The 72089-nt window shown below is 33.7% G+C and overlaps 2 protein-coding genes across 3 annotated transcripts; both read right to left on the reverse strand.

Annotated features, from left to right (window-relative positions):
* Positions 1-4195: 4195 nt before the first annotated feature.
* On the reverse strand, positions 4196-23740 carry LOC143255425 (general transcription factor II-I repeat domain-containing protein 2B-like). 2 transcript variants are annotated; one of them, XM_076511085.1, is made up of 4 exons: positions 23659-23740; positions 17807-17921; positions 10523-12860; positions 4196-5424 (listed from the first exon to the last, which is right to left on the reverse strand). In XM_076511085.1, the coding sequence occupies exons 2-3, from the start codon at positions 17860-17862 to the stop codon at positions 11057-11059; spliced, it is 1860 nt and encodes a 619-aa protein (XP_076367200.1). In that variant the 5' UTR covers positions 17863-17921; positions 23659-23740; the 3' UTR covers positions 4196-5424; positions 10523-11056. The 2 variants fall into 2 exon arrangements, with proteins under 2 accessions (XP_076367200.1, XP_076367199.1); XM_076511084.1 differs by lacking the exon at positions 23659-23740 and adding an exon at positions 19057-21239.
* Positions 23238-42808, reverse strand: LOC143255426 (uncharacterized). The gene is made up of 4 exons (XM_076511086.1): positions 42661-42808; positions 28045-28250; positions 26899-27034; positions 23238-23751 (listed from the first exon to the last, which is right to left on the reverse strand). Exons 1-4 carry the CDS (start codon positions 42695-42697, stop codon positions 23633-23635), a joined length of 498 nt encoding a protein of 165 aa, XP_076367201.1. The 5' UTR covers positions 42698-42808; the 3' UTR covers positions 23238-23632.
* Positions 42809-72089: the final 29281 nt, after the last annotated feature.

Consider the following 72089-nt stretch of genomic DNA (forward strand, 5'->3'; position numbering starts at 1 on the left):
GCAAAAAATAGTAACAAAATATGACATTCCAGTTAATACCAACTTTATTCAAGAAGTAGGCACGTGACTAAGGTCTATATTATGTAAAAACTACACTGACAAACACAACACCAACATTATTTATAAAATACAATGTTATAACTGCCATGACTTCTATATTGAAGAAACAAGTAGAAAAATTGAAACTAAATTCAAAGAACACAAAAAGTCACCTTCACACGTTTTCGAACACTGCAAGTCAAATAAACACAACATAACCATAGAAAACACTCAAATACTAAATAAAGAAACAAACATAAACAAATGCAAAATTAAAGAAGTCTTACTTATACAACAATTCAAGTCCAAAATAAACCAATACAAAGGAATACCTTTATACCTATATTAATAAATATAATCAAACATCTAAGCACGCCCTCTATATTCCTACATTCAGTTACACAACCCCCTTAAAACATGTGGTCAGCTACCGGTCAGTTACCTCTTTCTTTCTTTGTGAACCTGACGATGACCGAAGAAAGTCGAAACGTTGTTCGCTCTTGTACATAAAAATTTCTCAACCCAAATCAGCCGTTTTTACATATATATTTCTCTACAAGTGGGTTTACTCGTCATCAATGAAAAAGTAATACTGTAACAAAGTTTGCTTGTTGCCTGATCAGAAATTACATTTTTTTTTTCATAAAGACTTCGAGCATTGTTTATATGCACAGAGACGAGGGTTTCGTTTCAATCTGCTAAAAAAATAAACGTATAACAATTTCAATCAAGAAAACTGAAATCCAAGCAAAGAAGTTAATCGAAAATGGAAGACACGTGTTCTTGTATACAGTTTCGTAAACGTGAGCTTTATATTAGGAAACTTAAAAAAAATTAATGGTATAGGGTACAAAAAATTTATTTACTTTGTCTAAAACAATCATGCAAATTGGGTAACATCCGAAAAAATTCACAAAAAGCCATATATGTGAAAGAGTATCATTTTAAGAAGTGATTTGGTGTGTCGTTCAGACACTTGAAATTTCCGCTTAGGCACGGCATTTGAAAAGCTAGAAAATGTTCACAAAATAAGCTATTCTATTTACATCATAAATTACGTGTGTTCCATAACCAAACTCTCCTAGTGTCGATAACACGCTGGTTGTTTCTGATACCCTGATAGAGCTCTTTGACTTCTCAACTCACGCTCTGTCACTCTTTCTCGGGGGTTGGTGTTAAGCACCGTGAGACATTTTTGGTTCAAAGTAGGTGTCAAACCATTAAAATGGTAAAACGTTCTTTGTCATTAGTCACGTGGATATTACAACACGCAAATATGCTATTAAATCACTTAATTTCACAATTATATTATGTTTTTATTACACAAATCCTTAGGTACTCGATCTACCTGTATTCCAGTGGGACAGAGGTAAGTATTTATAGACGAATGATAAAATTAGAGGTTCGATCCCTCTCGGTAGATACAGTAGATAGCCCTATGTATCTTTTTCTATAATAAAGCACACAGAAATACTTTATCTATTTAACTGTGTGGCTGAGACTACGTCATAAACATGATTTGTATGTCAATTTGTGCGTGTCACTTCGAGTCTCCTTAACGCTTAGTGTAATTCAAGACACTTATCTCAATCTGAACAGAAGGTACACAAAATCTTTAAACTTTAAAGTGGTCTAGGTTTAGTTTAACCCACTCACTATGACTGGTACGAATATTTGGCCTAGTTTCAATTTAATAACATATTCACTGTTGCTAGTCGGTCCGGCATGGCCAGGAGGTTAAGGCGCTCAACTCGTAATCTGAAGGTTGCAGGTTTGAATCCCCGTCACGCCAAACATGCTCGCCCTTTCAGCCGTGTGGGAGTTATAAAGTGACGGTCAATCCCATTATTCGTTGGTAAATAAGTAGTCCAAGAGTTGGAAGTGGGTGGTGACGAATATCTGCTTTTCCTCTAGTCTTTCACTGCTAAATTAGGAACGGCGAACGCGGACAGCTGTAACTTAGCTTTGCGCAAAATTCGAAAACAAACAAAAAACATAGTTTTAGTTTAACCCATTCCTTGTGGCTTGTACAATTAAGGACCTTAGTTTAACAATCTATTCACTGCTGCTAGTATATATATATATATGGCTTTAGAATTGCCTAGTGGTAGTTTAACCCATTCACTGCGGTTGATACTTAGAAGGCTTCTAATTATTTTCTGTTCATTGTTACTAGTACACATATTTCAAAATTCCTGCACAAAATTTCTCTATATGCTGACACGTAATAAGTCTATTATTTCGGTGTTTTCTGTATTTCTTTCACTGAAGTTCTTAAGAGAGGCAGGTGCCAAAACATTTTGCTGCCATGACATCAAGTGCCACCGAAATAGAGAAAAATTCATATTATTTTATGGATTTACTAGATAGAATTGTCTCTGTTGAGCCGCAATGAACAGAAAAAACATTTAACGGTGATATATATATATATATATATAAACTTACCTACCAGTCGATATAAATGAGTAAAATCTAAGGCTAAATTAAGTGGTCAGCTTCCGGTCAGTTACCTCTTTCTTTCTTTGTGAACCTGACGATGACCGAAGAAGGTCGAAACGGTGTTCGTTCTTCTATGTAAAATATTTTCTCAACCCAAACGAGCCGTTTTTGCATATATAAGTTTTTTTATTATAATGCTATAGTTATTGTTTATTGAATTATGTACAAAATGAACAAAACACGCAGAATTTAAAATTACTCCGAATTCACTTCTTCAGGGGTTTTTAAACAATGAACTTTGATGTTTTCTTTCTTTCTATAGAAATATCTCCAAACAGAGTTTCTTGTTGTTCTGCCACTTTGGGCTACCAGGATTCTCGTTGTTAGGTTTTCGTATTGTTTTTTATGTGATTACATGAGATTCTGGGTATTCCAACCTTCGTTTAGAATGTTGAACCTCAGCCATGGATGTTTGATTCCACAACAACTTGTGTTGGATTGTAAGCTTTAATACATCTGTTATCATTAGGAATTAGCTAAAGTTAATGTATGCTTAAGGAAAAATATATGTGGCTATAGTGAAATAATTCACAGTAGATGTTCAAGGAAAGATAAATGTGGTTATAGTAAATGTTCAAGACGAAATATATGTTATTGTGGTAAAATAATTCAAAGTAAATGCTCAATGTGAAATATATGTTGTTATTGTGGGATATGAAAGAGGAAATATATGTATTACCATGTGAGGAAATAGGAACCTAACATTATTAGCCCAAAGATAAATACTCGGTGACTGTCCAGAAGACATCAATCGTTCTGTCGAAAAGCTGCACGTAAGAAAAATTCACTTTTCAACGTAATTATCTCCGATGTATATATTTTATGTGTACAGGAACGTGTAGTAACAGATACGATAAAGTAAGTTTACAAAAATACTTGCTGTCTCTTAATCTACATAATTTATATTGTTATTATATAATTATAACATGATGTGATTCTCTAACTTTCAAATAACTGGAATCTTGAGACGGGAATATTTAAGTTTTAAACAACTAAAACCGTAATGATAGGACTTGGTCCTTTAAATTTTAAACAGAAGAAATTGTGATGTACTAGTTTAATTCTTTAACTTTTAAACAGCTGAAATTATGATAGTTTGACTTGATCCTTTAACATTTGAATGTATCAAATTGCAATGGTTTAAATTTTAAACACGCCAATTATAATAGTTTGACTTGATCTTTAAATTTAAAACAATTGAAACTGTAATGGTCTGACTTGTTCTTTTAAATTTTAAACAATTTAAATGTTAATGGTCCGTCTTGATAATTCAAGTTTCAAAAGATGATATTTTAATGGTCTTACCTGATCAATAAATTTTAGACAGGTGAAATGTTAATGGTCAGACTTGATCAATAAATTTTAGACAAGTGATATTTTAATAGTCTGACTTGATCTTTAAATTTTAAACAGTTTAAATCTATAGAAAGTTCAAAAGTGAAGGTTGTCAATGTTTATATTTTTAATTTTCAAAACCCAAACAAACTTTTTCACAGAATCGTTAACACATTGATATCATCATCGAAAGCAAAAACTGTACCTTTGTATGTTTCCTGAACTGTATTATACTCTACAGTAACGTGTGTTAGCAAGTTAGTTACTGTATTATATCCTATAACAACATGTGTATTAGCAAGCCAGTTGCTTTATTATTTCCTATAACAACGTGTTACAAAATATACATAACCATCACGTGTTTTTAAACGTAAAATAACTTCATACCTTGTCATGAAATCCAGTTTATTTAATTTCCTGTATATTTTTTATATAAAGTTGTATTCATGTTTTAAACCCCATTAATTTTGTTTTTTTATGAGTAATTTAACACACTAGATGTAGTTAGATAACTAAGTAAGTTTAATTATTGGTATGCTTTTTTCGTAGATGTTACAGCGTTTGGAAAATATACGGTGGAGCAAAAGTAACTTGCTACATGTCTTGTTAAATAATGTTTATTTAAAAGTGATTAAAATTAACCAATAGAGATTAGAAAAGGGCATGCTCACCCTTACGAGAAAGACGAGGCTAACTATTAATGTTTTAATATTATATTCTAATACTGAATAGAATCTATGAGGCAAGTAGCTTTGGCCTCACCCTGTATATTACACAGCTTGTTACATATACATTCGTCACAATTCATTATTCGGTAAAAAGTTTTAAAGTATAAACCGAGAAGAGAAATAAAAACTGTTTCTACTAATCAAATATATCTACTTATAGGCTTGTAAACTTTTAACATGTTTTTCCTTCACTTAATTTGCGATCCCAATATATCTATGGTAACGCTTTGACGATCACACTGTTTCCATGGTAACATATTCTTGTTGACCAATGTTAGCAGTTCGAGCAGGCTGTTCACGCCCCAGTTAATTTTCTAGTATCATTTCATTTCATTTGAGAAGGATACATGTATATCGTGTAAATGTTTCCTGAAACAAAATTGAATTATTTGATATTAAGTTATATTTCATAATCACTGTGACAGATCAGGAGCTTTTAACGTCCTGGATATAATATATTGCCTGAAAATTAGCTTCTTTCTAACTGGTAAGATGGTTCCAAACACATTACGAGAACAATAAATTTTGGCTGACTAGAATTGTGCTTTAGAGCAATAAAAAGGAGATAGAAATACAAAACAAACGTTCCATTGGGCTATCTGCTTCAGTCTGTATGAAACACAGGACTTATTAGTATGACGAGAATATGAACAGTTATAATATTTAGCTAAGGTTCCACTTGGAGGATGATGTACATTGAGTTGCTTCATATATGGTTGTTGTTAAACGAAAAGCTACGCAACTGGTTGGTTGTGTTCTGCCTACTACGGGTGTCGAAACTCGAATTTTAGTGTCGTAAACCTGAAGACTTCCCGATAAGACACTAGGGAACAAATGATACAAGAGCATTATAATTTGAAATAATGATATGAGAACATACAAATACTTATATTTCTTTAAAAAATCCAAAGCATAGTCTTTTAGATCACAGTAATTTTCAGATAAATAAAACATGAAGTGTATAAATACAATTTTAGGATAATTTAATACAACAACAGAAGTTAAATCAGATTCTCCAATTCCAATTTCTTTTCACTGACTCCCCCATGGCACAGTGGGATGTCTACAGATTTCCTCCGTTAAAAATCTTGTTTCAATACACCTGATGGGCGGAGTACAAATATCCTATTCTGCTGTCTTGGGCGTAATTCCAACCAAACAAAGAAATCTTTTGATACAATATTTATCAGGAAAATTAAACACAGTCAGTAGTCAATGATTATTTTAAATGTTTTTACTTAAAAATAAAATTTAAAAAGCATGAAGTTTTCAGTAGAATGTAGACTTGACAAATGTTTCCATAATAGTGATATACTATTAGTGATATACTGAGCCTATGAATTATTTTCAATACACGCTTGGTTTGAAAGCACCATATTTTGTGTTTTAAAGATTATGCGTATTATATAATTTTAACCACAACAATACCTTACGTGACACAAGGTTAAATGGCCAGTTCAGAGAACCCGCTTTCAGACATAGCGAAACCTAATTTATAACAGGTGACTAGAAGGTAACTATAGAAAAAGTGACTGTCATGGTTATTACGCCCCAAACTTAAAAGCGGCTCGAGCTTTAGATTTCAACTTCTAGGCCATGCTCGAACGTATTATCCAAAGTGTAATTAAGAATAAAATTATATATATTTTTAAAAAAAATATTATGCCCTAAACAAAGGCTTGTAATTAAGTGTTTAATTTCTACCAAAAGAAGGAGGAAAGACAGAGAATGAAGATTAACTATCGCTACAGTCACTAATTTTCTCTTATAAAATACACAAAAGCTTATTTTCTAACATCTTATTTAGAACTATCTACCAGAAATTACGTTTTATTTATTTATTTTATTATATAAGGCTTATATCATTATATGATTATGTTTGGTTATTTTGGAACAAAGCACAAAACTACACAATGGATTATTTGTACTCTACCCACAATGGGTATTGAAACGCGGATTTTAGAGGTGCGAGTCCGCAAACACACCGCTGTGGCACTGGGAAGCCAATGATTATATAATCACATTACTGTATTTGCCATGTACGTTTCCTTTTGTTTGGGTTTGTTTTTGAAATAACGCTTTGGTTTACATGAATAATTTTGTAAATATTGATTATTATGTATTATATGCAAATCATCGAATAAACTAAAACATACTCGTAGATAAAATATGGACTTTTTTACTTCGAATAGGATAGCCGACCTATTTACCAAATACTGTTTTTAAAAGAAAAACTAAAGTGTACAGAATGAAACATAGCTTTTCATTTGAAGGATAAAATATTCCCCCCCTGGTACCATCAATAAACCTCTACCCTATAGCATTAGGGTTATAATATGTTTTAATATTTTACAAAACAAGTAATCCTATGAAAATAGAACTTCTGAGATAAACTGAGATAAAGTACAAAGCTATACACTGGGCTATCTGTTCTGGGCCCATCAAGGGCATCCTTATTGTCAAACCACTTGGAAGCACAACATGAACTAGAAATATAGTTGGATTAACCATTACTTGTTTTAAGCATAAAGCTATTCGCATAAGCTATTTGTGTTATGTCCACTGACGAGTATCGATACCCGATTTTTCACGTTATAAGCCTTCAGACTTACTATTGAGCCATCAGAGTGCAATTGTTGATGCAAATTCTGTAAATGATCAACTGAAAGAAGACAATAGCAACTGAAAATTGTACCCAAGCCAGGATTAATCATTTGAAGAATCCTCAATAGCTGCTGCTGTAATTTGATCTCTAATTTGTCAGGAGATGGAGCTATGGGTTAGTAGTTTGTACTTAAAAGAAAAAACAAACTCATAGTAATTCTATTAGCCGTTATGCCTCGGATGCCGCGGATAAAAAAGCAACACTTCAAAAGATTTTATCGTGATTTTGTTACTTAGTGATGGAAAAAAAATCAATAAATCATTTTTTAATGTATGAGATATTGAACGTTAACAATTGCCGTTAGAGGCGTTAAATATCCATAAGCACTAAGACCTTTAATAAATAAAATGGTTTAATAATAATTCGTCGGTGCTGATCAAGTTTAAATAGATGCTGTATGCCCGAATTTTCTTGAAGCAAACTCAAAACTAATTCAGTCCAAAAAGTTGTATCTTTGCAATTATTTCTACATTCTAAGAGTGAATTCCTATCAAACAGTAATTATAAAACTGGCTCTCAGTTCATGTGACGCTAGCATTTAGTTTCTGGTGAATAAACACAAGAAATGTCCTTTAACTTGACATGAACCAGGAATTGACACGAACCTAGTTGCAACACGGTGCCATATTTTCAAAATACACACCCACAAAAAATGATGAAATATATGTACATTCACGGTGTAGGTTGAGAGAAGAAAAGTCTTTGTCGATAAAGATTTCTTTAGAAATACCACACAGGAACAAGCGTTTCTATAATGGTGCAGTAGTGTTTTTTGGTTGTTGTTGTTTCTTTCAGTTTCGATTTTAAGAAACTATGAGTGCTACTTTTGTTTTTTATTCCTTTGCTAAAACCTTGCAGTAATTGGGACGGAAAACAACGTCGATTCGCTGAGAGAAGAGCTGAAGAGTTCATGCACGTTCACATGCTTACAGGTGACCTTTGAGCGCTCTGGCGGCGAAGACTACATTGCCTAGTGCTGACGAAAACATAAAGTGTAAACAGGATCTTATTTTAGTTTAACCTTTCGGAAAACAATCTGTAAACTGGAAGCGAGAACTGAGGAAGCATCAGTCTCTTTTCGACAAAACGATAAAATATTAAAATTTTATGTTTCATAAACTAATATCATGGCAGTCTGAGGATATGTCTCTACCTGATCATTGTTATTACTTTATATTAAAGTTTCATTATTAATGTTTATGTCTATAAAACCTACAAAAAGAGTTTAATTGGAGTAAGTCAGAGATTATTAGTATGCGTCTATTTTTGTTTATTGTTAAGCACAAAGCTCCACAATGAGCTATCTGTGGTTTGCTCACAGCAGGTATCGAAACTCGAATTGGCGTTATAAGCCATCAAACGTGCCGACCTACGAGGGAGCATATGCTTTTAAATAAAGAAAGTTGCGTTACACCCAAAATTATCTGAAACCTAAATTATAATTTTCCGGAGAAGGGAAACTCCAAGCTATCAATGCTTCATTCCGTGTAGAACACGAAACACTGCACAAAATACTCAACCCGAGTTTCCTTGGTCACAGCTGTCGTGAATATTGAGAACACAAAACATTTTTTTCTGCCAGTGGTTCGAGCCACTTGATGTATTTTAAAGTAAAACCACATTAACTAAATGGTCATCTTATTACCATTTCATCAGACGCAGGATTAATTAATTAAAGGATAATTGGAATTTATAATATTTTAGCTATGTTTTAACATATTGTCAACCAGTTTGATTTTTATGCAAAAATTTATGAGTTTAATCATATAGTGGCCGTTCTGTAAACTAAGACAAAAATGATTGAACATTAAAATTATTCTCTTATATTAACATTTGGTAATGTTGGATTTACATACTTCCAGCTCACGACATATCAGATCTCGGGTTTGTTTGTTTTTGAATTTCACGCAAAGCTACATGAGGGTTATCTGCGCTAGCCGTCCCTAATTTAGCAGCGTGAGATAGAGAGAAGGCAGCTAGTCATTACGACTCACCGCCAACTCTTACACTACTCTTTTACCAACGAATAATGGGATTGACCGTCACGTTATAACGCCTCCACGGCTGAAAGAGCAAGCATGTTCGGTGCGACGGCAATTCGAACCCACGACCCTCAGATTACGAGTCGAGTGTCTTAACCACCTAGCCATGTCGGGCCTCAGGTCTCGGGAAGAATGATTACCAAATCACCAAACAGAAACTTGTTTCCAATGTTGCATACTTAAAAATAGTGTGATACTCTAATTTATACTTGTCCACTTTTCTGAAAAGCTACATCCAGTCTTAATGTTTCATGAGAGTAAAATTCAGTTTTGTTAATTCCAGACACTTTCCAACTGAACATATTTCTGGTACCCGGATACAAAAATAAAATTCCCTCACCTATCTCGTGCCATTTTTGTGGCTAGTAGTGGATCAGAATGCATTTTATTGGGTGATCTTGTAGCATTTGTTTCCAATCATCTGTACACTGTATATCGTTGCAGCTGAAAACTTGTGAATTAGTCTCAAAGCAGGTAGCTTACAATTACGACCAACCAAAACTTATAAACGTGTTGTCTGTTCTTGCTGTGGATGGTGATTTATTTTGCCAACGTTCAGTGCAACTGTAATATCGGTTTAAGAGCGTTTTTATATTATGTTAAAAAACAATATGATAATTGTGGCATTGCGGCTTTTACTTGTGTATAGCTCTCCACATGACTGAGATATTCACATATCTTTGTCATTCACTTCATTGTGTCAACTTAGAAAAGTTGTGTGAGCTTACTATAACAGACGATGAAAGAAAAAAACAATTACATTTTAGATCTCATGGCTGATAATCGTATGTGTGATCAATATGATGATGAACTGAAGAAACCAGGATTATTTTTATATTTACAATATTTTTATCGTATGATTGCTATTATAAACTTTAGTTATTTTTTGTTTTTTCAACATAAAATGAAGTAAAAAGCAAATTTGCCTGTAAGGTAACACTTGGGTTGTAATATTTCATCTAAAATATTTGTAATTAATTTCTTTAATCTTACCTTGGAATAAACTTCCATTTCCACATGAATGTAAAATATTAAATTGGGAAATAATAGTTCAGTTTTGTTAACAAAAATCACACGTATGAGTAAATTTGAATATTTATTTGTTGTTGTTGTTGTTTTTAAACTTAAAGCGCTGGAAACATTATTGATAAATTTCAAAGTGAAAGTAGGTGATGAAAGAAATATTATTACTTAAATAAGTTATGTTTCATTACTAAATTTATATCCTGCCACCAGGATTATATAACAGGCCAGTTGTTCCATTCCCTGCCTCCATGATCCTGTTATAGACAAGTTGTTTCACATCCTACCCCAAGGACTGTATTACAGAGGATTGTCTGTAGTTAAAGACAAAGCTACACAAGGTCTGTATGTGCTCTGCCCCACCATGTATATCGAAACCCAGTTTTTAGCGTTGTAAGTCTGTAGACGTGTCGGTGTATTCCAGAAGAGTTGTCACATCATAGCTCCAGTTCTGCGAGTTCTTACATAAAGTTAAATGAATAAATAAGTATATTAATTGGAAATCCATAGGGTAATAACAAATGCAAGCTTTGTTTCCAAATGCTGTTTGCAGTAACATTTGCAGTTTGTGTGCAACATTTTTCGTCGGTGGGCCATATAACCAACTTCATCAATCAAGCGGGGCCACTTAAAAAACAAGCTTATTCGTGTACATGCACAATAAATTAAAAAAAATTCTCAAAATGCAAGCAATAATATTTTATATTTTTGCATGAGTGATCATTTTAGTGCGACACTTGAAATTTAGAGTCCTTGCAGAGCTTGTCAATATCAGCTTTGACAGAAGTGGTTGCCACTCTTAACTGACTGGTCAAATGTTCATCAGTCAGCTGACTTCTACATTTGGTTTTGATGAGCTTCATTTTGGAGAAAAATTGCTCACAGCAGTAGGTGCTACCAAAAAGGGAGGCAATTCTTTGTGCATGACGGGACAAATTGGGAAACTTTTCACGTACACAGAGTTTGTAAAAGTCTAGCAAACTGTTTTCAGAGAATTTCCTTTTAGTGTCCATGTCAGCCTGCAGTTCAATGAGTTCCATTTGGCAATCATCAGGACTGTCTTCCACTGCCAAATCAAAAGGTTGAGCGAACAATTTCAATCTAATTTCAGTTTGTCTGAAATCTGGAAATCTGTTTGCAAACTCATCACGCAGCTTTTGTACACTGGTTCCATATTTGGTGCAATCCAGATTAGGAAATTCCAGTTTCCTGGTTGCAAGACATGTAAAATGGGTCAATATGGCTCTTCTCAACTGAACCTGGAAAAGTTCCAATTTCTTCTCAAAAGCACAAATATGCTCAAACAACTTATTCACAAGTTGACTTTTCCCTTGTAGTTTTAAGTTTAAATCAGACAGATGCTGTGTAATGTCTGTGAGGAATGCTAAGTCATTCAGCCAGTTCTCATTGCTCAAGAAGTCCACATTCTGACGTTTGCTCTCCATGAAGAACTTAATCTCCTCTCGCAGATTCCAGAATCTCTTCAAAGTAGCAGCTCTACTAAGCCAACGTACAGCAGAGAAGTACAAAACATCTGAATACTCACTGTCCAGCTCATCTAAAAAAGTTTTAAATTGTCGATGATTTAATCCTCGTGTTCGAATATAATTTACGCATTGGACGACATTTTTCATGACTTCTGCAAAATCCAGAACTTTGGTGCACAAGCTCTCTTGGTGAATAATGCAATGGCTTACAACTACGTCTTGTGCTCCAATTGCAGTTAGAAATTTCTTGGTGAATCCATTTGTCCTACCTGTCATGGAAGGAGCACCATCTGTTGTAACACCACATAATTTATAAGGATTCAGTTCAAACTTTTCTACAACCTTAAGCACTTGTTCACAAATATCCTGTCCTGTGGTTGTGGAGGAAAGGTTTGCCATATCTAAAAACTCTTCGAAATCATCAAAGCCTGCAATAACAGCTCTGATGAAAACGACAAGTTGGGATGTGTCATTGATATCAGTGCTTTCATCCAAAGCCAGACTGAAAGCTTCACACGAATTCAATCTCTCTTTCAAAGTTTCTTTGATGTCCTCTGAAAGATCTTTTGTCCTGCGTGAGACAGTAAAGCGGGAAAGGCTAGTTTGCTCCACCAAATATTTTTTCTCTGGACATGCATATTCTGTGAATATTGTTAAACAATTTTTAATAAATTCTCCATCACTGAAAGGCTTTCCCTTTTCTGCCATACATTCACAAAGCTTAAAACTCAGTTTTGTCACCAGTTCTGAATTTTTCTTGAAAGTGGTAAAAACACCTTGTTGCTTTTCAATGGATGTTTTTAAATGTTCAATTTTGTCCTTTCGTGCCTGACCAACAATTTCATCAAACTGGGAGGAGTGCTTAGTTGCGTAACGTCGCTTAATATTGTACTCTTTCATGACTGCAATTGTAGTTTGACAGACGAGGCAGACAACACCTTGATTATGTGGGAGAACAAGATATTTTGTGCACCATTCACTGTTGAATAACCTTCCCTCATCATCAATTTTTCGTTTCTTAACTGCTGACATTTTACTAGCCCTGAAATCAAAACAAAAATTATTCTCACGAAAATAGCAAAGTAGAAAAAAACATAGAATTTATTTACACATGGAACCTCTTATGGACAGAAACACATGTTTCTAAATTGGCATCCCGATCATAGCCTTCCGGTACTTAAATTAATTGAGAATAGCAAAATACAGTGTGACCTCGCCTATTCGCGGTTCGCCATTCGCGGCCCCGCATATTCGCGGGTTATGCGCGAACTGCGTTTTTGTAGGTCACAGAGACTGAAAGGGCTTTTCGAGGAGATTTCTGTTGTATTTACTCAATCAAACCGTTTTTATCAATTGTCGTCTTCACCAAACAAGATTGGACTGCTATTGGCTGACTGCCTCAGCTTCCCCAACAACGCAAACGGCAAAGCACAGCCCGGTAACGCACGGTACAATTTAGTGAAATACATAACAGTATGCAATATTGCTACATTATTACTGCATCAATGAGTATAAGTATCATTAGTGTTTGGGAAGCATTTCATATAGTATATAATCGCATACATATACGTTTTAAAACTGCATCCAATATTCGCGGTTTTTCGCTATTCGCGGGAGGGTAAAGAACGTAACCCCCGCGAATAACGAGGTCACACTGTACATAGAATCAGATGCATCTGAAAGCAAAAATTTTAATAAATTCAGTAAAGTCACAACAATATGCTAAATAATAATCAATTTACCTTCAATCTCTTGTAGTAACTGTAAAAGGTAATAAAATTTTCACCAATAATGAATGACGGACAGCAGAGGTTAGGGAAAATTGTCGCCAGCGGGCGAAGGCGAGGTTCAGGACATGACGTTGAGTCGTAGACAATAGTGCTAGTGCACGTCACCTATTCATGCCCTAAGGAGGCCGACCAATCGAATTCGGCCTGCTCCTCTATAGCAAAGATAATTTTAGAAGTTTGTCGAGTCGAAGCCTGGGAATCCCGTAGGATCGATGCTTTTAAAAATATTCCATTTGCGTTGGATTACAGATCAGGCCACATGGTTAGATTACAACAACTAGGGCCACACTAAATGGCTTGGCGGGCCGGGTTGTGGCCCGCGGGCCGCCTGTTGCACACCCCTGCTCTAACTCATATAATTATATTCAGAATACTGATATATTGCTCTAACTCATATAATTATCGGGGCTTTATTTATTTGTTTTTTCTATTCTATGAACGGTTACCTTTTCAGAAAGTTCCCATCATATTGGATCTAACTCTTGAAATAGATTGTGATGTCGTCTTACAGTCGATCACGTAATCTATCTTTGATGAATTTCCGTTAGCAATGAAGATCACATCAAATGATGAGTTGTCATCTCTCGAGTGAAAAGTGTTAAAACAGATTGATGGAAACTTCTGGTTGTAGGAACAATGTTTTAAATTATAAACGTAAATATCAAGTTGGAGTAGGTAGTCTTGGTGTACTTTTTGTCCTGGCTTTATTGCTTTAACGAGTACAATAATAAATTAAATAACATTCTATACAACTTTTCCAAAACCGTACACATTAATCCTATTTTTAACTAACTGTTCGTTACACGGTCTATTAAGAAATAGCTTCAGTGATTGAGTGATTCTAAATGTTTCACTATAAAGAAGTGCAATCGTTATTTGTTTAAAATTTTCAATTGGTGTTTTGTATCTAATACTTTCATCCTGGTGACTTCGCGGAAAGATTTAAGACTTAGAATGTGAAAAATCGAGTTTTCATATTTGTGGCGGGCATACCTCAAATATCCCACTGTTTTCCGTAAGTTTACTTTCTATTTCTTATAGCATTATTAACATGTTATAGTTTTCTACTCTCTAGTTTTATAGTAAAGATTATATTTAAAAATAAAATTACAATACTCAAAGCTTTTCTCCACTTTACTACAGCCCCGAAAATCTTAGTGTGAACTAAACGTACAGCTGTTAGAAGTGTAACAATTAAGTAACATCACGAATCTACCAATATAAAACAGTACACTGAGAACTGTTCGCAATTTATGAGAAAAATGTTGTCTTTTGAACGAGTTTCCCACCTTTGCTCTCCTCATTCTGGTAACCATGGTTATGCGCTATTGACTGACACTTCAGTTGCCATTAAAGCAAGTTTCTAGAGAGGACTACGAGGCACCTTACACCGCACATCATTCGAGTGATCCTCCAGTGTATTCAGACGTCAACATAACAAAAATAATAATCAGATGGAATCTCGCCAGGGGACGCTGATAAGTATTAGGGCGAATTAGGTTTCCGTGAATCTAGTTTTTGTTTGTTTTATGAAATCTCGTTTATTAAGCATTTTCAAATCCGTGATTACAATCACATAAGCAGCACCTGGAGAAATGCCTAGCTTCATCACGTTATTTTATAATTGGCAGGTGAAGATTCCTCTTGTAACTACAGCTTTTACTTTAGAGATGAGGTTTTTCCTTCTGGTTGGACAACAATGCTTTCCAATCTCGTTGTTTTCCCAAATGAGCTATCTTAATATTTCTTTTAATTCCTTGGGCAATATTGAAGGCCAATTTCATCCAGATACTGGCCTTAACATCGTTCATAATTCTCTCCATGTAGATACTGTTTCCCGAATAATTCTGTGACCCAAACCTCCAACCATAAACTCTCCAGAGAGCATAGCATAATTGGATATTCGCTTGTTGGCCAAGTACGTACGTAGATATAAATACGAAGCGTTTACCTGTGATAATACACTACTTTATTAGTATAGGTAAATCGTTTAACCAGCTGTAAAGGTGACTTGAAGATGTGTTGTTCTAAAAGATAGATTGTTTGGAATCATGCACAAAGTTACACAAATGGCTAGCTGTTTCTTTATCCAACACGTATATCAAAACCCAGTTTCTAGCAGTGTGAGTCCGCAGACATATTGTTGTATCACTAGGGGAGGCTGTTCTAAAACGTATTGATAATATCAAATTATGATCTTGTAAACAAAGATATAGGAAAAAAATACTTAAAATCACAAAATAACTCTAATTTTACCCTTATGTATACACTTTACTATTTTTAATTCTAAAAATTTCTCGGTAGTTGAGCACTAATTTTATGGATTTACATCATTAAAATCTGGTGCTCGATTCCAGCTATGAACAGAGCGCGGATGGCTCAATTTTTAGCTTCACGCTAAAAAGAAAAGACTTAAAAGAACGTTAAAAGTCCCCAGCTGGTACAAAGGTAAGTCTACGGACGGATTTACAACGTTGAAATCAAGGGTTAAATACTCCTCGGTGGACTCAGCAGATAGCGCGATGTGGCTTTGCTATAAGAAATCACACACACATACAGAATGCTAAAGTTAAGGTGTATTAGATATGAAATGAACTTCGCTAAAAAACAAATGTCCTGCTTCTCAATTTGTGCATTTATTATTGACACTTACGAAGCATTGATATCCTCAAAACAAATGATATTAAAGCAGAGCTTGCCCCTTCATATGTTATTCCATTTCAGTTCTATCGATACAACTGGTACAAAAGGGTTTCTCATCAGTAGGCCCGGCATGACCAAACGTGTTAAGGCGTGCGACTCGTAATCTGAGGGTCGCGGGTTCGCATCCCCGTCACGCCAAACATGCTCGCCCTTTCAGCCGTGGGGGCGTTATAATGTTACGGTCAATCCCACTATTCGTTGGTAAAAGAGTTGCCCAAGAGTTGACGGTGAGTGGTGATGACTAGCTGCCTTCCCTCTAGTCTTACACTGCTAAATTAGGGACGACTAGCGCAGATAGCCCTCGAGTAGCTTTGTGCGAAATTAAAAATAACAAAAAAAAATTCTCATCGGTAAATTTAAAATTACTTATGAATTACTTTTACTGGTACTTTCACGCATCAAATCATTATCTGAACTTTATGAAAGCTTGTGTATTTGTTAAGTTTATATTAATGCCACAATAAATATCACTTTTCCATAGCACACATATATATATAAACAATCAAACTGTACTCGAGCACGTCAACTACAGGTAACAAATGACATTTCAGTTGTGTTTTTGTTTCCTCTTTTCTTTACCATGATTTATAAGTAATTCTATATAAATGTATCCCAAAATACATAAATGGTATATTAATGTCATGCAAAAGTTGAACAACTTGAAATTACATGTATTATTCCACTCGCCTTTCAAAACGTATGTATCGAGTTGTTCTGCGGGAAAGTGTGTTTTAATTTCACGTTTCGAATATTTTTATCAGTCTTCAGTAACCTGTTTTCAACTGTAAATACTTATTGTTAACGAGGAACAAGCACTCAGATTGGCTCAACCATTTCAGCCAATAATTGAAAAATTAATAATAACGAAAAGCCCTTCACTCCCTCCCTAAATAATGTTTTTACTAACTTCTTCTGTAAAAAACTGCATAACGGACAGTTTTGATTAGTTATATCTACCAAACTTTTCTCAATTATATGGTAAAAAATTATTATCCATAACAGCTGTCTTAAAGATACATTGAAGATCAAGTTTTCAGTGGACAGTGGCTAGAATCTCCAACAGCTTAACCACCAGCGTAACTTGCAAATGCGGTGTACGAAAAAAAAACCCAACTAGAATCTATTTTCTTCTTATTTCAAAAGCATTACATTTTACCTTAAAAACAAAAAGATCATGTAGTGGCCTAGTAGTTAGTGTCCCAGACTGTGAATTTAAGGGTTTGTGGTTCGCGTTCTGTTGCTAAAATATCACGATTTGCGCTTTATGGTTATAGGTGCAATATAAAGTTGACAATCAAACCTCATTATTTGATTAGAATGGCCCAAAAGTTAGCGGTTGGTACTACTGACTGGCTTTCTTCTTTCTAGACTATTAATACAAACTTAGAGACGGCTAGCGCTGATAGATAGCCCTTGCGTAGCTTGAGTATATCCAAATGCATCTACCTTACAAAAGAGTGAATTATTAAAATAGTGTATTCTTTAGTGTACTTACCCTTTGAATGTGAATACCGATTGAAAGTCTACTTCACTTTCAAACACAGAATTCATGACTTGGGTGCCTTATTTTCTTGGCGATATATTAATGCGCATGCACAAATGGTCCACTGCTAGGAATTTGTAAAAAAAAAGGGACAAATTACTTTTATATTTAAGAAGCTCAAATTAAGTAGTTTATTATCAATTTTTTAGACTCACGTCATAAATAATAATCGCAGCTTAATAATTTTATAAACAAAGGTAATTAGGCCTAACAGGAACTTATGCTTTCGCTAAAAACAATAAGTATAATGTACATATAAAAACTGAAAAGAAAACTATGAAATTTTGGATATAGATATCAGAATTTCGCTCATATTCTAAATTTTTTTTTAAATACATCTTAAAGTAGGAAATACGATCTCTAAATATTATGTATATATAATAATAAATTATACATGTAATAAAATGTTAGTATTAGCCTTATTATATATTTAAACACTACATTCTTCATCTAGTCCGTTAGAGAATTTTAAGAATTAAAAGAGCGTTTTATAATACTACTACTACACACCACACTTGCCGTGAACACAGCTTATAACAGACGTTCATACCATAGCAATAGTTAATACAACTAATTACTCAGATATATAATGTTCTGTTTCTTGTGCTAAAACCAGCCTGAAGTGTTCTGGACCGAGTCCTGCACACGTTGAAGATTTATCTTAGTTATTAAAATAACAATTCTGAAAGTGCTTAAATTTGGCATTTCTCCTAATATTGAAACTGCTACAAAATTAACTCTATTTTCGTAAATGTTATTCAAATATTTGTCTAGAATCTAGGCCTAAAAATCTTGTAATGTTGCAACATGTGTCAGCATAAGAAATATTTCTTTTATCAGAAAAGATATATATATATATATATATACGCATGTATGTGCGTGTATTTCCTAAGAACAATAACTTTTATGATGCAAGTGTCTTTTCTTAAGTAACTAGTGCTAGCTAGGCCTCTTATATTTATGGCACTTAATTATATTTCTGTTACTTAGAGCTTTTCAGGTAGAAAAGTATACATTAGTATTTGAACCATACATTGTCCGCCATATTCATTGCCGACGACATATTTCGCTTAATCAACGGTTGTTAGTCTAACGGGATACAATGTTTGTGGTGGTAAGAAATATAATAGGCCTAAAACTAGCGTTTTACAACAAGTATAACTTATATTTTGTTAAATTTGTCACTTATCATTGAAACGTACAATTCATAGATAGTCATCTTCGTAACTTAAAGGACAATTAGTAAGGGCACTTGACTCGTAATCAGAGGGTCGAGGGTTCGAATCCCCGTTGCACCAAATATGCTCGCCTCTTTCAGTCGTGGTTACATTATGTTTCGATCAATCCCACTATTCGTTGGTAACAGAGTAGCCCAAGAGTTGATTGTGGTCAATGATGACTAGCTGTCTTCCCTCTAGTCTTACATTGTTAAATTAGGGACGGCTAACACAAATAGTCCTCGTGTATCTTTGCACGAATTTGAAAAACAAACAAGTCAGTACTTAATTCAGGATCAATGTTTTCTACAGACTACTGAAATTAGTCAAAACAAAAACAATTCAATGATATCTCTATCGATATAATAAAAATAATATAAAATAAACACATTTATCAAATCAGCTCATTAGAAATTTCAAAATAACTGGTCTACCCTTAAGTTGTTTCAGTAAAACTTGAGATATGGTAAACATAGTAGCTTTTAAAACTTTGATAGACTGGAACTGCCTGTTGAAAGAAAAAGGGACGACATTTTGCTTCTATACTGAAAAAAGCTTCAGTATAAAACCCGAAACGTTGCCCCCTATTCTCCTGGCTACATATGTTTATTTACAGAGTCAATAAAATCAGTTAACTATCTTACGATATCGATTTTATCATGGCAATGTAATGTTTTCCTGTCATTGTATTATCAAATATCTTTCAGTAAATAAGAAAAAAATCAAATTTTGTAATTACTTAAACATGTTAAAACATTTAGATGAACTCTCACGTAGTTAGTTTAGTTATAATTTACCATTTCATCCAATTTTCTAAAGAGCTGGTTACAGTGTTACATATTGATGACAAAATATGGGTGTGGTGACCATTTACTACCATGAGTGTATGTATGAATAGGTAAATCAACTTATCCAAATGAAGTCGACTAATAAGAGATCATTTAAATCCAAACGTCCTCCGCTGGTACAGCTGTAAGTCTACGGACTTACAACGCTAAGATTAGGATTTCGATTCTCCCCGATGGACTCAGCAGATAGCCCGATATGACTTTGCTATACGAAAAAACACACACATCAAACACAGCTACATTTAACACTTGGAACAGTCAAGAAACGATTTCATTGGTTTGGTTGGATAAATAACTGCATATATATAAGTGCGTGTGTGAGTGTGTGTTTTCATTTATTCATTTCCAACTACTACCAGAGATCGCTTTCGCAGGTCCCCCGCTAGGAACACACACACACGCTTTTGCAATGTCTCCAACATTGTAGACTTAGTAATTGTACATAAATACTGTTTATAACATCATCACTACATCCGTTAGCACTATCAAAGTTAAAAATAATTTGTTATTATTGTAAAAGACAGTAATACGTTGGGTCTAATGATAAGTATGTATTTTTCGGTAATACATAAAATACTTCTTCACTGGATTACTGTTTCATTATTTTTTCGTTTTTATTCATGGTATATATAATTTATATCAGATGGTTGAGAGTTGTTTTTTTTTTTTGGCAGTATAAAGTCTGTCGCAAGAAATGGTACTTTGCATTTTGTGTTATAAGAGAGAGGGTTGAGTTTCACTATCCAGTTAGAGTAAAGCACGAGTTGACGAAAGATGTTGCTAAATTTATCCCTTCAAAACTAGGGACATCCAACATACATTGTCTTTGAATAACTTGGCACGAAATTCAATAACAATGTGAACACCCTGAGGAAAGATGTTCGACCAAAACGACGAGTGTCTGGTCAGTATCAATAAACTTTCTACACTGAACAGCAATAGTTCACAAGTAGATATAGCTTTGGCTCGTAAATTCTATGCAAAATAAACCTACGCATTTAACTATAATAACAAATTTTTGATGAAGTCACCGAAACTATATTCCGTTCTTTATTATCACGAATCATGACAGTGGTTCATATTAGGTTTAGCCCAGGAATTTCAGAAAAAAAATCTAATATAAAATATAGGCAAAAATGTATTACAAAGTGGAATTATTCTTGTAATAACACTCAAAGCCTTCTATCTCAATGACTAAGGTTGGGAAAATATAGGTAATAGCAAAAAAGTTGATATTCTGATTGACAGAGAGAATTAAAAATTCATTAGTTGTTCATATTATTATTATTATTCGTGCTATTCTTGTTTTATAAGCCTACAGAGAAAAACATTTATGAATGTTTTATTTAAATCTAATTAAAAATAAACTCTTGAATAGGTCATAGGACAATTTTTATGTTGATTCTTAAAAGAGAAGTAGAAATTATATAAGATTTTTTATCGCTAATGTCCAAGCCATTCAATCATCAAAGCCTAGAGAAAAAAAACGGATATGAATAAAGAGTCAAAATCTATGCACAACTACGAAACAATATAATCTCCTGCAAAGATGGTGGGGCTATTTATAAGCTGATTCATTGAAAGTCTTTGCCACTATTTCAGTAGACGATTAACATAGTAGATTTTTCTACTCTTATGAGTGGTGATTTATTCTGCTAATTTTCTTACCTCGCTGAAATTGTGATTGTGTATTTTATTATTTTATTCATATTTTTTTTTCATAAGCCTACAGTAAAATCAGCTAGATTTTATGCACTAAAACATAAACAGATATATTATATGAAACACTATGAATGTCCATAACCTATTTAAAAAACTTATTATTTTTTAATTAAAGTTGAACTATGGGGCTATAAGTACAAAACATGTACGATGTTGTTGTGGCGCTTCCTATGCACTCGACACTTGCTAAACAAGTGTTTACAAAACCACTTGGCTCAGTAAATAATGGTTGGGTGAAAAAAGCCAATGCTTGTTTTGTTTGTTTGTTTTTTTAACTTAACGTAAAGCTACTCGAGGGCTATCTGCGCTAGCCATCCTTAGTTTAGCAGTGTGAAACTAGAGGGAAGGCAGCTAGTCATCACCACCTAACGACAATTCTTGGGCTACTCTTTTACCAACGAGTAGTGGGATTGAACGTAACATTATAAACCTCTCATGGCTGAAAGGGCAAGCATTTTTGGAGTGACAAGAATTCGAACCCGTGACTCTCAGATTACCAATCGAGTATCTTAACCACCTGGCCATGCCAGGCCTAAAATCCAATGCAGCAATAAACTGTTAAAAACATGTAACATTCAGCTGAATGCCTATGCACGTATGTAGTTTAAAATTTGTTCGCCATAAATGGAGATAAAGAAATCTAATAAACACAATAATCAAAAACTGTTAACTTTAAAAAGGAGAATAGAGATCGTCACAAACGTACAGAAACAAGTTCAATCAAAATGCAAGGATTATATTTTCAAACCTACAATTAGAGGCAACTAAAAAATTTAAATAGGCGAGAAATATCGTCTATATTATTTTTTCAAGTTAAAAATTCCTATTTTGTCTCTGTGTCTACAACAACTATCAACTTTTTATTTAACTTGTTTCTATAATTTTTGACGATCCCTATTTCCATTTTGTATATTAATTTTCATTATCCTGTTTATTTGTGAGTATCTTACCTAATTTTTGTATATTTTTAGCCTAAGCATGTGGTATTTTTGTAATTTATGAATGCCTTACAAAATGTTTATAGGATTGTTTTGTTTGTTTTTGAATTTCGCGCAAAGCTACACGAGGGCTATTTGTGTTAACCGTCCCTAATTTAACAGTGTAAGACTACAGGGAAGGCAGTTTGTCATCACCATCCACTTGGGCTACTCTGTTACCAACAAATAGTAGGATTGACCGTACAATATAACACCAGAACGTCTGAAAGGGCAAGCATGAATGGTATAATGAGGATTCGATCCCGCGACCCTCAAATTACAAGTCGAGCACCTTAACCACCTGGCCATGTTGGGCCTTTCTATAGGAATATTTCATTGTCGTTTACAGGCATCTGATTCATTAGTATTATGGTGAATACAACCTAACGTCATTATGTATTTCTTTAAAATTATGCGTTAATTTTTGTGGATGTTTTCAGTGCATTAGTCTGCAGTAAACTGTGTTAAACTTCACGTAGAATTAAAATATATTGCCAAACCGAAATGTTTGTTGTTGCTTTTTGCTGCTTCCTTCATTTCAATTTAGAGTTATGATAACTTTTAGTTTATTAAGTGCTATTGATAAAGACAAACAAACAAACAAACAAACAAACACAGATTTACAGATTAGATTATATTAACCCACCAAAATTTACATGTAGGCACCATAACTTAGACAATGGTGATGAAAGTTACACTGGATTAGGCTTAATGCAATTACACAGTTTGTTATAGCACTTACACACCGTCTTTAGGTTGTACCTGAACAAGATGAGGCATTGATGTAAAGATAAGTGTGAAAAGAAGGCAACGATATGACATTAGCTGTAACCAATCGTATTCCTAATAACACTCATCAATGCTAGTTCAATGTTATTTATATGACATTAGCTGTAACCAATCGTATTCCTAATAACACTCATCAATGCTAGTTCAATGTTATTTATATGACATTAGCTGTAACCAATCGTATTCCTAATAACACTCATCAATGCTAGTTCAATGTTATTTTAATTAGCATGATATCAGCAAGTTTATACGAGTAATTCCAATTCCAAACAGAAGAACGAGAAGAAATAAGATTAGTAAGGTGTTATTTTCACAATGTCTTCTTACACCTCCTCCAGTATCGGCTGCAAAATAGAAAAAGAGTCAATGAGAGAAATTGAACGGAGATTGCATTTTTCACAAACAAACACAACCTTTCCTAAAGTAATAAACTTGAGCAAAAATGAACAAGACTAAGGTATTGAATTTAGTATTCTGAAATCTTTCCCACTAAACTACTGAGAGCAGGAAAAAACATTGACTCTGATTCAGGTCTACCTAAAGTCTACTTTACTTAGATGTTACACTTAATTCGATAATAAACTCTAAAGCCGCAAGTAAAAGAGAAGGAGTGGATAAGTTAAACACATGTATAATTACTGGTCGTTAAACTGTAAAGTACTGACATATTCCTCCAGGCCTGGCATGGCCAAGCGTGTTAAGGCGTGCAACTTGTAATCTGAGGGCCGCGGGTTCGCATCTTCGTCACGCCAAACATGCTCGCCCTTTCAGCCGTGGGGGCGTTATAATGTGACGGTCAATCCCACTATTCGTTGGTAAAAAGAGTAGCCCAAGACTTGGCGGTGGGTGGTGATGACTAGCTGCCTTCCCTTTAGTCTTACACTGCTAAATCAGGGACGGCCAGCACAAATAGCCCGCGAGAAGCTTTGTGCGAAATTCAAAAACAAACAAACATATTCCGCCAACGGCTGTTTTGTATACCTACACTATCTGGTAAACTATAGAATACCGAAATGTTCCAACAAAAGTCGGTGAATTTAATGGTTTATACCAAATATGAAATGTCTCGAACAGTGGATATACATATATATAGGGTGTTTGTATTATCAGATTACATTTTACTGGAAAACTATATTTCGTTAGAATATTTTTGCTACTGCGATCTTAATTTAACGCAAATAAAGTTCTTACAACAAAGTAATTACATTATCATCGAAGTGTTGTTAATACAAAGAGCAAGTGTAATATTGTTATTGCTATTTTCAAGTAATTAACATTTAAATCGGCTATCTTGCTGATGTATAAACTGGTGGTTCAATCAATCTTCATCTTCACTTCTTAACAAAATATACGTAATTTGAAGTATCTCTAGCTCGTTAAATATAAAGTTTATTTTGGCTTACCTAGCTTACATAAAAATCCATATGTGTTACATCACATCACCCATAATTTCTCGAAATAAAAGAAGTTATGAAAGTCAAAATGAATTTATCAGATAGAATACTTCGATTACTGTCTGCCTATTGCAACTTTAGTGACGGAAATGTAAGAGATTGTGAAGATAGGGAAACATTATAAGTGTAATGAGTGTTAGTACAATAAACTTAAAGTGCGTCTAATTTATCATGAAAGTAAAAATATCGATCACATTTTAAATTTAGATATTTCTGAATTAAGCTATCTTCTATTATATCACCAATATTTTTAATATAACAAACTATTTAACTAACGGTGACTTTCATAATTCAACAAATTTTATTTTCCAGTTTTTTTCTCTATACATTTAATTTTTGACTTTCAGTACATAAACAAACAACGCTACTGGATTATACTTTAATTGCTAAACAACATGACATAATAGCAATTGCAGAAACGTAGTGTTACCAAATCACATTGGTTTTTCTATATAATACGAGTAGTTGTTACTTTAATTGATTTTACCATTAATTATTCTATGAATATGTCACAAATTCATTTTATGAACGATCTTAATTTTGACTGTCTCCGGTGCATTTGTCTCTCTCTTTGTTAGTCAAGCTTAATTTCGCAAAATGTATTTATTTCGGTTAGCTATGAAATGTAAGATTAGGGTGTAATATGGGGTGAAATTGGTTTGTTTTTTTGTTTTTGAATTTCACGCAAAGTTACACGAGGGCTACCTGCGCTAGCCTTCCCTAATTTTGTAAAGTAAGACTAGATGGAAGGCAGCTAGTCATCACCACCCACTGCCAACTCTTGGGCTACTCTTTTACCAACGAATAGTGGGATTGACCGTGACATTATAACGAACCCACTGTTGAAAGAGCGAGCATGTTTGATGTGACGGAATTCGAATCCGCAACCCTAGGATTACGAGTCAAGTGCCCTAACCACCCTGTCATGTGAGGATGGTAGTACTTGCTCCATCACTTTCGACGGGCTAATAAGGCATCATTCTTTTGCGTAATAATAAATGTAGTTGTTGAATTTGCGTATTAATTAATTAATGGTCCCCAAATGTACAGTACTTTACACGAACCCTGCATTTTACTTGTAAATACGGAGGTGACAGAACTCTACGTTAAACAAAGCTGATTAACAATTAGAAGCTCTTCGCAGTACACACTAAGTACTATTGTAGTTAAACTATTAGGTGAACTGTTTTTGGAGTGTTGAGTTTCGTTGTCCACAACCAAAATGTCTATCTTTAAATTTGAAACCATGCACAAGAGTTATATATATATATATATACATAAAATATTCAAGCAAATCTGATCAGATTTAACGTGAGAAGACGCTGGAGTTAGAAACGATATCAAGATGTTGTCATTTATACAAATGGAACGAGTTTGAAAGACCTTTAAAAATAATAAGATTTAATACGATAGCCAATATAAAAGCTATATTTCAGTTGGAATGGTATTCTCGTGTTTATTTTAATTGGAAGGGATTTTGTTTTTCTTTCTTAATCAATACATAGTCTTCAGATAAAATAGTTATTGGGGAGACCTACATCGAAGCAATAACTGTCCCTACCTCTTGAGTTTTACTGTTATTTTAACGAAAATCAATAGCCCATTTAAGAGATGACGTGATGATAGAATGATGAAACACGCCGTTTAGGAAATGTTGGAATACATTAACAGTCACAAATCGGAGCTATACTTATGTTTGTTTGTTTGTTTTGTTTTTGAATTTCGCGCAAAGCTACTCAAGGGCTATCTCCTCTAGCCGTCCCTGATTTAGCAGTGTAAGCCTAGAGGAAAGGCAGTTAGTCATCATCACCCACCTCCAACTCTTGGGCTACTCTTTTACCAACGAATTGTGGGATTGACCGTCACATTATAACGCCCCCACCGCTAAAAGGGCAAGCATGTTTGGTGCGACAGGGATTCGAACCCGCAACCCTCGGATTAGGAGTCGAACGCTTTAACCCACGTGGCCATGCTGGGCCATCTATACCTATGTACTTTTGATATTAGTAGTCACAAATCAAAGCTATACTTGCGTACCTTTGATAATCATCAGTTTCTCTGTTGATACTGTTCTAAACGACGGAGCATCTGCTGATACTTCACACCTATACATTCCTCCAGTCGCCATCTGAACATCTTGAATATAAACCACTTCTTTATCAGAGCGGGTAAACTAGAATGCAAAACACTTGGTCTATATTAGTGTCCTGAAACTAATATCAAGAAATTGCAACATTAATTATTTAGTATTTTAAAAAGCAACAGTTAGTAGGTATGTCATATAAATTTGTATATTATACTATTATTCCGTGAATGTTACGAAGGATTTATTTTAATTAAATGAATAAATTAGCTAAATTACGGAGGAAGTAACCCTTTAATTTTGTGCAGAGTATTGTAACTTATGTTAAATAACTTTTAGTGTAAACAACACTGTTTTCTAGTTGTTGTTGCTTTTTGTTTTGTTTTTTTTAATTTTCAAAAATTCGCGCAAAGCTACAAGAGAGCTACCTACGCTTTGCTTTCCAAGTTTTGAAGTGACAGGCTAAAGAAAAGACAGTTACTCAACATTGCCTACTGTCAACGATTTGGCTATCCTAATCTAATTTGACGGTCATATTTCTATGAACATAAGGTCTCAAAGTGCAATGTACATTCTTTTTTATTTATTTAAATTTATTATCTTAGTGAAATACCTGACATTCTGGTTATCTCGATTGAAGTAAATGGTTTAATCAAGACGATTTCGCAAATAAAAATGAAAATGAAATTAGGAATCAAAACACTTATAATGAAAACATTAACTTGTATTATATTACACATTTAGGGACCTAATTTTTCGCTCTTTTATATGTTCGAATTTATAACTAAATGACCACATATGCGACTGAGAAACACTAATAACAACCAACAATTTCATTACTTTAACCCCGGTTTCTTTATTAAGTGAAACGAACATTGCCCAATGATTAGCATGCCAATTTCGAACTGAGAATCTATGGTTAATGTTCCGTTACCGGCCAAAAGTAGTAACCGTTATAGAATGATAGTCAAGTCCTGCTGGTTCGGTTCAACAGGAGTTTTATCATTTGAGAAGTAAATACACACCTAGTAGAGAGAGTGCTCGTTTAACTTTGCGCATAACATAATGGAATAAAAACCAAACTCTTTAGATAGACTTACATCAACGTTAATACCATCTAAGGGAAAGAACTGGCGTTGCGGGTTTTCCTTCGGTACAAAACGAAAAAATTCTAAGTCGTCCTTGTACCACTTGACTGAATAGAGGCTATCCTTTCCCAAGTCGTACCTACAACCAAGTCTGACTTCCTGTCTTGATCGAACACTCTTTGGAACATCCAAGTATAGAATTCGCAGACCATTCGACACTGTTTACATCCCAAAAATAGATAAATGTACATAAATGATGCATACTTGAAAAATATGTTAAAATGAAACTGTAGGATATTGTAAGTTATTAAAGTGATTCTCTGAGAAATCAACTAAAGACGAAATATTAGTTTACACAACTCACAACAAAACTCATACTGGATCAACAGAATGCATTTTCAGAAGATATGAGTTCTAATGAACCAAAGTGCTTGGATAATTTTATATGTCCTTTAACACATATTTTAATAATGTGTAATATTTCTACAGGTAATCTAAGTAGCGATCCACGAGATGTTCTTTCCTAAAGAAAGCTGCATGGTAGAATCGACAAGTAATAAATAAAACTATATATAAATAAAATTGCACCACACAAAAGTGTCAAATGTAAAACACGTGTAACTCCTCATTGATTAAGTTTGCAGACTTGCAACGCTAAAAATTAGAATTTGATACCCCATGTTGATACAGTAGACATAACGCAGATACCCACTGTGTAAGAAAAAAATTGCACCGTTGTTAATATTATCTATTTTTGAGTTTTTATCATATGTCATTAAAATGTTTTTCATCTAGTTTTAATCAAATATCATTAATATCTGTTTTATTACATAGTTCTAATCACATATCACTAAAACAAGTTTTATTATCTAGTTTTAAACAAATATTGCTAAAATGTGTTTTATTCCCTAACTGAGCTGGTATGTTATTCAATAAAAAAAATCCATAAAACTGAAGAACCTAAGTGCTGTACATGCATGGAAAACATATCAGTTTTATAAGTATCGTGACGAAAGAACTTAAAATAATACCAAAAATACTAATAACAATTTCATATTTCAATAACAAACATGTAACAGATCAAGACAAACCATTAAACGACCATGTTCCTATTTATTCAATTGCTTGTTTTGTTCATTTCAAAGCATAACTATATAGGTTATGCGAAGAATCAACGTTTTTAAAATATATAACTGAGCTCAAAGTTTACGCTGGAATGCTACGAACGTAAATCATTTTAATCAATTGGGTTGATAATCTCGTCTGGAAACTTAACCAGTCTTGTCGTTTTAGGGCATTATTTACAATACAATATCGTTCCTGTTTCTATTTCACATCTTATTGTGTAATGTCAGAATATCAAATGTGATTTTTGATAAAGGTGAAAGCTGTGTATATGTAAACATTGGTAACAAACTATGTTGGTGACGTCAATAAATAAAATCTCCGGGCATCTCTACAGATATACAAAATTATTTGAAAAAACAAACTTGTGACCTCCCAGCACGGCCAGGTAGTTGGAGTACTCAACTCGTACTCTGAGAGTCGCGGGTTCGAATACTCGTCACGTCAAATATGCTAGCCATTTTCAGCCGTAGGAGTGATATAATGTGACATTCAGTACCACTATTCGTTAGTAAAAGAGTAGCTCAAAAGTTGACGGTGGGTGGCGATGACAGGTTATCTTCCGCCTGGTCCAGGAGTCTCTAAACAACGGCTGGTGACTTCAATTTATCCGGAGCGCCAACAGCTTATTAAAGTAGTAATATAATTTGTTAATATTATAAAAATAAAACGTAATTGAGGAAAAGCCAATATAGGTGCGATACACTTTTCTATTTGCTGGAAAACGTCAACTCATTTATCAATCCTAGTCACAACGGCCGGTGACTTCAATTTATCCGGAGCGTCAACAGCTTATTAAAGTAGTAATATAATTTGTTAATATTATAAAAATAAAACGTAATTGAGGAAAAGCCAATATAGGTGCGATACACTTTTCTATTTGCTGGAAAACGTCAACTCACTGCACCTTTTACTTCAGTGTGTGTCAGTGTATGTTGCTGTTTACTTTATGTTCGATTTCATAGCTATTCATAGTTAGTATGTCAGGATAAGGAAAGAAGAGAAAAGTTGGTCCTGAATGTTGTGTTTTTAAACAATAGTGAAGTTTGGACTACTTCGTTATTGAATCACATAGCAAAACGTTGTGCTTAATAAGCAACGAGACTATAGCAGTGGTAAAAGTATACAATATTTGCAGACATTACCAAAACAAGTACTCAAACTATTCCTGGGAAAGCTGCGTTTAGACAAATTCAAAACCTTGAAACATAACTTATCGTCACAACAGTTTGTATTTAAGAGGAAGAAAGCAGAGAATGAAGCTGCAACAAGAGCAAGTTTCCGAGTAGCACACCTGTTAGTCAAGTGATGAAATTTATTTCCCGATGGTGAGCAAATTAAAGTATGTATGACTGAAGCATGAAGTATGACTGCCATCTGAGATTTAAATGGAAGTGATTGACCTGCAATTGAACGACACGTTGAAGGACAAATACACAGAAGGGAAACTGACATGAGTTCTATAAATGCCTTCCACGTGATCAATATATTCATTTAAAAAAACTTTACCTGTGGATTCATGTCAGTTTTTGACACTATCTATTTCCGTGAAAAGATATTTTCAAAGATGAAGTACATGACATTTAATTAGAGATCAAACTTATCTGATGAGTATTTTCAAATCACTTTTAATGATAGGGAGCACTAACTTTGAACCTCAATTAAGTGTAATTTTCATGCTTCTCACTAATGATAAAAAAGGTGATTGTGCATCTTAAATATTTTCAGTATGTGCTCTTATGAGAAATAAGTTAGTGATGTTGTATGCTGATCATGTAGGCATCCCTACTTAATTTTACCACAAAGCATAAAAAAGATCTACCTCTCCGTCCTTGTCCAAAAAGGTTTGGAGACTCTTGTTCTAGTCTCACACTGCTAAGTTCGGGACGGCGAGCGCAGATATCCCACTTGTAGTTTTGCGCGAAATTCCAAAAACAAACAAAACAACCTGTGATAAATTCTCAATCTTTTAAAACTCTCCAGAAGACTAGTTTAATTATGTCTTTGAATACTTTATCGATTTTTAAGATTTGAGAAAAAGATCCCTTTGTCTGGGAATTTTGTTCAGTTTCTCATGTTGTCAGTAAAATACAAATAACATCACAACATCGAAACAACTATTAGTTGTAATCTTTAAGAGGCCAGAGCTGGGTACTGAAGGGAAACTAAAAGGTTATTCTCCCAACTTGTATTCAAACTGCGTTATCATGTAGTCTGGTCTTCTTACGTATTTGTCCAGGCATGGCCAGGTGGGTTAAAGCACTCGACTCGTAATCCGAGGGTCGCGGGTTCTTATCCCCATCACATCAAACATGCTCGCTCTTTCAACCGTAGAGGCGTTATAATGTTAAGGGCAATCCCACTATTCGTTGGAAAAGGGTAGCTCAAGAGTTGGCAGTGAGTGATGATGACTAGGTGCCTTCACTCTAGTCTTACACTGCTAAATTAGAGACGGCTAGCACAGATAGCCCTTTAATAGCTTTGCGCGATATTAAAAAAAAACAAAACAAACGTACATACTTTTTGTTTACCATAGTTAGTAATGAGGCAATAAACAAATTATAATTGAATCAAGAATTAATAAAAGAGACAACGGTGAATAACACTTTCATTCTACAACTCGAAGCCTGAAAGTTACCTAAGAAGAATTTAAAGTAGCAAAATCTGTTCAAAATTTGATCTAAATTCACCATTTTCCTTTCACGAAGGTTTCTATTGGCCAATCTTCAAGTGCGACCAAGATATTAATGTAAAATAAAATAATTTGTGACAAAGTTTTACTGAGATATTTAAGTATCTAAACCAAAAACAGCCAAGCTGTTAAAAAGAAAAGAAAAAAGACAACCTACAAGTTTAATTTCACATATTTTAGTTGCATTTCCCCCTTCGGACTGTATATTTTTGTACAGCTGGACTTATTTTGGTTAAGATATTACCTCTTCAATAGGGCCTGCTGTGATGAAATGGTTAGGGCGCTCGACTCGAAATCTGAGGGTCGCTGGTTCAGATACCTATCACACCGTACAAGCTCGCTCTTTCAGCTGTGGGAGAGTAATAATGTCTCGGTCAATCCCACTATTGGATGGTGAAAGAGTAGCCCCGGTGTTTGTAGATGTTGACGATTAGTTGTCTTCCCTCTAGTCTAACACTGCTAAATTAGAAACGGCTAGCGTGTAGCTTTGCGCGAAATTCAAAACAAGCAAACAGACAAACAAAACATTTTAAATAGCAGAACGTATAAGTGATTTTAGGGATATAATAAGCCTTTCTGTGATCAACTAAGCCTAAAAATTATATACACGAACAAATGCGAGCTGAAAATGCATGGATTTATCACGTTAAATTGCGTCAGGGCTACATATCAGTTGAATGTCTATGACGCAGTTGTAAAATACAAAGAATGCTTTCAAAGCAACATAATACAATATTATACTCCTACTTATATATGATAATATCTCATGCTGAAGAACCGGTATAATCTCGGCTGTAAAACAAGACTAAACACATAGTCATTTGAGGTCCTATAAAAACTGGATAACATCCGATTTTTCGGATAAGATAAGGGAAATTTCTGTAACTTTCGAGCGATTCCATTTGTTATTTGTCCTGTGGATCTGAGCAAAAATATTGTTAAAAAATCTCTGTTTTCTCTATTGTATCGTTAAATGTTGTGTTTAGTTTGCGCGATATTTTATACAGACGTATGGCGGGTGTTAAATGTGTACCAAAATTCATAAGCATCGAAGTTCAGAATGTATGTTTTAGAATCTCGTACAATTAGGTACGTTGAAAAAGAAAGAGGCGAAGAAAATTATACGAAATTTGGCATTGTTTTTCTCAGTTCTGGCTGTAGGGATTTTCGTGAAATTTATAAAGTGTGGTAAGCAAACTATGAGCCAATAAAAGTGAAACAAATTTAAAAAATTAATTGAGATGGCACTAAGTTACAGATAGCTGAAAACTGCAATTCATTGGTTCCTGTAAATAACACTGTATGCTGCGTGTCAAGTTTATTTGTTTGGGCCGTAAGACACACTACCATGTTTTGGTCTTTGTTGTTTCTCACTTTCATGCAAGTATTTAAAAACATTGTTTAAAAAACACTTAAAAGTAGACCAAGTGTTAAACATTGCATAATTTGAGACAACACTGAGAAAGAAGTCACAAATGTTCAGTAACGTAACAAAACTAACAAAAGGCTACTTGTTCTCTGCTCACCACGAGTATCGAAACTCGGATTTTAGCGTTGTAAGTCCGTAGACATTTCGCTGTGCCACTCGGGAATTATTAATCAACTGTTCCAAAAATCACAATCCTCACGTAACAGTTTAGTGTTTATTTTTTGTTTTGAATTTCGTGCAAAGCTACACGAGGGCTACCTGCGCTAGCTGACCCTAATCTAGTAGCCAACTTTATCAACGAATAGTAAAATTGACCATAACAGTATAACTTCCCTACGGCTGAAATAGTGAGCAAGTTTGGTGTAAAATGGATTTAAACCCTTGGCCCTCAGATTACAGAAAGCTACATAATATCTATTTGTGTTCTGCCCACCACGGGTATCAAAATCCGGTTCCTAGCGATGCGAGTCCACAGACATACCGCTCTGTCACTAGGGAAAGAGGTCTTAGAATAGTGCCTTTAATTCAGTTTTTCTTTTTTAAATACATTATAAAAGCTTTGTTTTAACGGTTTCACAACTAACAAAAAATACCGAAGCACCTCTTCATGTGTCTTTAATGGTTATTCCCCACACATTCCTAAAGTTATAAAATATATACCGTATTTGATACTGTTTTATATTTCCTCACTTTTTATAGTTTTATTTTCTGTTCAGTTACAAATAAATACTCTTAATACACGTGTATTGGTACGGACATGCATAAGTAACCATTGTAAATTGTAAAATTTAAATACGTTGTTGGATTGTTGATTTAAACACTAACGTCTTCTTCATCGATAAGACGTGTTTATTTGAGAACGGTCACACCAGTGATCGAATCGTCGTATTTGTTTTATATTAAGGACAGTTCGGATTGTTCATTGGATGGTATTTTAAATATCTATTCAACAGGTCATCACAACTTTACAATAGTACACAATGTTTCCTTTTACAACAATATCTATGTAATGACTGAGTCACTATGGTAATGTCTGTAAATATCAATAAAGATTTTTAATTCCTTATTCTTCTTTCTTCTGCTTCTTTCTTATTATATGATACAAAAACCAAAACAACGGTGTCAACCAGTTTTACTGAGGTGACATAGTTTAATTGGAATATCTGCTTTTATAAGTATTATTAATAACTAGTAATAATTTTAAAAGATCGTAATTCGAGCGTAGACGAAGTTATCATTACCCCTTGAAGTTAGCTTTCTTATATACATTTGGTGTTTCTTTAAGAAACCTAACTACGTATATGGTGACACAAGAAGTACCAGCCAATAATAGATAAACAATAAATATTACATTTAGAACTTCAATGTATTTAGACCTTTGTTATAAATAACAATTTTCTATGCTTATTGAAACACTGCATAAAAAACAAATATAGAAAAATACTTTTTAAAAAGTGAGTAGATATAGGGATAGCTAATATCAATCCTTCATAAAACAATACAAACAATAGAGTAGGGATGTCATTTACATCATCTCTACATAATAGTACAAGCAGTAATTAACATATAGCAATATATATATATATAAATATTCAGTCACAAATGAGTTTAATTTATCATATTTTTATCTCTTAACATTGTACCACACTGCGTGCCTGTGTTATTTTGTAGGGATGATGCCAATTCCACCCTGCCCCCCCCCCAGTGGCTCAGCGGTATGTCTGTGGACTTACAACGCTAAAAACCGGGTTTCGATATCCGTGGTGGGCAGAGCACAGATAGCCCATTGTGTAGTTTTGTGATGACGAGAAACCCACTTGCAAACTTTTTGTCAACCTGAAGATGACCTAAGAAGGTCTTAACGTTGTTCTTTACTTTATTTTAATAAAAGTTTTAATACCCATACCATCCCTCCTGAGATACATCTTTAACCACCCTAATTTTATTTTGATATACTAGAGAGAAAGCAGACAGACACCAGCATTCTCCGCCAACTTTTGGGCTGGAATTATTACTCTTATAACGCATCCTTGGTTCAGTTTTTCTATTTCTTACACTTTAACTGGACGTGAACAATGTAAACAGGGTGTTTAATTTGTACAGGTCCACAAAAACTTTTCCGAAACCCTTGGGGCAGTTGTCTTTCGGAATTCGGAATTTTTCGGATTTTATAACAAATGTATCACCCCAGTGGGGTCCAGAGCAGCACCCCATACTCATTTTCACAGTGAAATTAAAGATAAAGTCACAAAATAAAAAGCAAGGAAAAATATCAGCGAACATCAGACACACGTGTGATCAATAGGAGCGCTGAGACACAACTGACGCGCCTGTCAGACTGCTGGGTGGCTGGCCCAAGACGCCACATCTCACTTGAATGATGTGGGTCAAGTGGTTGTAGAGTTGCATCAGCTGTTATACTGATGCTCCACAATGCACAAAAAAAAACTTCGGTTTTTGGAGCTTTTCGAATTTCGGAACTTCAGATACGGGATTGTGGACCTGTAATTAAGCAAAAAGCTATACAATGGGCTATCTCTGCTCTGCTCACCACGGGTATCGAAAGCCGGTTTCTATCATTTAAGTCTTCGGACATCCAGCTGTGCCACTGGGGGTAGGGGAATACTCTGAAGGCGCTCGTTATAGTTGAGATAGAAGTGGTAATAGACACGAATCATTAAACTAATATATACTTGAAATTAGTATTACTGACACGATAGCCCGGCATGGTCAGGTGGGTGGAGGCGTTCGACTCATAATTTGAGGGTCGCAGGTTCGAATCCCCGTCGTACCAAATATGCTTGCCCTTTCAGGTCGTTATAATGTGACGGTAAATCATACTATTCGTTGGTAAAAGAGTAGCCCAAGAGTTGGCGGCCAGGGACGGCTAGCACAGATAGCCCTCGAGTTGCTTTACGCGAAATTAAAAAAAAAAAAAATTACTGACACGTTAAAATAATGTGTTATCAGATACACATAAATGTATGATTCTGATTCTCTAATGTTAGACACTGAAGGTAATCACATTTTGTAATTATTTTTATTAGGACTTCTTAATTGCTTTTGATTCATTTTTCAAACATTTTGTGTTTAGAGACCAAGCATGTAATACTCAATACTTTTGTTTTGTTGTTTAGGTTTTTGACATGTAACTTCTGGTTTAAATTTTATTGGGCAAATTACAATCGGTATTTTTCATCATATACATGTGAACTTTGCACGTTACGTGAATTAATCTGCTTGTAGACTTCTGCACGAAGATGAGTCGTTTTATCTAAGCCTGTAAAGTCTACAAGCGGTAAGTCTATGGATTTACAACGCTAAACGTAGGGGTTCTGTTCCCATCGTTGGACACAGCAGATAATCTGATGTGGCTTTACTATAAGAAAACACAGACACATACACACAGATAATGAGCATACCTGTTAATAATATGTTACATAAGCTTGTACGACTACAATAGAGTCAATTAACTAGGTGTAACAAAGACAGTTATGTCGCTCGTAATTTACATTAGAAGCTTCTTTCTCATAAGTTTGGCGGGGCGTGAACTAAGAGTTAGCGTACTCAGACTGTAACTCCCAGAATTAATGACTTGCACCACGTTATCGCAAGAACACGATCCGTACTTTGGGAACGTAAAGAAAGCCAAAAGAAATTGCGGTCTCCACTTCATTAAGTTTAGGCTATCAGTTCAAAATTAAGAATTACTATGCGCATAGAGCTTATTGAATAGCTGTGTTCGAAAGTTTTAAAACTATGTTTGTATTTCTAAATCGGAAATATATATATACATGTGCTTTATATTTTTTAAATTCTTACGAGTTAAAAAAAAACAGTGCAAAGTCTTATTGGAAAGAAAATATCTATGGCATGCTTTACTACCTAACTACTGTATTTGTAATATAATTCATTCAGATATTTCTTGACATCCACGAACTTTGTGTCTGTTTACCACGCTGAAAATAAAAGATGTTTGTTTGTTTTTTTCAAGACACCTTGAGTTTACATGAGACACTTCGGATTGTCAATGTCAACAAAAAGTTGTTTTATCTTGAACTGATGAATATATTGGTTACATTACAGCTGGGACTTTCTGGTCAGTTTCTTAAGATATTCCCCAAACATGCAAAATAAAAATTCCTATTGATTATTATTCGTGCCATTTTTACAGCTGCGTCGTATCAATAAATTACAGGTTGCTGCTTTGGAGTTAGTACAAATAACCCTTGTTTTTTGTTTTTTTTTACAATTGAGTAAAGTTAGTACACTATACGTTGCTGTTTTACTGTCAGTAAAAAATAACTTGTGTAGCTTGTTTCATAATACCAGTTAAGTCAAATTAAATTTACGCTTCAACATCCATCTGAAATCGACTGAATTTAATGATCATGTGATTAGTCTGTAATGTGTTTGTAATTATGTTGAATAATTAGTTGATTTCACTTTCCTTAGTTCGGTTCGAGGCAGCTACTTTATTAAACTTTAAATATTGATGGACTTCGGTCTTCTAAAGTATTCAAAGTATTGAGCTAAGTAATGAGAGATATATCATTGTGGTTAATTCTGTTTATATACTTGACTACCGTTTCACCATATCAGATCGTTTTGCCTTCATTTACTAGATTATATGAAAACTGAAACGATTTCACCCTCATATACCACCTGTGTGTATTATAAGAGCTAGTCGCTCTTATAATACACACAAGTGAATGATTTAAGCACCCTCTATCAGCGGCGAGTCCACCAAAATGTCAACACACCCACTATGATAGATTGTTTATAAAAAGAGCTTCCATTAATTCTACCGTATTACACTGTGAACTCGGCCATTTAATTATGTTTGCTATCACTACAACGAGGAGGAGAAATGGATAAACCATAATGGCTCCTTATCACCTTTCATCTATTCAAATCATTAATAATTCCGGATGAAAATGACAGTTTTCTTAGTTTTTATTTTCAAAATTAGTTTTAGTATATCGAAATTTATCTTACTTTGTTTAACAAAAAGAAATCCTAGCTCTAATTTCTTGTAATGTGTGATTAAATATGATTTTATGTTTTGCTTTCTTTCTTTATTGTGATGACGCAGTAAAACCTGTATTGCAGGTGATTATTCGATAGAAGAACACAAGAGAATATGTATTAGAACACTAATCTCCTTATATACAATTTACTTACCTAGGGACTTCAGCTTCGTCAATTAATAGATAGACTATACGAATACTTTGGTTACTTTAAAATAACTAAAGATATGTTTTGAGAACATTAAGTTTGTTTGTTCGATGAATTTCGCGAAAACTCACTCGAGGGCTGTCTACATTTTTATATTTAAAGTGGTGAGACACTATTTTCCAGTGAAAAGTCGGTTTGTCTCTCATGTTATGAAGTCTTCGCGCGATCCGCAGATTGCGAGTCGAGTGACCTAACCATCAGAACAAAGAATGCTATAAGAAACTTAAGACAAATAACTACCACCTTGCGACTTTTAAAAATAGGTGTGAATAATGTACTTTTATATGACAAAGTCTCCTTAGCTAGAAATTTTCAATGATCAGCCATTAAGAAAGAAACATTAATTTTATATTTTTCTCTGGATTTGACAAAGGGAGAGGAGGTGGGATGAATTAGGGGAAAATTCTCTGTAATTTAAAGCAGACATAACAGAGATGTTATCATATATATAACATCGTTCACATACCGGAAATATTTACTCATTTGGCGGCTTATACTTGTAATTTCTTTTCATTTCGGGGTGACATACCCAATAGTTTTTAAACATATATTTTTTTTATTTGGCAGTTCTACATCTAACCCCCTAAGGTCAATTATAAGCTACACAGAAAACTACATATTCACTAACTTCATAGAACGTCTTTCCAGAATGTTTATATCAAATAGTATATCACATAACGTACTTCGCTGGTATCTTATGGTATCAAAGCATGACCATCGATTGATGGTAATAAAAAAATCGCAATGTTAAAAAATCTAATAATTCCAGTTTTTCATTATTATGTATAACGTACTCGCCAGGACAACCAATGATTTTATATTTCTACCCACTGATTCTTGTATTTGGATCGTGTAATGAATTATCAGAAATTTAAACGTTGCATTTAAAAATAAAGAAACCCGCAAATGGTTTATTTAATACAGATTTGCTGCATTTTGAAGTATATCATCATCAATGTAATACGATTCGTAGAAATTACAGGATTTGGTAGAACACAAATTTGAAAAGTTTGTTTTATCTTGAGTAAAGTTGATGTCTTCGATAGTGAATAAAACGGCAAATAAGTATGTCGGAAAGAACGATGTTCAAATTTATTTTTAACGTTCGATTAAGCTCCACAAGGAATTAAGATAATCTCGAAAATTCTCGATTTACTGAGTTTATTTTGTCTTGAATTTCGCGCAAAGCTACATCAGGGTTATCTACGTTAGCCTTCCCTTATTTAGCAGTATAAGACTAGAGGGAAGACAACTAGTCATCACCACCCACCTCCAACTCTTGGGCTACTACTTTACAAAAAATAGTGGGATTGACCATCACATTATAACGGCCCCAGCGGCTGAAAGGGGCGAACATGTTTGGCGTGACCGGCATTCGAAACCGTGATTATCAGATTACGAATCATGCACTCTAACCACTTGGCGATAAAACTAATTTGTATTTCTCTTCAAAATGCATCTGTTATTTACTTATTTCATTAGTTTCGAAGTGATTCTTTAATATGTTTGTTTGAAATTAAGCACAAAGCTACACAATGGTTTATCTGTATTCTACCCACCACGGGTATGAAAACTCGGTTTCTAGCGTTGTAAATCTATGCCACTGAGGGGCAATTTTTTAAATAACATGTCTTCAGTAAAGAAAAGTGAAATATTATCGTCAACAAAAGTGCTTAAATAGCACTCTGAAAGACACTGACATAACACTCTTGAGCCTTTTCACTGTATTCTAGGTCAGAAAGAAGAAAACACAGGAAATTTTGACATAATATTTTCGACTATACAAAGGGTTAAAGATGTTTGGTTGGGTTAAACATTTATATTTATTCATGTTTATGATCAAGTAGGTAATATATGTGTTAAAATACCAAAACAATATTTATTAGTTGATATTTATTTACCACTTTTTTTTTTTTTTAAACTGACCTATAAAGTTGGTAATAGTGGGCCTATTCCTCTTCTAATTTAAGCATTAGGCCTACTGCCCAAACGTATCATAAGCATTAGCTGAAACGTTACTTATTAATTTTATTTTGCTTTTGGCTATAACCTAAGGTCATAAACCGCTTGAATTAAACTATTTTGATTTCATATCACCGAAGTTATAAAAAATAAACTAACAAACCTTTCTAACAAATCAAGTGAATACTGAGCGTTCAACATGAACGCCATTGTTGGCCTAAGAACAGTCATGTTATACTTTTATTATTAAGTGACGATGTATACCAAAAAGAGCGTTCTTGACAGAGTAACAAAGGGAATCAAACTTTAATAGTTACTTATGAAAAATATTTATGACTATTCACTAACTTATACGAGTCATTTTGTAGCATATTTCGCTGTGGTACAGAAAAAGTATTGATTAAGTAGGAGAAAAATGGAAAAAGTTGAAAACGATTGTTCTTTATTATAATTGCAACAGGGTTGTTATTATATCTCAGAACGGCTGGTATGGGTATTAACACTTTTGCTAATAAAGCAGAGAACAATGTTTCGACATTCTTAGATCATCTTCACCTAAACAAATACATCACGAAATAATTTTCAATCCATCTTTTTAAAATATTGTTGTTGATTTCTATTATAAGTGTTTATCTCTGTCATAGTTCAAAAGATACATGTAGATCCTACAATCACTTGATTACTGTTTACTAGAATTTGTTTTAAAAAAAATTAGACTACTGTGTCTGAGTTGTATCTTAATAACAAAACAGGTCATTGTAAAGTACGAAGAAAGAATCCTTCTTTCAGTTCGAAGAAAGATTAAAATTAAGTTACAAGTTAAATTAGAACATTATTCATTTAAAAGCTACAAGAAAACTCTTTACCATTAGTATACATTTTGTGGGATATTAAATCTCCTGGATAATTTCCTGTCTATGTTCTACGTAGATAAAATAGAAAATCTTTGTTCTTTTAGATGCACTTCTTTCAGTACATTTATACAAAAGACACTACTGGTTCTTTTAATTGGTTAACAATACAGTAAGGTTATCTTGTATCTATTGCTCTGTAATTTAGGTATTAACTGCCAGTGGAGTGTGTCTAAAGTATCTATTGTCCTGTACTGTATGTATTTACTGTCAGTTGAATGAGTCTAAAGCATCCATTGTCCTTTGCTATCAGTTGTATTTTTATAAAGTATTTACTGCCACCTGTGTGTGTCTAATTTAGCTATTCTCCTGTGCTTTAGAACCTCACTATCAGTTGTATGTGTCTAATGTATGTATTCTCCTGTAGTTTAGGTCTTTACTGTCAGTTGGGTGTTCTAAAGTATCTGCAGTATTTTAATTACTAATGTATCATTTTAATTACAGCCATGATTTGAAATGCTAAAACTTCAATTGAATTAATAACCTATAACCTTCTTGTTTTTCTTACAGATTTAGCCGCTAGATGGCTCACTTAATTATTATTTGTACCGTAAGACGCTTTGGTTCTTTGTTTGGAATAAAGCACAAAGATACACAATGGAGTATCTGTGCTCTGCCCACCACGGGTATCGAAAACCAGTTTCTAACAGTGTGAGTCCGCTAATATACTGCTGTGTTAGTTGAGAGTGGACCGCTAGATAGCTTAATTAATTAATATTTTTTTTATTTCGTAACTACTATTACCTTACAGTAATTATCCGCTGCTAATGAAAGTATGCGATATTTTAAAATAATTTAATGTTGACTTTACAAGTTAAAAAATTAATTCCTAAAGAAGGTAATTAGAAAAACAGCAACAAAAACTTCACCGAGTTTAATTTTTATACGACCTCTTGTGGGTAAACGGTAACTTACAGCTCACAACGCTGAAATCCGGGTTTCCCTTAACAAACGGAGCACAGCTTGATCGCTATGTACCTTTGCACTAAAACCACAATGGCAATTAGATATATGTTTTTGCATATAAACGTTGGGCATTGATTAACAGTAGATAACAAAGTACAATTTATTGCAACATAATCTTTAAGAACATACAGTAATCGCATAGGTCATCATTACTTTGTTAACTAGTCTTTAAATTTTCTCTATGGTTTCCTGGTGTATTTTGAAAGTTAATGATGTTTTGAATAATCAAGAACACAGTTACAGTACCTTCAGTTTACAGGTATTTTGTTTAATTATACTACTCTATAAACTTTCTAAATTCTTACCTTCAGCAAAGAAAATAATGATCCACGTAATCCACATTCTTTGTTGGCTAGTGGTACACGACTAAACGGAAGAACTGCCTTAGCTTCCGGCTCTGATATCCTAACTGAGGGACATCTTTAATACCACAACTGATAGCTTCTCTGTATACTAACTGAAAGAAACGTTCGAGCAGAGCACACTGTTGATGGGTGGTAAAAGTGTAGCGAACAACGCCACCATTGGTCGGTAACGTCAATATTCAAGAAATTATCAAATGATTTGCGAGGAAAGTCAGTTAATAGAAGTTCATACTTAGCTCATAAAAGACGAGAAAGGACGCAATTTTCTTGATTTATAAGTTATTAAGGAAGTGATAGTTACTTTCCTGCTGATAGTGTAATACTGTTCAGTACGCAGACATGGAAAAGAGAACCATAAATACACAAATCATCATTAGACATGGAAAGAAGAACCACAAGCACACACAATAACTACATATACACACACGATTAAACATGGAAACAAGTACCACATACACACATATTATTAGACAGAGAAACATTAACCATACAAACACAAACTATATTAAACACGAAACAAGAGCCACACATACATCATTAGACATAGAAACAAGAACTACATACAAACATACATCATTAGGCATCGAAACAAGAACTACATATACATACACATATCATCAGACATGGAAACAAGAACCACACACATACACATATGTCAAGATATGGAAACAAAAACATACATACGTCATAAGACAATGAAACAAGAACGACATACATACATCAAGATGTGGAAACAGAAGTTGCACATGCATTGTTAGAAATGGAAATACGAACCACACACACCTCATTAAACATGGAAACAAGAACTATACATTCACACCTATATCATAAGACATAGAAACAAGAGCCGCACAAACACATTTATAGAAAAGAACACGATAACCACACATACAGATCATTGGACATGTAAACAAGAATCACACAAACACATTATTATATGTCGAAAGAATAACCATACATATACATCATTAGATATAAAAACAAGAGCCACACACACACATATTAGAATAAACATATATACACAACACTGGACATGGAAACAATAACCATATACACAGACATTTTTAGACATGCAAACATATTCGTTAAAAATAGCCGCAATACTGAAACTTAAACCATCAATTGTTCTTCCGTTTCTGTGAAAATAGTATAGAGAAAATGTAGGTGTGATATAAACATTTATAAAATAGTATTGAAAAAATATAGGTATGATATAAATATTTATATAATATTGAGAAGAAACAGGTATGTTATAAATGTTTATATAGCATTATTGACAAAAATAAGGTATGATATAAAGATGTATAAAATAATATTGAGAAAAAATAACTGTGATATAAATATTTATATAGTATTGAGATAAAGCAGGTATGATATAAAGATTTATAAAATAGTATTGAGAAAATATAGGTAAGATATAAATATTTATAAAACATTATTGAGAAAAAGCATTTATAAGTATTTATAGGACAGTAATGAGTAAATGACATATGTTATAAAGATTTACATAATATTATTGAGAAAAATCAGGAATGTTTAAAAATGTGCATAATAGTATTGAGAAAATGTAGATATAAAGATTTATAAGATAATGTTTAGTAAAAGTAGATATTTTATAAGGATATATAAAATATTATTGAGAAAAAGTAGGTACATTGTACATATTTATAAAACGAGCAAACAAGATGAACACTTATGAATTACTTAACAAATTATTTACCTGTGTAAGGATCAATTAATAACATGAACACTTATGAATGACTTTACAAAATATTTACCTGTAAAAGGATCATTCCAAAAAGCGAAACTTTACTGAATTACTTAACGTTAAAAAATCATATCCAACAAGATGAACTTTGCTTACGTGGTACTTACATGTGAAATAGCCTCATTACTACCTGTAAGATTATATAAAGTTTTTTAGAGAAATTACATTAAAATATCATTGCGAAGTTTCTAACTGTTTATTTAAAAAATGAATTCAGTTAATGCGAAATTAATATTTAGAGATATAATGATGTAGATTGCCATTCTTTGATTTCGTCAACCTGTACAAATTATTACCCTTAATTTTAGTAAATGCACCAAGAGTTGAGAATAGTCCTCTGGAGATAATTAAACTAATTATCTTTAAATTTGGATATTTCGTAACGATATTTCTTAAAGGAATAAGGCAATTACATTTCATAATGATTTCGTTGCATCTGAAACAAAATAGATGCTACCAAATAATCCAAAGATATTATGAAGGAAGCCTTAAATTCCAACACTCAAAGTCCATAAGGAAATATATGCAAAATATCTAAGTGATGTGGCGTTTAATAATACCTACAGTAATAAAATATAATTTTGTTGTTTTTATTTTATGACAATACGTAATGTACCCCGCTGGTACAGCGGTAAGACTACGGATTTACCACTCTAAAATCAAGGATTCGATTACCCTTGGTAAACTCAACAGATAGCCCGATGTGGCTTTGCTTTAACAAAACACACACACATAATACGTAATAAACTATCTGTGCTACTTTTAACGATGTTCAACCGATTTTAGCCCTGTAAGTCCATAAACTTACTGGTGATCCACTGTTGGATTAAGAACAAAAGTTACTGAAGTTATAGTGTCGGATTGGACAGGTTACAAAGTAAAATATGAATATAAGATTAGAAACATAATACGGATTATTCTATAGTTTCTAAGTTGTTAAACATAAGCCAAGTGTGCTATATCGTTTACATATTCATAGATTTAAACATTATACTGAACAGACATTATTTATTACGTCCGTGTTTCAACAATATTTCAGGTGCATCACTTGTCAGCAGTAAGTTCATGAACTTACAACGTTAAAATCGGGGATTTGATTTCAAGTGATCAACAGAATAACCCGTTCTGTAGCTTTGAACTAATAAGTGTACATGGCTTAAACAATATTATTGGATAAATATTTACTCTAATAGTTTGAAATGTTGTCCATAAACTACTAGAACAGATGAAATCCACATGAGTAATAAACTTAACATTTAGTCTGTTCAGTTAGCACTGGGTCATCTTGCTAGTGTTAATAAATATCCAATATTGAATATCCCAACAAAAATAAATAATGTGTCTGCTAAAGTATATATTTACTCTGAACGAGTCTGGAGACAGATGTTCTTCCCTCTGAACTGTTGTTATAAGTAACAGATTACCCATTCGAAAACAAAAACAAAACTGTGTTATTCCCTTCCGCGTATGGTTTGACTTAAACTGTTTTGCTTTTCTCAAATGATCGGTTTACCATAATTTTGAAAAGAGTTAGAACCTAGTCTCCTGAAAATGGTGTTTCAAGTGAACGTATTTTACCAGTAGCAACTACTGGTAAACACCGTGTAATGCCAACGATTTACAATACACACATCCCAAACAAACTGTTAGAAATTAAGTGGATTTCTTTTATACATTAGCTGTCTCACTCACCCACTCTACAACTGAACTTTCATAAAACTTAAATCTTTCTTCATTCTCAATTCAGACAAATCGAATTTAAAAGGCGCGTTAAAATAATGTACATTTTTATAGATATTTAATTCTCGTTTATTTGATAGTTTATTTACGGCACCATTATTAGGTTTTACGTCAAATGTTTTCAAATACGTCTCGTTATTAGCTGCTTTATTGTAAATTGTATCTAAAATAACAGCTGTCAATTCTAATAGCTGTAAGAATTTTTAATACTGGGGTTTTTACGTATAATGAGACATCACAGATGAAGATCTAATAAAGCTTTGATTATAGGCATGGAAGAAACATACAGTCACGAAACCACGAAACTTACTAGTTTTTTATTTTAGTTTCAAGAAGAAGAATGGTTGATAACTTTTTCTGACGTCATTGGTGTGTTCATTATTATCAAGTTTTTGTCTGATGTAAATAATCCAATTTTACGTGTTCAGTATTACTAACTTTTATTGATTTTACTAACGGAGTTATTTAGATCATGCGCATAATCGAACTTATTATAAGTCTGTAGTTATCTGTATATACACTTCTTGAAGCAAAATTAACATCATTCGTTGAGACTGGAGATCTCTGTGGTACTTAACTCTTTCACTAGATACTAGACGTCAAAATAACAGAAATCAATGATGGCTGCCTAATGACGTTGCTTGAGTTTGAACGTTTTGTGTGTGTTACGTAAAGTTAAGCACAAAATTGCACAGTGGACCATCTGTGCTCTACCAACCACGGGTATCTAAGTTCATTTACTGGCGTTGTTAGGTTGCAAATGTATGGCTGCGCCGCTGGAGAGGGGGGCTACTTACGTTTAAGCAATTATTTTTAATTTACAAAAGTGTGGCCTCCGGTGACTCAGCGGTAAACCCGAAGGCTTGTAATGATAATAATCAGGTTTCGAAATCCGTGGTAGATAAAGAACAAATCGTCCAAAAAGTAAATTTATGTGATTTTTCTGTTATTGATTTCAGTAATATGTAAAGCATTTGTTAGAAATAAATTATTCAAATGATATCTTAAAACTGTAAACATCAAGCACCAACAAAACATGCCGCATCTGTCATTTTCCTTGTAGTAAATAATAAAACAGAAACAAATATTTCAAGAAGTAGAGAAAGTATTTGTTTTCAAAAGTATTAAGAAACATTAATATATTATACAAGTCTCGTAACTTTGGTTTTTATTCCTAGGCCAGGCATGACCAGTGGTTAGGGCGCGCTACTCGTAAGCTGCTAATTCTGGGTTCGAATCCTCGTCCTAACAACATACCTTCTTAGCCACGGGTACGCTTATGTGATGGTAAATCCGACTATTCGTTAGTAAAAGAATAGCCCCAAGAGTTGGCGGTAAGTGGTGCTCACTAGCAGTCTTCCCTTTAGTCTTTCACTGTTAAATTACGGATGACTAATCCAGATTTATCTTGTGCAGCTTTGTGCAAAATTGAAACCAACTTAAAGCAAGAATACTGCTTTCACTCTCAGTGTGTATGTAAACATCAGAGATGTCAACCATTACGATTTGAGTGTAATCATTACGATTTTGGTGTATACATTACGACTATACACTCATACAGACAAATATTACGACTTGTTGCAACTCCCAAGTTATTATATATATACAGGCCTATATAATAAAGTGATAAATTGTTCCCCCAGGGTTTTAAAGGGTGAAAAGAAAAGTTCTAGTGAGATACAAATAAATTTTGATAATAAATAAAAGACATAGTCCAAATGGCTACTTACGATAATCATGTTTGTGCTTGAAATAATAAAAAATATTTGTATCTCCGACGTCTACCAATAGTCTGAGTTCGGTGCTTCTCCATACTGGGTACGTGGGGGAATTCATAGTACGTCATCAGTGCTTGTCAGCCAATTAGTGCTCGCGTAGATGGGTATTTCTCGTTTTCTAAGAGGCATAGAAACACTAATGCATCGTTTACAAGATGGAAAAAAAGAGGCCTCGTTCACCAGATTGTATTGTTTCTGGCAAATCTAAAAGGACTAACACTGTGAACCAAAAATTTAGGAAAGAGTATAGTGCAAAATATCCGGTCATTGCATCAAAATTCAGTGAAAGTCTTGCGTTTTGTACGGTTTGTCACATCGATTTTTCTGTAGCGCATGGCGGGATAAACGATTGTTCCAGACATACAAAATCGGCATGAGGCGAAGACAAAAACGATGCAGATAACGACATTTATGAGTAAGAATTCAAAATATGAAAAATAGTTTCAAAAGAATGTTTTTAATTTATTTATTAAATACACAAAACACAGTCATAAATGAGCAATCTATAGCAGTAATAAATAATAATAGTTATAATAATAATATAATGATAAACAGCTTAGAGACATTGGTCAGGCCTAGTAGTCGCAAATGATAAAGGGCTCTGTCTACAATCATTACGCTCAGTCATTTGAAATAGTTGGTATCTCTGAAACATATATTACTAGAAACTTTAAAGTAATTCTTTCACATTTTTTTACGAAAGTTAATGCAGCTCAAAGTTTAATCACATTATTTCTCGCACTAACAAGTTGGTTTATCAAACATCGTTGTTATAATCTATCATTTGTAGTCAAACTAAATACATGTTTATTAAAATATGTTTGTTTTACTAAAATAAACAATAAATCAAAGACATGGTTGTTATAATCTATCAGGTCATCCTCTAAGTAATTTCCGAAAATTTAATGCAGAAAACACATCTTCATTTCTGCCTTTGGAGAAGATTTTAATGATTAAAATATGTAGTAGGACGTGTATAAAAATGTTCAGACAAATAAAAGAACCCAACTCCACTTTTTCAAATCATTAATCAAATAAACCCTTATGAAGATGGATGTGTTTGAGGAGCACGTTAGGCATGTAATGTTTTATGAATTTAAAAAAAAGGCAATAGTGCAACAGAAACTACAAGAAACATCCCAGGTGTTTTTGTGTGGAGTCACTCAATGAAAGAAAATGTCGTTTCAGAAAAGGTGGTTTCAGAAGTTCAGATCAGGTGACTACAGCTTAAGTGGTGCGCCACGTTCAGGTCGTCCTATTGAGCTTAATGATGACTTGCTGCTGGCTGCACTTAATAAAGATTGTGCTGTAACAGTTAAGGAACTAGCACAGAAGCTTAATTCAACCCATTCAACAGTTCACCGTCATCTGCAACAGCTTGGAAAAGTGTCGAAACTTAGATAATGGGTCCCCCATGATTTGACAAAGCCAATCTTAGAGCAAGAGTGAACATTTGCACTTCTCTGCACTCTCGTGAACGTAACTCAATTTTTTTTCACAGGTTAGTGACTGGAGATGTAAAATGGATATTTTATAAAAGTGTTAAGTGCTGTAGACAACGGCTCAGTGCAGGTAAACTGGCTAAAGCACAGCCCAAAATGGACCACCACCCAAGGAAAGTCTTGTTAAGCGTTTGGTGGGATATTGTTGGAGTGATCCACTTTGAGTTGCTGTCTCTCAATGTAACAATTACATCAGACTTCCATTGTCAACAGTTAGAGCGCTTGAATGTTGCACTGAAAGAAAAGAGGCCTGCTTTGATCAATCGCAAAGGTGTTGTGTTACATCTGGATAATGCACGGCCCTATACAGCGAGGATCACATCTGCAAAGGTTGAAGAGCAAGACTGGGTGAAACTTCCACATCCTCCTTATTCTCCAGACTTTGCCCCATCTGTTTAAACCGTGTAACAAAATTTTTACTTTTTTTGTTCTTGGGCAGAAATTATTTCCCAATTGCTTATGCCTAAAGTAAATAGAAACTTTAACTCTTCAAACTTTGCTTTTGTGACCTGGGAGCATATAACGAAAACATGTTCGGAGACTATATTTGAAATCTCAAACGTGAAAGTGATTTACATTGCAGTCGCAAATCTCGAAAAACTAATTACTTCTAAACATTTTTGTTCATTTTTTATAACTTTAGTATAAATATATGTCAACCTTGACTCATATGTTGTTTTATTCAGACCTTATGTAAATGAAAATGTGCAAATTTACCCCTTTTTACGTATAAAATAGGTTCATTTCTAAATTTCATTATCCAAACCACAAAAGCAAAGTTTGAAGGGAATAATGGCCATTTTCTGTACTTTTACAACATAAGCAATTAAGAAATAACACATACTATCCAGGAACAACATTTGTGTTACATAGTGTTATCATCTATTTCGAAGTTTGCAGAATCATCTTAATCCAAAAGAGCTTGGAACACATGAAGATGTCAAAACTACCCTCTTTTCCTCCAAACTTAAAGAATTTTATAGAAGTGGCATTCAGAAGCTTGCGAATCGTTGGCAGAAAGTAATTATTAATAATGGAACATGCGTTATTGATTAAATAACATTAAAAACATTTGAAATTCTTTGTGGTTTTCTGAATTTAAAATTGGACATTACTTAAGGGATGACCTGATACTTGTTTTCGTTAAACATAAACAACTAAATTATAAATATGGTTGTTAATATCTGTCTCTTTAGGACAATCTAAACAACACCATAAACATTGTTGTTTCTCAAGACGGCTGGTATGGGTATTAAAGTTTTTATTAAAATAAATTAGGGAAGAACGTTTCGACCTTCTTAAGTCATCTTCTGGTTAAGAAAGAGAGTTTGCAACTGATTGTTGCCGGGCACGTCTTACGGACGATAGTGCAAATGGGTACAGAATTGTAGGGAGTGTTGCAGTATATGTTAGGTTATTAATTAGTACAGGTAAAAAAGTATTTTTTATATTGGCTTAATTTTGGTTTTAGTTGTTGTAAAAGTAGGGCTTCTTTAAATTTGCCTTTGTTTATGTTTGTTTCCCTATTTAATATCTGTGTGTTTTCTATGGTTATGTTGTGTTTATTTGATTTGCAATGTTTCAAAACGTGTGAAGATGTTCTTTTGTGTTATTTGAGTCTGGTTTCCATTTTTCTACTTGTTTCTCCAGTGCAGAAGTCGGGGCAGCTGTTGCATTGTATTTTATAAATAATGTTGGTGTTGTGAATGTCAGTGTAGTTTTTATGTCGTATGGACTTTAGTTTTGTATCTGGTTTTTGAATAAATTTGGTGTTTACTGGAACGTTGTGTTTTTTTTTTTCAAATGTTGGTTACTTTTTCGCTGATGTTGGTGCAGCAGTGTAAAGTTTTGTAGTTCATTGATGTCGAGAAAACCCACTTGTAGAGAAATATGTATGCAAAAACGGCTCGTTTGGGTTGAGAAAATATTTTACATATAAGAGCGAACAACGTTTCGACCTTCTTCAAATCTACAGAACACATACTTAATTTTTTCAATCACATTAACTCTATACATCCCCACATTAACTTCATATGTGAACAGGAAGAAAGCAATCAAATATCATTTCTTAACCTCAAAATTACAAGAACCGACACACAATTCAAAACAGAAATCCACCGAAAAATCACCCATACTGGACTATACATTCCTTGGGACTCAGCACATGAAACAAAACAAAAACTTAACATACTAAGAAACCAAATAAACACAGCCATAAAACTATGCTCACCAGATAAAATTAACGACGAATTAGACAAAATAAAACAATACTTCATCAACATCAATAAGCTTCCTCCACAAACCATAGAAAACATTATACGGACACACCTAGACAGAAAGCAAAATCAACCAACAAAAGTAAATATATCTCACGAATAAAAAAATCACGAAACCATATACTGCTGTATACCATATATTCCTGACATCAGCAGACAAATAACCAACATTTGGCAAAAACTAGTAACAAAGTATGACATTCCAGTTAATACCAAATTTATTCAAAAATCAGGCACAAAACTGAGGTCTATACTATGTAAAAACTACACTGACAAACACCACACCAACATTATTTATAAAATACAATGTGATAACTGCCACGACTTCTATATTGGAGAAACAAGTAGAAAAATGGAAACCAGATTCAAAGAACATAAAAAGTCACCTTCACACGTTTTCGAACACTGGAAATCAAATAAACACAACATAACCATATAAAACACCCAAATACTAAATAAAGAAACAAACATAAACAAACGCAAAATTAAAGAAGCCTTACTTATACAACAACTTAAACCCAAAATAAACCAATATAAAGGAACGCCTTTATACCTATATTAATATAATAAAATAAATAAAATTATATATTCAAACATCTAACACCGCCCTCTACATTCCGACACTCAGTTACACAACCCCTTTCAAACATGTGGTCAGCTTCCGATCAGTTACCACCTTTCTTTGTGAACCTGACGATGACCGAAGAAGGTCGAAACGTTGTTCGCTCTTCTATGTAAAATATTTTCTCAACCCAAACGAGCCGTTTTTGCATATATATTTGTAGTTCATTGTTTCTTGGGATTTGTTATTGTTTGTTTGTTGTTAACTGCGTTCTTAATATAGGTAAGTGTGTATAATTTGTTCAACAGCGGTGGTTTCTTAATATGTTGAGTTTTTGTTTTGTTTTATGTGCTAAGTCCCAGGGAATGTATAATCCAGTATGGTGATTTTTTTGTTTTTAATTGTGTATCGGTTCTTGTGATCTTTAGGTTGAGAAATATTATTTGGTTAGTTTTTCCTGTTCACAGGTGAACTTAGTGTTGGGATGTACAAACGTGGGTTAAAAAAACTAAGTGTGTGTTCTGTAGATGTAAATCCAGCAATTGTATCATCAACATACCTGTACCAGTAGAGTGTTGGGTGTAAAGCTGAATTGATCGCTTGAGATTCAATCTGTGTCATAAAAATGTTGGCTAGAACTGGTAACAAGGGATTCCTTATACTTAGGCCATTTATTTGTCGGTAGTTTTGGTTATTGAACATAAAGTTAGTTTTGGTGGTAGTGAATTCTTTACGGGTTGATAATTGGTTGCTGGTGATGTGTATCAATGGGTTGGGGTCTTGGATGTAAAGTTCTGAACGTGGTTGTTATAATCTTGTTTCAGTCAAACTAAACAACTAAATCGTGAATATGGTTGTTATAATCTATGTTTTAGTGAAACTAAACATTTAAGTCACAGAGATGGCTACTATAATCTAATCTTAATTTTAGTCAAACTAGAAAACTGAGATATTGTGTATCCTATGTTTGTATTTTTTCAGTGGTTTGTGTCGTTTATTTATTATAAAATTAAATAAGTGGTCAAATGTTTATTTATGCTAAAATCGTTACATTCTACGGACCATTATAATAAAGGTATGAGTTCGATTAACGTGACAATAATCAAAACAAATAGCTCACAGTCTTAAAACAAAATGATAATGTGACTATAATTTTAACTCCTAATAGCATGTATTATATTGATTAATATCAATTAACTTCTAATATCCTGTATTATATTGATTAATATTAATTAGCTTCTAATATCCTGTATTATATTGATTAATATTCATTCATTCATTCACCATTAGATTCCATCAAGGAAAATAGGGCCGCAATCGCTTGCGGATTCTTCAACAGGTATTTTAAGTGAGTAGGTTGTTAGCCCGCTGCACCGAGCCATCCCTAATTTAGTAGTGTAAGACTAGAGGGAAGGCAGCTCGTCATCACCACCCACCGCCAACTCTTGGGCTACTCTTTTACCAACGAATAGTGGGACTGACCGTCACATTATAACGCCCCCACGGCTGGGAGGGCGAGCATGTTTGACGCGACGGGGATGCGAACCCGCGACCCTTGGATTACGAGTCGCACGCCTTACGCGCTTGGCCATGCTGGGCCCATTGATTAATATTAATTAGCTTCTAATATCCTGTATTATATTTATTAATATTAATTAGCTTCTAATATCCTGTATTATATTGATTAATATTAATTAACTTCTAATATCCTGTATTATTGATGAATATATTTTTATTTATATTTAGTTTCAGTACGAGGTCATAGTGTCAGAAAGAAGTTTGATAATGATTTGTCTTCTGTATAAGTTGTTTAACTATCAGCAGGATCTGAAAGTGGTTTAGGTGATTCCTGATTCATGACCAGTTATCGCATAAATACGTTCTCCAGTCTGAGGTCGTGTTAACGCTATGAGAGTGACTGTGAAGAAAAGGTAGCCCAAAAGCTGGTGGTGAGTGCTATTGAATAGGTGCCTTTCCACTAATCTATCAATACCAAATTGGGGAATGTTATACGTAGGTAGCATTTAGTATGGCTTTGCGCAAACATTCTAAAATAAATATAAAAATATCATAACAGGCCCTCATCTAGTGGATCAGAGGTAAATTTGCTGACTTGCAATGCTAAAATTCTGGGTTTGATTCTTCACAGTTGGTTTAACTTAGCACTCGAAGGAATAACAGTATAGTTAAATAATTATTTTAAATGATGAATACATAATCCCTTTCTTCCTGACATCCGAAAACTTACTAAATAAAATACTTAATATTCTATTAACCTACACACTTTTTATTTCAAGATTGTTTAACATTCCCCGCATCAAATGATGAGACTTCCATCATATACTTTTGCATGTTGATCCATACGAGCTTTTATAAAGTGACTTGAAACGTAAGTCCCCGCGCACTCACAGACAAGGAAATAAAATATACCTTTAAAAATTAAAAGGCACAGCAGAAGAAACTGCGTATCTATATATTAAATTCCACCTTTCATTTACATTGATCAACCATAAGATCTACGTTAACTTTGAAAAAGTACAGGTGGTGCTAATATAATGACCAATAAACGTAAGTGTCTAATCATATTGAAAAATGTTGAAAGCCATCTAATCATGAGTCTTTATTCCATTGGGGAAGTAAGTTGTAAAAGCTAACGCAAAAAGGGGCTAACTGTTAAGGTTGAGGAATTATAAGGATTAATGTAAGGGAGGCTAAGGAACACCAATAACTAAAATACTGTTTGAGTATACGAAAATAGATATATTGAAACTTAAATAACCAGTTCGGTGTAGTAAAATACAAAGAGTGAAATCTAAGGCACCAGTTTGGTGTAATAAAACAGAAAAGGTGAAGCTTAAAGAATCAGTTGGGTGTAGTAAGATAGAAAAATGACTTCTACGGAACTGGTTAAGTGTAATAAAACAAATACATTGAAACCTAAGGAACCAGTTGAGCATTCTAAAACATAAACAGTGAAACACAAGAAACCGGTTTGCTGTAATGAAACAGAAATATCTTGAAAAGGAGTATGAGTTTTTCTATAAAAGACACAAGGGACTATTCGCTCAATCTCCAGCCACCAGAAGGTAGATATAAAGAAGTACCTGACAGTCATTTATCCAGAGCGTCTGTAAGTCGAAAACAGATGAACAGCTAAAACCAAAATTTCTTATTGTCGTTCATCATTATCTTTCTTCAACAGGCCCAGCGCCTACCTAGTTCTAGCAGTAAGTGTAATTTTCTCATCATTGGACAGGTCAAACAGTTTTCATTATCATTGACTACTGTTTTATTATTATTCTGTGTAAAATGTTTAAATCTTTAGAACACATTCTAGCCTCCAACTTGTACAGGCTTGAAATCAGGTTTCGATAGCTGTGTTTGGCACAGCACAGATAGCACATTGTATAGCTTTATGCTTGACTACAAACAAACTCACTCTGTAACCTAGTAAGCCATGTACACTATGTTATAAACAAAGTAAACAAAGGAGTATTAGTTAGACAATTATCTCCATGAAAGAGCTATGTAAGGCTGGGTACTGAATTTTAAAAAAAGTAACAAACAAGACAAGAATGGAAGTGGTCATATCACGTGATCTTAACGATCACATAGCAGACTAAACCATCTTAGTGAGATCTCTAAGTTTTTGTTATAACTTGAAAAACAAGCCAAAAAAATAAATTTAAAAAAACGCTGCACTAATTGAAAAGATCCCAGGGTACAATCTATAATATACCCTAGGTTTTGGAGGTGACTGAGGACACACCGTCTATCAGTCCTAACCTCCATTTGCCAGTTCGCACGTCGCCTTCACTGCAATATCCCTCAAATAACATGTAGAAATAAAGGAATATTTCCCCAGCGAAAAACTCATTTTCAAAACGTGGTATTGTGTGTTTTTTATAGCAAAGCCACATCGGGCTATCTGCTTAGCCCACCGAGGGGAATCGAACCCCTGATTTTAGCATTGTAAATCCGTAGACGTACCGGTGTACTAGCGGGGGGCAAACGTGGTATTAAACAAGGATGTTGTAGAATTTGTTTCATACACTTTTTTCCGATATTCTTTCTTATTATTCAATATGAATCCATAAATATATATACATGCGAAAATAAGATGCACAAAGTCCACTACCCACTTTCAACAATGTTCTACGATCAACAAAATCTCCATCACGAATTTGATCTAATTTCATATCCAGAAAAGTTTAAACATAAACGTGTCATCGTTTAAACAATTTTGAACGCTTTTAAGTTAAGTATATGTTCATCCAATGGAATGAAGAAACGAGAGACAGCACACGATAACCAAATGCATTTGAAAGTCAAAGCTTTTTAATTTTGAGAAAACCAGGTTTTTGCACCACACATCTCGAGCAAATTGTTCGGTAGAAGGATGAACTAAAGTGTTTCATTTTATACCCTTGGCTCCTAGCATCAAACTGATGAAATGTTAATAAAGCGCTTTTATCAAAACTAACTTGGTTAGGTTCATGGAATATTGAGTTTCCAAAAGTTAAAATAATTAAAAGTTTCTGAAAATGATTATGCCAGTTGTTTAAATTGCAAGTAACTAGGAGAACTACTTTCGAAGTTTCTATCGTTCACGAATCAACAAGGTGGCCAAATATATATATAATTTATACAATTAATTAAGAAATAAAATAAAGGCAATTTTGTACCCAAGCTATACACAAATGGAACTGGTTAAAAGAAGTATTTGATAAGTGGATCGACATTATAATTAATGAATACCATTTGCAGTTAAATCTTCTAATAAACAGTCAAGCAGTATAGTAGTTGTTTAGGTGTAAGCTAGAAGACTTGTAATGCTAAAATTCACGACTGGAATCTAGAGGCGGACATTGTGCAGGTAGCACATTGCGCGACTTAGTGCTAAATGCTAAAAACAGACGGTGGAGAAACAGCTGCTGTTTCATATACCAGTTGAATAATTTCCAAGCTATTTAGCTACAACGTTATTCATTGCTGGAAGAACGAACCATAAAGCGCCACAAACGTTCTTGAGAAAAACATATGTGCTAAAAACTCCTCTATAAATAAACAATTACAGAGAAAAGAAGTTATAATATATCTGATTTTTATTTCAAAAAACAGCTTTCTTTGAAGTATTTTATATCGCGTTAACATAATTTCATTCCACTAACAACATTCTAAAAAAAAACAAACACAAATCAGCTTATAAATAAATAAATTACATTGTAATATAAGTATGTAGGTTTTAGAGAAACACCGAATTTTCAAAATGTATTTTGTCATCTCCAGATCAGTTTATTTTCAGTCGTGCAAACATTATAGAACACGTAACACATAACTTTCTAACAGGAAATTTTATTTGACACGTCCTCAATAATGTTCAATTCTGTTTTACAACAGTTTATAATCAGAGTAACTTACATTATCTGTTTGTAAATTGGTGAAAGAAAATGCTAATCCATCCTTAGAATGTGCCTTTAAAATAGCAAACAGGTAAACCTGTTAGCTGCCAAATCATGCATAACCTATTAACTTTTCATTGTCTCATATAATACAGCAACCAGTAAAGTCGTCAGTTTCATATGTAATGCAGCAATAAGTAGTCATCAACATCACAACATGTAATACAGCAGCTTGCAAACTCATGAGTGCGATATGTAGTACAGCAACCTGTAAACTCAGTGTGCCTTGTAAACTCGTAATGTGTCAGATGACACAGCAACCTCTAAACCCATTTTTGCGCCCTTTAATACAGAATCATTGTAAACTATTCACTGTATCATATAATTCTGAAATACTGTAAACTTGTCACCATGTTTTGAAGTATAAAAATATCTCAGAACCTTTCAATATCTTTTGTAATATAGAAATTGAGTAAGTGTGTCAGCATGTCGTGCATACAGAAACTGGATAGGTGTGTCATTGAATAGAGAAACTGGGTAAGCAGATCATGCAATACAGAAAATCAGTGAGTGTATCGTGCAGTAGAGAAATTGGGTATGTCAGTACGTCAAATAATAAAGAAACTGTTAAGTGTGTTACTGAATGTAGAAATTGGGTAGGTGGGTCATGCAATACAGAAACTAGGTGAGTGTGTCATGTAATATAAAAACTGGGCAAGCATGTTATGCAACAGAGAAACTGAGTAACTTTTACAGTGTGTCATGTAATACATAAGCTGTGGCAGTGTGTCATGTAATACAGTATCTGAGTAAGTGTTTCAATGTGCCATGTGAATCTTACAAACATACCGACTTGCAAGTATTATTAAACCTGTACAATGTTGATGTCTGGCTCAGAAATCTTCTGTAAAAATTCTACGTAATGAAAGTTCCGTTTGGGCTTCAAAATGGTAGGTAGATCTTCATGTTCCTTCAAATCAAGTTGGTAACCATTTGATTAAATACCTCGTATTAATAGTCATCAAATACTATTTAACTCTGGTGGTCACATAATAAAGAGTTTGAGAAAATAAAATTTACAAGATATTTATGATTATATTTTCTAATTGCAAGGATATTCAAATTAGAATATCATAATTACAAGGATACTCATATGGGCTATCTTAATTACAAGGATGTTCCTATTAGAATATATTAACTAAAGAAATATGCATATTGGTATACATTAATTACAAGGACATTCATATTGGTATATATTCATTGTTAGGGTATTCATATTAACATATCTTAATTATAAGAATATCATATTGAGATATCTTAATGACAACAGAATTCATGTTTGATAATTATCGATCGAGACAACTTGACTTATAATTTTATTGGAATGCAGAAATTTAGTGGAACTAAGCTCCTTTTACTTTCTTGTTAATTTAGAGAATTAATTTAGTTTTCTACTGTCTTTCGACCAAAATGTAGATTTTCCACGATATATTATGTTGTTTCCCATAGACTAAAGAACACATTATATTTTATGTATATTTTCATATATCAAAGCCACATCGTCTATCTGTTGTGTCCACTGAGGGGAATCGACACCCTTATTTTAGCCTTGTAAATCCTAAGATTTATTGCTGTCCCACCAGGGGATTTACGTTTTATAAACACAAGCTCAGCTAATTTTCATTTACACTGCAAGATTATGGCAAGAAGTTAAATTCTGTATTGTTTCTGATGAATTTGTTTGTTTGTTTGTTTTGGAATTTTGCACAAAGCTACTCGAGGGCTATCTGTGCTAGCCGTCTCTAATGTAACAGTGTAAGACTAGACGGAAGGCAGCTAGTCATCACCACCCACCGTCAACTCTTGGGCTACTCTTTTACCAACGAATAGTGGGATTGACCGGCACATTATAACGCCCCCACGGCTGGGAGGGCGAACAGATTTGGCGCGACCGGGATGCGAACCCGCGACCTTCAGATTACGAGTCGCACGCCTTAACACGCTTGGCCATGCCGGGCCGTTTCTGATGAAACATATAACAATTATGTAACTGACTTACATAATTAAAACGAACATGAAACGAACATCCTATGTTTGTGTTTCTTTATTTTGCGCAAAACTAAACGAGGGCTATCTGCGCTAGCCGTCTCTAATTTAGCAGTGTAAGATTAGAGAGAAGGCAGGTAGTCATCGCCACCCACCGCCATCTCTTGAGCTACTATTTTACCAACGAATAGTTGGATTGACCCTCACATTATAACGTCCCCATGGATGAAAGCGCGAGCATATTTGGTGTGACGGGGATTCAAACCCGCGACCCTCAAATTACGACTCGAGTGTACTAACCACCAGGGCATACCGGACCATTGTTATTTGGAACCTCCAATATTTACTTTGAGTAATATCATTATAATTTTGTTAACAACGAATGTTTCCAAGTGATGAAAGAATACATTCTAATATTTATAAATAATTACATAAATAAAACTATACTTCATTAGTTATACTTGCTATGAGGTTGATTTATTTAGTTTCGCTCTACTTCGGTAACTTTCTCTAATTTTACACCCGAGTAATTTTGAGGTATAACAGTTGATTTCGCTTAGTACAGTTGATATGTAAGTACATTGGGAAATTGGAAATTCACAAAAGAAAAAACAATTTTTTGCAAACATGTAGTTTATCACAGTTCACCTTAGTTAGACGTAGCTACTTATGTCCGAATCCATCACTTTTAACATAGCCATGCCTTTTCTATGTTAAACGTTGATACCATAGGTACAGCTCAGATATCCCATTTAACAGCTTTGTGTTTAACAAGAAACACACATTGTTACAATTGAGATCGAAGTGAAATTGACTTGAAGCAAACTGTTCATATTTTGGGGCCAATTTTTATGTATTTTAGACATATTTTCATCGCTTATCCAAGAGATGGACAAATAATTTGACTTACGTAAAAATATGATACCTTTGTGTACTGATTTATGGAGAGAGCGAACGTTACGTTTAAAGGAGCTAGATTATTTGGCAATGCTAATACGACATAGTAAATAGAACGTGTTGGAACTCTTAAGCACGTGGGTCATATTTTATTCAAAAGTTCATTGTGCTAATGGCTCTAACAATAATACATCTAAACCTGGAGATTTCCCGTCTTAAAAAACAAACCTGATTAAAAAAAAAAGCTACAAAACCTCGAGGAATTTATATGTGTAGAAACACATAATATTTAAGAAATTGTTAAATAATGAATGTAAAAACAAATATTTTGTGTTTATTCTTTGTTTAATTTTGTGCGGTGACTTTGGACGTTTTAGGCTCATTTCAAAACGTTTCTAAAGTCTGGCTTCTAATTCTAAAAAAATTTAAACTTATTATATACACATGTAAATAACTACATGAATTTTGTACATAATCCATGTGTTTGAAAACATACAGAAAATGAGTATATGTATAAATACAATAATATTGTGTTGTATTTCCACGTAACTACTTCGCAGGGTGTTGATGGAGGTTTATTAGGCCCACGTGGAGGTATATCCAAATTTTCAGTTTTGCATTTGGCAATTTTTATGATCGCTTTTACGATTACATATAAAGGAAACAACTTTTCATAATAAAATAAAATAACCTTTCATTTATTTGAATTTATATAACTTCCAGCCAGTTACAGATAATCTAGTTAGTTTTTGATATTATAAAATGATACTACAACATTAAAGTCAAATCCGACAGCGGATAATTTTATTTTCTCTCTAAATTTAAAATGACACTGTTTTTACTTGTTGTTTCTTTTGGTGCAAAGTTATACAATGGGCTATCGAAATTTTGTTCACAGCGGGAGTCGAATCTAGGGTTTTACTATTGTAAGTCCGTAATATTTGCACTAACCAACCAAAGTACTTCTCTCGTAATAAAAGATATACAGAATAAATCATTTATTTTTCAATTCTCATAATAATATTCTACCCCTATTTCTAATTATATACTGCTTAATGTAAAATTCGTTTGTTTGTTTATTCGTTGCATAATTTTCAAGCAAAATTATACAGGGGATATCTGCGCACAATCATTCCTTATTTTGCGCCGATCGACTAGATGGAAGGCAGTTTGTCAACGGTACCCGTCGTCAACTCTTAAGCAACCCTTATTTGACCAAATAGTTTGTTTCTTTGTTTGTTTTTGAATTTCGCGCAAAGCAACACAAAGGCTATCTGCGCTAGCCGTCCCTAATTTAGTAGTGTAAGACTAGAGGGAAGGTAGCTAGTCATCATTACCCACCACCAACACTTGAGCTACTCTTTTACCAACGAACAGTAGGATTGACCGTAACATTATAACGCCCTCACGGCTGAAAGGGCGAACCCGCGACCCTCAGATTACGAGTCGAACGCCTTAACCCACATGGCCATGCCGGGCCAACTGACCAAATAGTGTGGGATTTATAGCGCACCCAAGTCTCTTATGTGCGGATTGTGGATTTTGAGAAGTATGAACTTTGAAATTCGCTCACGAGTACACGGACATGCTTGTCACAACACAATATTTATAAAAGCGCTAAAAGCGTTATTGTAAATAGAACGTTTTAAGCAGTGGCATATAACTTTACAAAAATAATGTCTATTTTGTTTATTCAAATTTTGCTATAATTATTTGTTATCTCATATTTTGTTTTACTTGCTGCATTATATTCTTTACAATAAGCAACGTGAACATGTAGTTATCAAGATCTGAAACAAGTTCTGATACCAAAAACAATTTCAACTCTTCAGTTATGAAGAAAATAGACCTATATTCTGTCGAAATACGTATGCTACTCCAATAATAAATCTCTTCCTAATCGTTGTTTACCTACTTATTATTATATTATCATAACGTGCTTCCTTACTCAGATACTATTTGACCTATTTCTCTAATAACTACAATTTTTTTGTAATATTATGTTATTTTACTGCAATTAAAACTGTAATACCTCAGTATACAACAAAACACTCGGTACTGGTGACTAGAGCTGTAGTAACGAACTGGAGATTAAACTTTGACGTCAGAGTTTCTAGTCAGTAATAAGGTAAAAAAGATATTTTTGACTTCCATTTAATCTTATAGTTGTCTAGCCTTTCTGAAATATTGCACGTGTTAATTAATATTTCAAAATATTATTTATAAAATTTATTCTGAGAAGCCCTCCAGTTGCACGCCAGTATTTCTGCAGACTTACAAGACTAGAAACTAGTACTTAATACGTTTTTGCTTAATAACAAACAATAACAATTATTCTGAGATGTCAACGGTCTCCAAACTGATGTTATATGTTTCGACGTCGATTAATGTCATCCTTAGAAGTGTCTTAATTATGTGTGATACCTGTTTAACCAATTATCTATTTTTTGTTTCCGTTAATCATATCTATATATTTATGTCGTCTCTTCCCAGTGGCACAGCGGTGTGTCTGAGTACTCAAAAGTTAGAAATCAGGTTTCGATATCCCTAGTGGGCAGAGCACATATAGCCCATTGTATGTAATTGTGCTTAATTACAAACATACAGGCCCAGCATGGCCAGGTAGATAAGACACCCGACTCGTAATCCAAGGGTCGTAGGTTCGAATCCTTGTTCCATAAAACATGCTCACCCTTTCAGCCGTGGGGACGTAATGATATTACTATCAATCTCATTATTCGTTGGTAAACAAAGTAGCACAAGAGTTAGTGGTAGGTGATGATGACTAGTTCTATTCCCTCTAATCTTACTATGCTAAATTAGAAACGGTTAGCTTGGATTGCTCTTGTGTAACTTTGCGGGGAATAGAAAAACAAACAAATATTCATGTCATTAGAGAAAATGAATATAAGTTGAAACTCAAAATCTTATTTGAGTGGATATTTCCTTTTATTTTCAAATAGATGTTGGTTCAAACATACGCGACTTGGATCCAATACAATTTAGAATTATTAGCATGATTTGTTTTTCAAATAGTAGCATCAGTTTTATGAAAAGGAATATGAATGATATATTAAATTATATTATTTGCCGAAAATAGCAGTTTTACAAAACAAATAGTGTGTAGGGCAAAATATAGGAGTTGAAACTGTTAAAACGCAAGCCAGTTAATTATGGAAACAGATTTCACTGGGTTTAATGAAGCTGTATGAGATTCTGTAAAACCTATTTGATTTAGATTGGTTCATAACTCATATATTGAAAACTACTATGAAAACCGGTTATCGTTTCAAAACCAGAAGGTGATAGTTTGTTTATATGGTTTACGCTCCAGAACAGAAAGGAAAAAGTGCATCAAGGATGATCAAGGCCAACGTTAAGAAGTACAACATTTGGAAAACTGTTTTCTTGGACTAACATATAAAATGAGAAGGAAGAACGAAAATGGCAGAAACAGCGTGTCTTTAATTACACCGACAATCCACGACAACCTATTCCACTCAGAAACAGGTGTCTCATCTGTAACAGTGTGTGTGGATCCTGAATTGGCTTCGTCAGTCGTCTTTGAACTCATAGACAAGACTAGAAGACTATCTGCCTAGACTGCGAGGTATTGGTAGCAAGTATTTGAGAATTGGGCTTTGTGTGTATTATTTAGAAAGTTACATGAAAAAAAAAAGATAAGACGAGAGAAGATTATTTGCTTATATTGTTTAGAATGTAGCATGCAAAGATGGATATATTCCTTAAAATTGTGAATTGTGGCAAATTACTTCGACAAATTTCAGTCACAGATCGTACATAAAGCTTCAATATATAGTTTGCTAGATTGTTTAATACTGCACTAATATTTAACTTAACAACTTCGAGATATCAAATCAAAGTTGACTATAAGACTGCAGGGATAGACCCAAACACCTTGGAGGTAACATGTCAAAATTGACCGTATGACTGTAATGATAGAAACAAACATCTTTGAGATGTTTACCCTTTAACGCGTAAGTAACATATACAGGTTGCGCGAAGCTACAAAAGTACAAAGATAAAACTTTAATCAAGTGCTATCTCTTATTATTACACCAATTGCTATGGAATAATCTAGGCTTTTCTTTTGTACGTACATCAACAAACATTTTAGATAACATCAGGTTATGAAAATATCTATTATTATAAAGGGGATGATAACACGTCACTGGTCAATCAAAATAGTCCAAGAGTTGACGATAGAGTGTGTGTTTTCTTATAGTAAAGCCACATCTGGGCTATCTGCTGAGCCCACCGAGGGGAATCGAACCTCTGATTTTAGCGTTATAAGTCCGTAGACTTACCACCGTACGAGCGGAGGGCTGACGTTAGATGCAGTTTATTGACTGCATTCCTTCTATTCTAGTCCATCAGGTCAAATTAGGGACAGCTAGAACAGGTAGTACTTCTATAGCTTTTCGTAAATATTAAACTCAAACAATCAGTTTAGAAACCAATACATCAAGTTATTAAAACAATATATCATAAGTGACTAATGCAATGGTTTAACCATAAAAAATAGTTTAAAATATAACCTTCACATACTTAGTTTAAAATACTTCGACTTCTTTGCCTTTGATAAATCCTACCTAAAGGTAAGAAAATTGAAAGGGTTTGGATGAAAGCGCTTATTTGACAAACCAGCCGTTACACGTATATGAATGACGAAGATGAATGACGTGTTACATTAATTGAAAGTCTTGCTTTTACGGCCTTTTTTTAACCTTTTACACATTCAAACAAAGGTGCACTACCTTCCCAACACCACATTCAATATATCAGTTGACTAGCAGGTTAATTTTCTTTTTCACAGTGAAAGAGTTCATGGATGAAAAAAACAAGCTAAAATTAATCGTTATTACTTAACAGGAAATATGATGTATTTAATTCATAGTTTAACGCATGCTAATAAACGAATATGTTCACGTATCCTTATTGTAAAAGTGATACGACTTAAAACGTAGAAATATATGCTTATTATGCATAACACTAATCAACTGTGCAATTTAACTATACGTAGCTTGTTGTATATAATATAGCTGAAACATCTAAGGTAATGAGAATTATGTATATGTGTATTACATTTACTATTGAAAATAACCATGGTGTAATGAAGAAAGGGGTGTCATAAATATTGTAATAATTCTACACCTTTTAGTAATAAGAAAATTAACCAAAACACCATGTCAACGTTTCACACTTTGGTGGTTTATTATTCGGTTGTTTATTTGTTTTAGAATAAAACCGCAATGGACTATCTGTTGTGACCACCGATTATTTTGTTTCTGTCTTATTATAAACAAAGCCGTATAGACTTTAGGTTGATAGATTATGTTTTTCTATAGTCTTCAACATTTGTTCTTTGTTCCCCTTGTTTGGAGGATTTTCTTTATTGTTTGGGAGAGGTAAATACATTGATTGCTTAAAAAAATCTGTAACAACGGAAAAGTAAAATACGACTTTTCATGACGTGTTTGTACTGTTTCAGAATTAATACTGTTTCAACCCAATCCTTTAACCACAATATCACTTGCTTGCCCTAATGTACATTAACGTCTCAAAATTTAGATAAATAATCTCATTAAGTATTTCAGATGAAACGCAAATGTGAATAAAAAAAGGAAACAGAATAATTTACTTTAATGTGTTTTTTTTTTATTATTATTGTTAATAGAGTGGTAACGTTTCAAGCTAAAACTTGCCATTATATCTTACGATGTACAACTTATCGCTATAGGCTGATTTTTCGTCATCTCTTTGGACTTATTTCTTGAAATAGGCTAATTCTTCTCGATCTGAACATTAATTTAAACTTTTCAGTCTATGTATTTTAGAAAGTAAGCATTCAAAAGTTTAGAGAAACTATTTTGCTATTATTTTAGTCAAGCCGAAAATAATTTATTTTGTTTGAGGAATATGCTACTTAGATCCTCAGTTTGTGCTTTGAAAATAAAGGCTTACAATGTAATAAAGCAGGTGAACGCGTAAACAGTCATTTACTGTATTTTACTTTACTGCTTCTGAAGAACATATTTCTTACATTTCTGATTAACAAAAGTCCTATAAATAGCTTAGAGAAAACCGACAGTTATATATTTTACAGAATTTTGAACTTTACTGCAACCTTACGTTTGGCGAGCAATACTTCTTTTTTTTTCATATAAACCTCGTGAATCTTTACAGTTTAGCCGGTGGATTGTATTTAGGAAATTTTACAGATAAATAAAAAATATACAAAATGATCGTATGGTATATACTGACACATCATTCTGAAACGATAAAAAAATTATTACTGTGAATATTTAAACAAGTATTGGCGATGTTATTAAGCACAAAGCTACACAATGGGCTATCTGTGTTGTGCCCATCACCGGTATCGAAATCCAATTTTTAGCTATTAAGTCAGCAGACTACCCGCTGAACCACTTGGGGGTACAGGCGCCAATATTTGCAGGGAAGTGATTCAAAACGTCAGTTAACGATGCAGCGAGAAAGCTGGTAAAAAATAAAATATAGCTTTGGGATATATAAATAGTTAAAGTCCAAAATCCATTGGTAAAAGTATTTTTCATTAAAATTGTAGATCCATATCTTTACCAATGGAGAAACTTGAAATAGAAAATGTTTTAAAATATTTAATTAACATAAAAAAGTACATGTGATGATTTACATCTAGTTTTAAGTAAAATTACTGGTTGTTTATTGTTAAGCGTAGAACTACTCGGTTGGTTATTTGTGCTGTACCCGATTTGTAACGTCATACTCCATCAAACTTACCATTGAGACATAAGAAATACACAGTTGTTGACGAATAGTGAGGAAGGTGAATAAAAAATACGAAATATCTTCAGTATATGTCACGATGAAACGCTCAACACTAATAAAAAATTCCTACTGACACAGCATATGCCACCATATCCAAAACATGTGTTACGTTAGTTCCTTTACTGCATAGCCCTAGCGTTGTTTATTTGGAACACATATAGAGCGTCAAAAGTTACAATACAAGGAGAAATATTCCTAAACTGTTATATTACTTCCTAATAAACCTTCTGGCAGATATGTGTATTTCACGTATTGTGTTGACTTTAAAATTATATTGTATATTTATTATATGGCCGACAATTTATATCCAAACCCCAACCCATTGATACACATCACCAGCAACCAATTACCAACCCTTATAGAATTCACTACCACCAAAACTAACTTTATGTTCAATAACCAAAACTCCCTACAAATAAATGGCCTAAGTATGGGGAGTCCCTATCACCAGTTCTAGCCAACGTTTTTATGACACAGATTGAATCACAAGTCATCAATTCAGCCTTACACCCACCACTGTACTGGTACAGGTATGTTGATGATACAGTTGCTGGATTTACATCTACAGAACACACACTTAGTTTTTTTCAGTCACGTTAACTCCATACACCGCAACAATAAGTTCATCTGCGAACAGGAAAACTAACCAAATAACATTTTTAACCTCAAAACCACTAAAGCTGATAACAGTTCAAAACAGAAATCCGCAGAGTAATCACCCATAATGGATTATGCATTTCCTGTGACTCAACATATGAAACAAAACAAAAACTCAACATATTAAGAAACTAAATAAACACAGCCATAAAACTATGTTCTCCTGATAAAATTAACGATGAAATCAACCAAATAAAACAACACTTCATGAATACCAACAAATTTTCTCAAAAAATCGTGGAAAAAATTATACGCACACACCTAAACCAACAACAAACAACCAACAATAAATTCCAAGATACAAGAAACTACAAAACCTTATACTGTTGCATACCATATGTTCCCGACATCAGCTGAAAAATAACCAACATTTGGGAAAAAAACTTATTAGAAAACACAACATTCCAGTAAACACCAAATTTATTCAAAAAACAAGTACAAAACTAAAGTTCATACTGTGTAAAAACTACACTGACAAACACAACACCAACATAATTTATAAAATACAATGCAACAACTGCCACGACTTCTATATTGGAGAAACAAGCAGAGGAAAAAATACTAGAAACATAACTTAATATATTCATCCCGTTCAATCAATATTTATATTCGTTTGTGTAAGACTTTATGGTTTCGATCGCTGTTCTGTTACATAAATAATTAAATACATCACAGTTAATTTGTTGGTTAAAACGACTTAACACTACCATTCTATATCTCATGTAGAAACATCAGCGATTAGGAGTAACAATTAGTACAAAACCGTTTATAAAACGTATTAAAAAAAAAATCCAACTTTAATTTTATGCTTTACATTTCATCAACTAACAGATTAGAGTTGTATATTAAATATAGATTAGACAACAGAAAATATAATTTTATTAAAGTAGCATACTGTGCCGTGAATCTCACGTTTTTCAAAAATACGTTCATCCATTTATATAAATTGACTCGTTCCCTAGTTTATTAACGACATAAATATTACGTTTTATATTATGTATCCACTTTAAATAACACTAACTAAAATAATAATCGTGTTAATAGGTACGAAAAAATGTTGTAAAATAAGTGTCTTCAGTGTTAATGAAGTAAATGATCACGTGTATAATAAAACAATAAAGTCGATATTTTTCAGTATCAGAGTAGATGCATGTTTGTTTGTTTTGAATTTCGCGCAAAGCTACTCGAGAGCTATCTGCGCTAACCGTCCCTAATTAAGCAGTGTAAGACTAGAGGGAAGGCAGCTAGTCATCACCACCCACCGCCAGCTCTTGGGCTACTTTTTTACCAACGAATAGTGGGATTGACCGTCACATTTTAACGCCCCACAGCTGAAAGGGCGAACATATTTGGTGCGACCGCGATTCGAATCCACGGCCCTCAGATTACGAGACGAGTGTTATTCAACCTGCAAACAGTTTCCCGAATACAGTTTAAACTAATGAAAATAAAAAAGCCACCTGAAACTCCTCTTTCTTTTAGCTGAGCCCTGGATTTAAAAATATTTCGTAAGCATTTTTATTTCCTCTCGTGCATGTATATTCAATGTTTGTGTAGCAATCTATTACTGAAAAAAAATAACAGTTGAAAACTACAAATAAAATATCTTATTGGTAAATAAAAGTGAAACTTTTTATTTCCTTTCAAGTGCCAGTTTCTCATAGAAGTACAAGTACCAGTTTTCTGTGTTTTATAAAGTGGTTTTTATTTATCTCTTTGTTTTTTAATATAGCGTAGATTTAGGTGTACGTATACTTTTCGTAATTTGAACATTTGACAAATGGTTGTTTGCTCAGCTATATGTATCACCCACTTTCCAATCGAATCTTCGAAAGCTTCTCCTAGTTATCAAACATGGGCCAAACTGACAGTGTTGTTTCTCATTCTCTGTTTGTCAGTTAAACTCCTGAAATTTCTCCTTTTTCACATCAATAACAACTAAGTGCAATTATCTCAATCATGTCCCAGTAATAAGTACAAAAACAAGCTCTATAAGTAGAGTGCCGATTGTTTATAAACGCAATAAAAATGAAACTTATGGATTATGTTTTAAAATTGGATGTGATGACAAATATACTAAATACAGGCAAAGGATTTTTTAAGTTAACAGTAAAAAAGTAATGAGTAAATGAATAAAAGAATACAGTTTCTTATGATTGAAAGATATAAGAGAAAAACTTCCACGTTCCACTAGTTAATGTGTCGGAACGTGGGTCCGTGGTTCGCGTCTCGCTTACAGTTACTACTTATTTTCTGTAAATTAAGCCTACCTTTATTGGCGTAAGAGTAAAGGTACAGCATTAATTTATCTCTGAATAACAGTAACATGATTGTAGTTGAAATTAAACTTAATATATTTCTGAGAATTTGCCTCATCAACTAAACTGGAACAAGAACTTACGAAACTTGTAATTTTATAAAGTGTTTATTGAGTAGGGCGTGTGGGTGTATTTTTTATAGCAAAGCCATATATAGCTATCTCTCGTGTCCACCGAGGGAAATCGAACCCCTGATTTTAGCGTTGTAAATCCAGAAACTTTGGCTACTCCTTTACCAACGGATAATGAGATTGACCGTGACAATATAATGCCCCCACAACGGAAAGGGCGAACATGTTTGGTGTGATGGGAATTCGAACCCTCGATACTCGGATTACGAGTCCAGTGCTGTAACCATCTGGCCATGCTGGTCCTAAGATATATTAATCTACACTAATACACTTGAAGAAGTCTCTAATATAATTTAGAAACTGTTCTTAAACTAATTATAGTCTCTGTGAGTATACAGCGGAAAATCAAAAGCTAGAAGTTCGTTGAACTTAATCATGTTTAAAGAGTCTAAAGTGTTAATAAAAAATCTAAGAACATTCCAGTATTTCATTGAAAAACATTTAACAAGACTTTATACTTGAAATCCCAATAACATCTAATTACGCTCTAATGTTTGATCTAATAAAATACCTTATCTTTGAAATTCCAGTAAAAACCTGATAACGTTTGACCCGAAAAACGTGCAATAAAAAGCCTTACGATTGAAATCACAGTAAAACCTAATAACGTTTGATCTAATAAACGAGCAATCAAATACCTTATGTTTGAAAGCCCATTAATGTCTGACTGCATTCTGACATTTTTTTTCTGATAATAGTGCAATCGAATATATTACGTTTGAAATCCTACTAAGGTTGATTACGTTCTAATGTTTGTTTTGATGAACGAGTAATAAAATACTCTGTGTCTGAAATCCCAGTAACGTCTGAGAAACGAAGTCTAATAACAAAGATGAAAACGGCTAACTACACATAAAACAGAGACCATGTCAGAGTGACGTCGTAATTTCACAGACATATCTTTAATACGATGCCCTATTCAAATCTTCTGTGTTTTTGTATTTTGTTTATAGCAAAGCCACATCGGGCTATCTGCTGTGTCCACCGAGGGGAATACAACTCCTAATTTTAGCGTTGTAAATCTATAGACTTAAAACTTCTGATTTCTTTGTGTGCAATAGACCTGCACTGTTGACCAGGTTCTTGCTACATTTTGTGAATAAAAACGTTAATTTGGAATTATAGTAAACATTTCTTCTTGATTACGGTATTATTCTATTAAACATTCAGTTAAATTTAAGTAATAATTAACAATCTCTCTCTCTCTCTCTCTCTATATATATATATATAGGTGTGTGTGTGTCTGTGTGCAATAAAAATAAAACATTGTTGTAATAAGGAAATAATATTTAACCTCAATGCAGTAAAACATTAAATATTGCTTTGAATAATAAAGAGTATTATGTAACGAGAATGTACAGTGTGTTCTGTTTTTTCATTATTATTTTACTTCTTGCGTAATAAGCAATGAACATTCTAACCACCTGAAGGTGACTTGATTCT

Source organism: Tachypleus tridentatus, chromosome 7 (assembly GCF_004210375.1).
Source record: "Tachypleus tridentatus isolate NWPU-2018 chromosome 7, ASM421037v1, whole genome shotgun sequence".
Classification (NCBI taxonomy): domain Eukaryota; kingdom Metazoa; phylum Arthropoda; class Merostomata; order Xiphosura; family Limulidae; genus Tachypleus; species Tachypleus tridentatus.

What these genes read in the sequence shown, in the direction of transcription:
- LOC143255425 (XM_076511085.1), bottom strand. Translation starts at nt 17,862, where the DNA reads ATGAATTCTGTGTTTGAAAGTGAAGTAGACTTTCAATCGGTATTCACA. An exon ending in TCGGTATTCACATTCAAAGG is followed by an intron (nt 12,861 to 17,806) that starts GTAAGTACACTA and finishes TTTTGATTTCAG; the next exon opens with GGCTAGTAAAATGTCAGCAG.
- LOC143255426 (XM_076511086.1), bottom strand. Translation starts at nt 42,697, where the DNA reads ATGTGGATTACGTGGATCATTATTTTCTTTGCTGAAG. An exon ending in TAGATGGTATTAACGTTGAT is followed by an intron (nt 27,035 to 28,044) that starts GTAAGTCTATCT and finishes TTTGCATTCTAG; the next exon opens with TTTACCCGCTCTGATAAAGA. An exon ending in GAAACTGATGATTATCAAAG is followed by an intron (nt 23,752 to 26,898) that starts GTACGCAAGTAT and finishes TCTATTTTGCAG; the next exon opens with CCGATACTGGAGGAGGTGTA.